General features: G+C 35.4%; 3 protein-coding genes and 1 non-coding gene across 5 annotated transcripts; 2 read left to right on the top strand and 2 right to left on the bottom strand.

Moving 5' to 3' along the window:
• Window positions 1-1,073: 1,073 nt before the first annotated feature.
• Window positions 1,074-5,524, top strand: LOC145593542 (aspartic proteinase NANA, chloroplast-like). Its single transcript, XM_081649795.1, has 2 exons — window positions 1,074-1,654; window positions 4,681-5,524. Exons 1-2 carry the CDS (start codon window positions 1,074-1,076, stop codon window positions 5,522-5,524), a joined length of 1,425 nt encoding a protein of 474 aa, XP_081505921.1.
• Window positions 5,525-26,308: 20,784 nt separating this feature from the next.
• LOC145594102 (uncharacterized) lies at window positions 26,309-27,280 on the bottom strand. The gene is made up of 2 exons (XM_081650439.1): window positions 26,857-27,280; window positions 26,309-26,550 (listed from the first exon to the last, which is right to left on the bottom strand). Exons 1-2 carry the CDS (start codon window positions 27,278-27,280, stop codon window positions 26,309-26,311), a joined length of 666 nt encoding a protein of 221 aa, XP_081506565.1.
• Window positions 26,790-26,895, top strand: LOC145596236 (small nucleolar RNA R71). The gene has a single exon (XR_014103100.1). It is a non-coding gene; the product is annotated as a small nucleolar RNA R71 (small nucleolar RNA).
• Window positions 27,281-36,014: 8,734 nt separating the features above from the next.
• Window positions 36,015-70,886, bottom strand: LOC145593474 (protein FORGETTER 1-like). 2 transcript variants are annotated; one of them, XM_081649721.1, is made up of 32 exons: window positions 70,261-70,886; window positions 66,461-66,526; window positions 66,140-66,313; window positions 65,928-66,058; window positions 64,710-64,786; window positions 61,539-61,723; window positions 61,373-61,450; window positions 60,550-60,682; window positions 60,168-60,228; window positions 60,014-60,095; window positions 57,248-57,376; window positions 56,998-57,141; window positions 56,814-56,913; window positions 56,570-56,704; window positions 55,130-55,200; window positions 54,879-55,048; window positions 54,648-54,741; window positions 54,251-54,348; window positions 53,017-53,152; window positions 52,709-52,815; window positions 49,477-49,572; window positions 49,319-49,406; window positions 49,109-49,223; window positions 47,117-47,228; window positions 46,904-47,027; window positions 46,749-46,826; window positions 46,559-46,677; window positions 46,305-46,358; window positions 46,124-46,226; window positions 42,888-43,016; window positions 39,190-39,301; window positions 36,015-36,382 (listed from the first exon to the last, which is right to left on the bottom strand). In XM_081649721.1, exons 1-32 carry the CDS (start codon window positions 70,735-70,737, stop codon window positions 36,351-36,353), a joined length of 3,810 nt encoding a protein of 1,269 aa, XP_081505847.1. In that variant the 5' UTR covers window positions 70,738-70,886; the 3' UTR covers window positions 36,015-36,350. The 2 variants fall into 2 exon arrangements, with proteins under 2 accessions (XP_081505847.1, XP_081505848.1); XM_081649722.1 differs by having other exon boundaries at window positions 56,570-56,701.
• Window positions 70,887-72,089: the final 1,203 nt, after the last annotated feature.

The following is a 72,089-nucleotide window of genomic DNA, read 5'->3' as shown; positions in this document are numbered from 1 at the left end:
AGATAGCTTCCTCTTGTTTTGCAGTGTAGTAGTTACGCTCATATTGGGAGGAAAGGGAATAGAGTGGCCCATATTCTAGCTAATTGTAGTAGGGAGTATGATGGCCTTAGGGTGTGGATAAAGGAAACCCCTCTTTGTGCAAACTCAGCTGTTATTGCTGATATTTCTCTGATAGAATAAAAGGCTCTTCCCTATTTGTGTCAAAAAAAAAAAAAAAAAAAAAAAAAAAAAAAAAAAAAAAAAAAAAACTAATTATTTCATTATTTAATCTTGCTCCCCACCCTAAGAAGAATAAACTTAACATACAGCACATTTATTCATCAGGTTATTCTGGCTCCTCTAATTGGTATCTAATTTATTTAACCAACCTTATTACTTTCAAGCTATTTAAATTTTTTGTATAATCAAAGGACACACAGAATGTATATAGATAAAGTCTTAGTATAGTAATATGAAAATCTTATTAATTTGCATTTTGAAAAAGATAATTTCAATTTTGATAACAAATAATAGGCCACATAGAGCATATTACGGCAATGTAAAAAAAATTATGATTAAAATAAACATTTTTTTTACGATTATGATAAAACATTTTACAAAATAGTAATTAAAATCGTTTATAAATAGAATTAAATTGTTAAGGATAACTAAGGACAACGTGATCCCTTTTTTTAATGACCAAAAAATAATTTTCCTAATAAAACTTTATTATAGGCTCTCCAATTAGATAAAAGCTAATTTGTTTACTCAAAATCCGCCTTGTTTTGTGCTAAAACTTTAATCTCTAGTGAGGTAACCTTCAATAGAGGAGAGAGAATAATGAAAAGAAAGTTTAGGCCACAATGGCCTTCCAAAGAGAGCAAGGATCGTTATAATTTCATCTTTGTTTTTTTGAATTAGTTTTTCCTTATGTCCCCCTTAAAAAAACCTCATTTTTACCGCGACAACCTTTTTCTGATTCTCATATGCATTACCTCTTACACAACTAAGAATGATTGATTAGAAAATTATTTTTTGGATTCAAATAGGGGGACAAAATCAAACAAAATTTATTTATTTAATATTAATTCAAAATGTTTCTTAAAACAATTCCCAAATTTCGTGTCCTTCTTTTTCTTGTAATAATCGTATTTTCTACCCCATTTTCCATAGTATCAGCAGATTCATCAATTATTCAAGGAAGGCCTAAGCGACTTCAGAATGTAATAAAGCACGATATCATCCGGTATAAAGGGATATCACACAAGGCTAAGTTAAGGCTGTCAACAACTCATTCAAGGAAGTTAACATATGAAGAAGATATTCCTATAGAAGAACGAGAAGCGCCATTAAAGAGCACCATACAAGGTTCAGTTAAATTACCAATGTATGCGGCAGCAGAATATGAAATGGGTGAATATGTGGTAGATATAGACGTTGGAAACCCTCCAACAAAATTGCGCTTAGTGGTTGATACTGGGAGTGACCTTACATGGGTTAAGTGCAGGAAAGGAAATCGTCGATACTTTTCTGACAACAAAGCTCTTAATGTTGATATGTCTTTAACCTATAAACCTATCTCTTGCGAGTCTACTTTGTGTAAAGAAGAATTCACTTCTCTTTCGTCTCTTGACATTTGTCCCAATGTCAATGCTCCATGCCTTTATAATTACAGGTAATCTCCATTTATGTGACTACGTATTTTTTTTCAAAGGTTGGGTAAATAGTTTATATATGTTAGCACTTTTAACTCTTAACTATTCTAACATGAAAATATGTAAATTTTGGAGTTCTAGAGATTTGTGTTTACATTATATAAAGATGCTAAGGTATCATAATAAATAAATAAAAGAAATATATTTTTAACTACAATGAACTTTAATCTGTATAAAATAGGAAAATTTTTCACATTAATTTTCTATTGAAATTACTTTTACAAATTAACTTTGAGTGAAGATTAAAAATATCTTTATTGGTTTAAATATACTTTTATACAATATATAGATGTATAGTTATTTTTACCACTAAAAACCACCCCTTTTAAGTTTAAACTAACTAATTCTCAAACCAACTATAATTATATTTTTGAACGGGATCTAATTTAATTTTTATACTATAATTCTTATAAATTCTACTTCTTCTGTTACTAAAATTTCATATCGTCTAATAAGTGATAATATCACAATGACTCAAACACATGAGGACCATATAATTGTATAATGAACTATTTGAGACAAATACAATTTTACAATATTTTTTTCCGACATCCTCTAGCAATCATAGAATATTGTTTTCACAAAGATAAACTCATCTTACCACCTGATCCAATCTTGTTTATTATACTTTCTAAAATTTAATATGTTTATACCTCTTTAGCACATATTTAATATCTTCCTAGTTGTAGTGTATTTCTAGTGATATTAAATAAAAATAAGACTAAGTAACCAACACATATAAGGGGGAAATAATATTACACCCTTCTAGCAAAAAATATCTACCATTTGGTTATGTAAACAAATAAATAGAAAAGATTGAGATAGTCAATTGTGTAAATATAGTTTTACAATTTGTTTAAAGCAATATAATGAATGAAAAAAATTGTAAATATTATAGGGTAACAGCTTGTTTGAAGTAAATTAAGTGACTCCCTCTACATGTATTCAAATGCGTTACTTTGATTGCTACACGAACGTGCAAATGCACAATTTCGACCATTGTATCTTTAAATTTATATCATAATAAAAATTGATATTAATAAAATATAAATCGGAACTAATCCAATATGAATTTTATAATGAAATTTGGGTTTTGTAAAATAGAAAATAATCAAGTGAAAGTTAATACGTATTTTAGTGAAAAAGTCAACTAATGCACTAATTTAGATACAACGGGAGTATCTATTAAGAATATTTTAACACTTTATTAGGATCTGTTCATATTTACTGAACTAAGCTGAACTGAACTGAACTGAACTGATTGGAGCTGAACTGAATTGAACTTTACTGAATTGAACTGATTGGAGCTGAACTAAACTAAATTGAATTGTGCTGAAATTAATATTTTATGAGAGAGGGAAATTCAGAGCTGAACTGAACTGAACTGAACTGAACTGAACTAAATTAGAGCTGAACTAAACTAAAATTAAGTAAATATGAACAGACCCTTAGTAATATCTAAAATGTTTAGATTACCATGACCCATAGATAGCACAGAGTAACTATTTTAAAATTTTAAATTCATTATTAAAAAAATATAGGAAAATAAACAATGAAGACTAATTTATAATGTGATACCTATATTCTACACAAATGACATGTATTTAAGACTCGGTTTCCCAACGAATCAATAAATCATCGAGACAAGTTATGATTGGCTACCCATATATATTCTTCTTATTCACCTATTCAAAATTTTAATTTAATTTTATGTTTCTTGCACGTATAGAGATACACCCAATCATGTTTTGGTCATTCCAAGCCATCTCAAAGAAAGCCATGTATTTTCCTGGCTAGTATCCTGCTCCAACTCATCTATCGTTAAACCACATAACCTTACTACCTTCTTCCATTATCTAATTGCATGTCGTCTCTAATTTTATATTCCATCTTAACATAAAAGTCATATTGATCAGTAAGATAATGCATTCTTATGTTGAATAAAAAGTGTATAATAATAAAAAGGAAAATTTGGTAATAACCACCATGTACAGTTATCAAAATTGAAAAAAAATCTTACCACCTAGTTTTTCCAAAACTATTAAAACTCCTACCACTTTTACAAATGACATCATCATGGGTCTTACTTTGCGTTTTCCCTCTCTCTTCCCTCGATTTCCCCTGTTCTGTTACTCCTTGCTTTCTATCTCATCTCTCAAATTTGATTTAAATTACACAAATTTCGCAAATTAGGTATAAATTTCTATAATCTAACCTTCAACGAATTGAATTGATTAGTGTAATTAGAATTTGCTGGGTAATCAATTTGAGAGTTTTGCTAAATTCGAAAAATTTAGGGGTAATGAAATGTAAATTGAATAAATATCTAGATAATTAAACATGTAATTGGAACGGAAATACAATTTAATTTGAATTGATTACTTGGCATAACACGTTAAGTAATTCACAATTAAACACAATTAGGATTTAATGGTTTTTTAGTCCCAATTACTTGTTTAATTGCCACCTATTCATTCAATTTACATTTCATAAACCGTAATTTTTCGAATTTAGGAAAACCCCCAAATTGATTACCCAAACGCTAATTACACTAATCATATCAATTCGTTGAAGGTTAGATTGTAGAAATTTGTACCTAATTTGCGATATTTGTGTAATTGAAATCATATTTGAGTGATGAGATAGAAAGTAGGGAGTAGCAGAACCGGGAAAATCGAGAGAAGAGAGAGAGAAAATGCAAAAATGGGACCTATGATGACGTCATTTGAAAAGTGATGGGAGTTTTAAAAGTTTTGGAAAAAGCTAGGTGGTAAAATTAAAAAATAATAAAATAAAATTTGAGGTGGTATTATCAATTTTGACAACTGTACATGGTGGCAATTACCAAATTTTCCTAATAAAAATGGATAATGCATGTATATGTATTATATATTGTGTTTTATTTAAATGAAATTAGTTTTCTTAATGCAATAGTTTTCTTTGAATGAATCAAATTCACTAGCTCTAGTGTTTTAATTTTATATAGTTACGGCGATAATGGTTTATGGACATATGGCATGTTTGGGAAGGACATAACAACCCTTCCCACCACCACTGGTAAACCTGTAAAGCTACCGAACTTGTTGATTGGATGCTCTGAATCATTTACAGACAAGGACACAATGAAGCATGCGGATGGTGTACTTGGACTAGGAATCAATCCCTATGCCTTTTCACTCCACGCGGTGGTCCAGTTTGGAGGATCTTTCTCATATTGCCTCGTCGACCATCTTAGCCCCACAAATGTCACTAATTATCTTATCTTTGGAGATGTTAAAGAAAAAGCACCAACACAAGAGTTCATGCGGTATACAGCCCTTCTTGTTAGCGACTCAGCTCCTTACTATTGGCTCAATGTGAAGGGAGTCAGCTTAAACCATCGAATGCTTAATATAGATCCTATTGTGTGGGATCGTGATGCAGATGGTGGTACCATCCTTGACTCAGGTACTGCTGCCACATACTGGGCAGAACCTGCCTATCGAGCCATCATGGATGTGTTAGTCCCGGCTCTTGAAAAGGATCACCCAAAGATTGAACAATATCGAGGAGATGGAAAGCTAGATTTCAAGTATTGCTTTAACTCCACCGCCACACCATTTAATCCAAAACAAGTACCAAGGTTGGAAATTCATTTTATGGATGGGGCAAGGTTCAAACCACTTGTAAAGAGTTATATTGTGGATGATGGCCCAGATGTTAGTTGTATAGGATTTCTTGAGGCACCCACAGGTTTAAACGTAATTGGTAATATCATGCAACAAAATTATTTGTGGGAGTTCGATCTTCACCAACATACTATAGGCTTTGTTTCTTCAACTTGTGATTGAAGTTTTGTGAGTTAAATTTTTTTACCTACATTTTATATGTAATTCACTCCTATTTCTTTATTGGCTATGTTACCATTGATCACATTATATTTCCATTACTACTACTAAAACAAGTCATTACAACACTTAGATTTTTATGTAGTAGTAGGATCAATAGTAGTACAATAATAAGTCATTCAAGCTGCAATCTTCACACTAGATAATGGGGACATTTGATATTATTTTAAAGCATTTCAGTTATTAACAACCCTCAGGGGGATATCAAATAAGCACTATATCTATTAGTAATAAAAACATCAATAAAAATTATGCTATCGTTACACTACATATTCTGTTATGTTTATTATTTTCTACACATATATTTTTTTTACTGAATTTGCATTTTTTTGTAAACTAAATTTGCAAAAAAAAAAAAAAAAAAAAAAAAAAAAAAAAAAAAAAAAAAAAAAACTGAAAAAAGTATCATTGTGCTTATTTTTTGTGCATAATTTACATAAAATTTTGTTTTTTTGTAAAAAGTAGAAAAGATATGCACATTCATCATTCGATCTAGTTTTCAGATACTTCTCATTCAAACATATATGTAACCCGAAGTAAGCTATGTTGGAGTATATGTTTCATTAAAGTCATAAAACTAAACTTTAGGTATGTCTTCCTATTTTCAATTTTCGGAACATTATGGATTTTAAAATTGACAAATGTGAGAGGGAGACAGCTTTTTCCATTTTTGGTACATTATGGATTTTAAAATTGACAAATATGAGAGAGAGAGAGAGAGAGAGAGAGAGAGAGAGAGAGAGAGAGAGAGAGAGAGAGAGAGAGAGAGAGAGAGAGAGAATTGTAAAGCATACTTCGTATGTCATATATTATCTGTATATGATTGATTAAGAGAGAGAATTGTAAAAGCATATGTCATATATATGATTGATTGATTGTTACAGTTTTACCACTACTACAATAAGCGTGTTTTCTGGACGCTTTTTGGCCTTTTTTCGACGCTAAAAAGCGTCGAAAATTATTTCTCGACGCTGCTAAAAAGCGTCGAAAATACGTGAGTCGAAAATTTTTCTGGGACACAAAAAAGCGTCGAGAATATCGATTCTTTTTTGTGTCCTAACTAATATACGAAGCGTCGAAAATTATGTATTTCGCGCATTATCCCAAATGTTAGTTTTTTTGCGACGCTTTTACCTGTCCACATACTCAAATTTAGCGACGCTTTTTGTTGTCTTGCATTTATTCGTGCCAGCCTATGGTATGGCGGGAAACTCTTTGAAATTTGAAAATGTGGAAATATATAGACATTAAAAAGCTTCTAGAATTTTTTCTTAAGCTTTTTGTTTTTCCTTTTATTTATTAAATTATTACCACCATACATGTTTCGGGGTTTTTTGAGTCCCTCGGGAGAGTTACAACACTAAGACTGGTCGCTCCACTTGGATGCCTGTACCTGCAAAACAACGGGCCACCGAATGGTCGGTGGTCCGCCTCCAAAGCTTAAGTTAGTCAAAGTCCGGAGTTTAAGGTGCGGAACGTAAAGGATATCTGCTCGGATTCCGAGCTCAAGTATACTGTACCCTTGGGGGTGACAGTTCTAACAATGATTGGTAATCACTGAGTGTAAAGTGTATCAGCAATGTGACATCACGTATCAGAATTTGTGAACAAAAAGAGTGAACCCCATAAATGAGGAGGTCAACTCCTACTTATAGGCTTCTCAAAAAGCGTGCACTTACTAGGGTTTCGTGCAGCTTGGCAGACCTCGGGATTTGGGCCTAAAAGCCGCCAATCCCAGATTCTTTTATCCGTCTGCCACGTGTCATTCCCTGATTGGTCCATGGTGGCGCCCCTTTCAGTGACACGTGGCGGACTCTAAGTGGGCCAACTGGCCTTGGGTATTTTTACCCAAATCATTTGCCCCTCACAGGTAACACGCGCTTGCCACGTGCTGCCTGTGACAGGTGTGGGCATCCGGTTGGTCGGATTCAAAAAATTACTGAGGAGGGAAAATTTTAGGGTTTTTAACCTTTCTATAAATAGAAAGTTTTCACCCCCCTGGAATTGTTACACCGTTGCGAATCTTTGGAGAATCTCTGACTTTTGACTTTAAGAATCTCAAAATTCCCCAAGTATTCATCTTTCAAGCATCCGACACTCGGCCTACTTGTCCGACCGTTCTTCAGTCGACCAAGCGTCTCTTTTACCCTTCTTCTAAAGGTAACGCCTGTTTCTTCTTTTATTTTTCATTTTTTCTTTGTTGTCGAAAAAATGGTTTCCATATCGCATGCGGCACAGTATAGGATAGTGATCAGCCGGTCACCGGGGACGGCTGAATCTAGAACTTGCAGTGCCGACTGCTTGGCCAGCGACTGTGCTTTGCGAACTTCTCCGAATCCGACTGGTTTCGTGTCTGTGCAGGACACAATGGCCAGAACAAAAAGAACAGCAAGATTATCCGACTCTGACAGATCTTTTTTCCCGTCAGACGGATCAACTCTTTATTCTGACGGCTCCATGAGGGTGCCTCGAAGTGAGGTGTCAGAACACCCTGATAGCCCTTCTTATCTTCCTCCTACCCCCACCTATTACCATTCGTCCACTTCAAGCGGTACTCCTAGTGATAGGATACTGGAGGAGGCGGATGAAACTTATGCAGCCGGGCCTTCTGGACAGGCGCCGGAAGAGAGTCTAAGGGAGGACCCTGCCGGCCCTATTTGGCAGTCCCTTAGCTCTGATGACAATTCTGATGACGGGTCGGCCTCGTCATCTTCTTCAGACAATGCTCCTGCCTCTTCGGGGGAGGCAAGATCAAAATTAAATGATGCCAGGGAATCCCTGGCAGCTGAGAAGGGGGAATCTTGGGCCGAGCCGAGCGCTTCCAGGCGCTTGGAGAAAGCCCCCTATTATCATCATGTTTCGCAGAGCAGGCGGAACACCATGGCAAATGGCCTTGCAAATTTTAGACGCAAGGTTGTGCTGGGCCATGGCTTTACTTTGTGCGTCCCAAATAAGGACGACACTATTACTTGGCCGAGCATGGCCAGCTACCAAGACCGAGCATTCGGTTGTTATGAGGCGGCCTTTCAGGCTGGCTTGCGCTTCTCTCTTCATCCGGCTGTGGAGAGAATTTTGGATGGATACCAACTTGGTATCTGGCAACTTGTACCCAATTTCTGGATAAACATTCTGGGGTATGTTGCCGCCTGCGAGATGCTAGAGGTGGAGGCGAGCTTTGAAGCATTCGCCCATATGCATTATCTTAGCAGGGCGCCTGCTAGGGGTGGCGAGGGCTGGTACACCTTGACTACTTGCAAGGGGTACATGATGGCTGTCGGCAAAGAGAAGAAGTGGAAAGACTGGAGAACTAAGTTCTTTATAGTCAAAGCTGTCGACTGCCGCCTGAACCAAAAGTATAACAGGTGGAACAAGGATCCACCTCTCCTAGCAGGCAGGGGTGCATTGCCAGCTCTTCCTAGACGAGCAAAGGAGGAGATCATGGATGCGGGTTTGTTTACCGTATCTGTGAAGACGAATGATGTGGGGGACAAAATAGTCACCCCCCAAAGCTATCTCCCTTTGTACAAATGGTTTGAGGAGGGGACATTCTTGGCCGCTTGTGGGCTAAGTACTAACACATGCTTCACCATTACCCTAGCAATCAAACTACTCACAATCCATTAAGAACATCAAGATCTAAGCTAAACTAATCAACAAATCCATATTCATCAATTGAAATCAACAAATTCAAACCAAATCAATCAAACTATTAACAAACTAAATCAATCAACAACACTAATTAAATCAAACATAAAATTGTATTAAAGAGTAAAGAATTCTTACAAACTTGATAGAAATCAAATCAATTGTAACAATCTTCAATCATCAATCATCAAACCTAAAGTTTCTCTCTCTAAAAATCTAAGAACAAGTGTTTTTTTCTCTCTCTAAAATCTAATCTAATCTAATTCTAGCTAATGCAGATCTAATTCTCTCTCTAAAAATAGAAGGAAATATCTATATATACAAAGGAGAAGTTGGTTATGACGTTCAAAAATTGACCCACGTCGGTGCGGTCGCACGAAGGAGAGAGAGAGGCGCGCACGGGCAAAAACCCATGTGGGTGCATGCGCCCGCACGCGCCACTTGTGCAGCCGCACACCACTCTTGTGCGCCCGCACCTATGTGGGTATAATCCTCCCCTTCTTCATCCTTGCTCATCCAGTGCACACGACCTTTGGTGATGGTGATAAACAACGAAGTAGGCAGCAAGTTTATGGCCATTTTAGTGGGCACAAGACATAAATGGTGTCCACACCGCTTGTGTGCACCGGTCTTGAAACTTGCTCTTCGAGTTCCTCTTGACTTGAAGCTCAATACACTAGCACAAGGCATCAAAAGCAATGAAAATCATTGAAGGGAAGCTCGGGAATACTTGGATGATCGATCATAACCTACAAACAAAAGAAAAGAAGCAAATAATAGAGAAAAACAACAAATAAACGAGAAAATGCTCAAAATAAAGAAGCTAACTACGAAAAGCACAAAATGAAGAAATAAAGAGCAAAACTAAAGAAAACTAAGGAGAAAATTAAAGCTATAAAATGAAATGAAATTCATCCAAAAAGAGATCAAATGAGTGCCATAAATGTCACTCATCAAATTCCCCCAAGCTAAACTTTTGCTCGTCCTCGAGCAAAACAAAACAAGAAAGAAAAAGGATGAAAAATTTATTGAAAATGAAAAAGAAAGACTCAAGATAAGAATGTACACTAAGACTCACTTTCGTAGGAATCACGGTTGCTTTTAGCTACAACAAGCCCTTTAAACCCCAAAGTCGCCTTTGAGGACGAGTGAGGTCACGTAAGGATATCCTAAGAGTTAGACCCATAACTCTCCACCAAACATCAATGAGGCAAAACCAAAAAGACAAAGTCAAAACAAAAGGGAAAGGGAAAAATATGAAATTCTACAAGTTGGACATTTCACAATAACTACAATTCCAATGAATGACAATCTTTCTCAAACAAATAGAGGAGGGCACATTTTAAGATATCTAAGGTTGATGAAAGAATAAAACATGCTAAGCATAAAGAACTAAGTATCACACTCCACTTTCATCCCGTTCGTTCTTACCGCATTCCCCCTACTAGCTTCAAATCAACCTGTAGTGAGCGTCCCAATGATTCCTCGAAGGAACCGGAAAAAGGAAGATTTTTAGGCTACTCGACATCTTTACTTTTGCATCCCCTCTCCTTACTTCTAAAACTCACATCCCTCTCCTCCAATAAATGACTCAACCATATAGGTCAAAAGGTATTTCCCTAAGGTTGTAACGTAAAGGCGAAAGGGTGAAGGTAGGCTAAAATTTAAAATTTGGTGGTTTTCCTAATCAATGAAGCAAAATAATGGCCAATTCTTAGGATTACAATCAAGTAGTCACCAAACAAAAACAAACTAACACCCCCAAGCTTATTCAAAGCTATAAATCACAAACATATACACAAAAAGCGTAAGCGTTTCTCCCCCAAGCTAATATGGAGCATTGTCCTCAATGCTAAGAAGGAGAAAAGAATACATCAAAATATTTTTGAATTTTCACTTTTTCAGTTTTTTTTCGATTTTTTTTACTTGAATTGCATTGTCCTTGCCTCTTTTAACTTTGGACGGCTTTTTCAATTTTGCACTTATTTGTCCATGCCTTTTATAATGTAGGATGACTTTTACTCATACCATTTGCCATTATTCACAAAATATGGACATAACACAAACATGCTCCCAATTAGAACCAAACTCAAACTTATACACCACAACTCCAAAAGATGGCCATTTGCTTCACAAAAACTAAAGATGGAACGAAAAGAAACAAAAGGCTCAAGAATCTAAGTACGTGGCTAGAAAAGAAAGGTATAGGCTTAAATTGGTTAGCAATAAGGCAAATGTAAACCCAAAATAACATAAAGGAATAAAACTATCCTAAAAATAGAAAAAATATCACCCCAAAATAATGCCCTTGTCCTCCCTAAATGGTTCGGTCTCGGACTCATGATCTATGAGTTAAGTTTCAAAATTACGTTTGCAAGAAGTCAAAGATCCATGCCGGTTATACAAGTAAGGTAGAAGGCTTGAACAACATAGAACTCACATGGTTGTAGCAAAAACTCACTATTAGCGTCAAATCCACCATAGAGGGAAACTACCAACATGCCACAATGGAGTAGAATCCGGTTTCATGATCCTCTTAGTTCTAACCAACTACCTTAGCATGAATTAGTTCTTAGATCAACCGAGCATAATCTCAAAATGTGCAAACCTCTAACGTGTAGGAAGAAAATCATTCAAAGGCAAAAGTCATGTAATATGAAGTCCAACTCATAAAAGGGATAAAGAAAAGAAAAAGCCTCAAAAAGAAACTCAAAGTAAAAAGAAAATGCAAGAAACAAAAATAAAAAATCAAAATGCAAAATGCAAAGAAATAAGAAGAGGAAGAGATGAAGATAATAACAAGAATGTATATGCAGCACATAAATCCCAATCGAAAAAAAGTGATCTTAATGGTATCAACACCATAAGATCCCAAACACGATAGGTGTTAAACACATACATCCTCGAACCATTCAACTTCCCTAAACTAATCCTTTTCTAAGCAACCAAGAAAATAAAAGAAAGTAAAGAAAAGGTCTCACTGGGAAGTCCTAGCAAGGTGAAGAAATAAAGGCGAAAACGAGAATCACCATATAAATCTCCAAGCAGATGCAAAATAGTCAACCCGGATAGAGTAAAAGGAAATAAAGAAAACTATATACAAAGAAAATTGTCAGTAACTTCCAAACAAAATCAGCCGAAAATCCGGCAGCATAACGACAGGATATCAAATATATATATATATATATATATATATATATATATATATATATATATATATATATATATATATATATATATATATATATATATATCAGTGGGACAGAGAAATATCATAGAAGCAGACAGGAAATATCATCATAAAAACCAGCAGAGTAACAATAGAGCAATCATTAGAGAAAATCAGAGCAAAGCATCATCAGGAAACCAACAGACTATCATCAGAGAAACAATAGTGCAGATACAAGACAGGGATACTGAAAAGCAACAATGCCAAATGAACCACTAGCAAGGGGAAAGACATGCAAAACACAACCAACCTAAAATAACTCCCCCAAGCTAGAAATGAGCTACCCTTCCCCCCAAGCTAATCCCAACACCAGGGCAAGCAACAGACACAATCATAATGCAAGCATAAGGAGGGGTAGCCGACAAGGCTCACTCGGCACTTTGGTAGGGGGTAGAGCTAGAACTCCCCCCACCAATGTCATAAACGACACTGTGAACTATGTCCTTCCCCTTGGACCTACCCAACCTCCTAAGGGCATCAGCGGCAAAGAAATGGGACCAATCATCAAAAATAGGAGGGCCCGAACGTCCCCATCTCACCTCAGTCTCAGGGGAAGGGAAAGGAGCAGGGTTACCAGGATCATACGCCCAATCACACCCCCCCCGGTCTCCTATAGTCATAGTCCCCTCGAGAGGTCCCACGAATAGCACTATGTGCCACATGGGGACCCTCCCAATAAGGATAGCAAAGACGTGGTCCAACGACCTTATCAAAAGGCTCCCATTGAAACATGAAAATCATAAACCCTCCTAGCATGAAATAACCCTCCTAGCATGAAAGTCAAAACTACCCATACAACCATTCCCCATAGAAGAGGAAGAAGACAAAGCAAAAGTAAGGGCATCAATCTTTGCATGCAAACTAGACAAATCATGCATAGAAGGAGAAATAGGATAGGTGGAGGACTAGGGTTACCTCCCATTAATGAAGATGCCTTAGACTTAGGAGGAGCACTCTCCTTTTGCCGAATGGGGGGTAGGAGACCCGACGGAGGGAACTAGGAGTATCACTTTTGCATGGCTTCCAAGGGTAGGCTGACTCCAAGTCTCTCACCATTAAACCTTCATGGGGAATGAGACACCAATCCGTGGTGCGAGACACCTTCCATATAAATAGATCCTCCATGTGAGTCCGCTCCAAGAATTTTTGGTTGATCAAGGCAAAGATGCTCAAAAGATATGAGGGAGTCTTCTCTCTTATGTCTTGAATTGGTTGAAGCTTTTGGGGCATGCCACCATACTTCTTATCAAGAGACAAGACAATGATGGTTATCATTCCTCCTATTTGAATGCTACCGGAGAGAAAAATCCCATAACGGATGTCAATGAAACGATCGAGCAAATGCCTTACAAAATTAATAACTTCAATCTCTTCATCCTTTGGCTTATCCGCTAACCAAAGCCAACTAAGCTCTTCTTGAGATATCGCTCCAAGAGATTCCTTGGAGAAGAAAGCATATGTTAGAATTCGGCTAAAGTAGCGCATTGCTCCGTGGATGATTGAAGCGGACTTTGAATTTTGAGCTCGGTATGATTCTTCAAAAGAGATATATCCCACCAATCGTTCTCATCATACTTGTGGTCCGTGTAAAGAGTCTCATAAGCCGGATATATCAATGAAAGACCTTCAATTGGCTCCAGAAAATGAAACATTTCGTTGAGATAAGAAAGAGGGATAGAATGATCTTCATTGAAAACTTGAAAGAATAGTGTAGGAGGCTCATCATCATCATCACCACCACCATGAACATCTAGCAAGGAAAGGAACTCAAATGTAATTCGAGGAAAAGTTGGGGCATTAAGATCAATGAAGCTTTCAAGGCCCAAGTTCCTTGCTAGCATCCTCACGTCTTCGTCAATTCCCAAAAGAGTAGTCTCTTGATCATAGAATCTAGTGGAGTAAAGTTTCCTTGAGGATAGATTTGCAAATCTATCCCAATGCTCTTTCTTTCTAAACCTTATACCATAAGTTTCCTCAATGGAAGTAGGCGGCTCAATTACATCCCGAGGGTTGTAATGTTTGGCACGTTTCGTTTAACGAGGAGCAACCATCTACAAGCAACAAACAATGAAAAGGGCTTCAAAAATATAGCAAATAATGTGCTAAAAACTAATCATGATAATGGTGAGACAAACAAAGTTCACCATAATCAAAGAGTTAAGCAAATGTTCAACTAAATTGAATAACGCACAATCAAACCACAATAATTGTCACAAATGTTGTCCCATAACTGTAGGCGTCGTTCGAAGTGCGCCTACGTAAAAGCATGGTGTGAATATGCTTGGCACTCATAGGAAGTGGGAATTGACATATACGATTAGGGACAACGATTAGGGACAAAGAAAAGTAGGGAGCCGCCAACAAGTTTTAAGGAACTTGTAAACCGTTCACGGATCATAAAAGGCAACCACGATTAAGGGACAACGATAGGCAACAACGATTGACCCGTGAAGGTTACACGCCATTCATAATCCATGAGATTACTAACTCCATATGGTTCGGAACCACGAAAGGAGGATCGGGGATGATGGTACGAAGTGAGTCATGGAGTCACATTCGCCCGTATTGGCCTCTACTCGATTCTTATTGTGAAAAGTATTCCTGCGATCTCAAAGGCATGCAAACAAAGATTCAATTTGCTCCAAACTATTATTAAGCTAAATTGGTTGAATATTAATGCAACATATAATTCTAATATATTGTGATCACTTGATTAAACAACAAGATTAAAAAAGAAACCTAAACAGGTTGTCCAAATTATCTTATTAGTCGTGATTTTCAATTACATATTCCCTTTAAATATGCAATATGGTGATCATAAAATAATAATAAAATAAACATTAGTATTGGAAGCAATCTAACAATAATAGCGTTAATCAAATCAAATAATAATCCTCATCATGATATTAGCAATAAGAAATAATAATGAGAGTAATTAAGTGATTAATTACTCACTTTCCGCGATTTCTTGAAATTGCTACATCATGAATAAACTGTTAGTAACTTCAATAAAAATATCAACCAAATTGAAATTAACTAAAAAGTAGAGCTGATTTGGTCCAAACCCTCAGTTAATTCTACCTTTCACACCTTGGTTTAAGTATAGAACTTCAAGTATTGTATGGACTCCTTAGAGTGCTTAAGGGATATAAAATTAGAGAATAGGGTGGCTAGAATTTAGGCTAGAGCAAGAGAATGATTTTTGGTGTAGGGAGAGAGAATAATTTTTGGTGAATAAGAGAGGAAGAGAGAATGATTTGGTGATCAAGCTTGTTGATGATTTAAAAACGGGAGATATGACCTCTATTTATAGGGAAAAAAGAGGGGTCGAATCAAGAAAAGATAAGAATTCGAATCGGATAAAAATCTTGCGATAGACAGCAGTTTTTGCGGTTTTTGTTTTTATCATATCTTTTGATCCAGAAATCGGAATAAGATGAATAAGATGTCGTTGGAAAGCTATTGAAGTCTACTTTCTAACTCAATTAGAATCAGATTAAAATATTTTGTATAATAAAAGATATGGCCGAAATATTGGGACGGTGTTAGTTTTGGATAGAGTTTCGTATTTCTTTTATATCTTTTTCGTTATAGCTCGGAATTAATATTATAATATATCATTGGAAAGATAATTTCAAGAGCTATCCAACCATCTAAGAATTAGATAAAAACAGTGAGACACGAATACAATATGTGACAATCTTTGAACGTCTTTCAATTCGAATAGAATTAGGACTTTCAAAAATAAAAGTTTTATTCAATTTCAAATGCTTTAATCTTATCTTTTCAAAAAGGATAATTAAGATCTTTTAGAAACTTATAGAAGCTTCTAATTAATCCTAATTGGTTTAGGAATGAGATTAAAACCTTTGGACCCTCCACATGATCATTGGGCCGTAGGTAAGATGGACTTAGGTTCGTTTTGAGCTCAGTTTAGTATTTTGGCCATAACTTATTCGTTATAACTCGGATTTGGGCTTATAATATATCGTTGGAAAGCTCTTTTCGAGCCCCATCCAACCATTTAACAATTGGAGCTAGATTATGGACCAAAATAAACTGCTCAAAACGTTTTTATAAAAAGGACACGAAATGAATGATTTTAATGGACACGAAATGAATTATTTTGAGTTTAAAGGCACGAAATGAGGAAAATAAGTTATGGTTTGGTGAAATGGGTTAGGAATTGGGTTGGTTTAAGAAATGTATTGAGATTGAACATGGATTTAAGCACTCTAAAGATTAAATACTCAACCCGACCAATAATGGCGGTGAAAGGTTGTTCATCATCGGGCTTGGTTTTGGGGAGACATTTTTAGGTGTCTACAATAACATAATTAGTTGAAGCAACATTACATCTGACTAGCAAACCCTTGTCAATATGAACTCTATCAACACCAACAATAAACCCAGAAACTAATCTATACACAAATCCAACAAAATTCATGCCAAAATATTCAATTTGCTCAAGTAAAACCATCATCATAACAAAAATCAACACCATCAACATCATCATCTTCATAATCATCAAGTATTAAAGCAAGTAGTAGCAACATGGATATGTAAGTAAAGGTAGTACCAACAAAATCAAATTCTCATGAATTATAAAAATTGAAAATTTATCACATAATTGATGCAATTACACCTTCAATTGATAAGAAAACACAAGAAAACAACAAGAAAAATACTACTACTTACAAACATTTCCAACAACATACTACCAAGCTTCAATTGAAAAATACCCAAAAATCTCAAATTTAGGAGAGAGAAAGTTACCTTGAATGTGTTAGAGTGAGGATTTGAGCAACAAAGACTTGAAAATTATGAACTTTGATGAAGAAACAATGAGAAATATATGATGGAGATGAAGGAAGAACTAGAGCAATACCAAATAGTTCTAGAGGGGAAAATAAAATGAAGTAGGAGAGAGAAGGAAAAGAGAGGAATGTCGGATTTAAGGGGGGAAATATGAGGGTGCACGACCCAGTTATGTGCGGCCGCACATGAGCTTGGTGCGCCCGCACAAGCCTCGTGTGCCGCTGCACAGCACCTGTGTGCGGGCGCACCCACGAGGGTATTTGCATGCCTTCCTCTTTCCTTCCTCCCTCACCATGATGCGCCCAACTATATGATGGCGATGAGCAACCATATAGGCAGTAGCAAACCTTCATATTTGTGGGTATAAAACATGAAAATCAAGAATTTAATCACAAGAACCCACCAAGCTCCATACTTACACAATTTTCCAACTCAAGAAATGGGACAATTTTACCTCAAAAATGGCATCAAAGTTGTTGGAATTCAACTCAAACATACCTACAACACAAAACAAAACAAGATTAAGAGACAAAACTCATCATCAAATCACAAAGAAAAATCAAAGGAAAAGGAGAAAAGGTTAGAAAAACTCGGGTTGCCTCCCGATAAGCGCTTATTTAAAGTCTTAAGCTTGACATTCTCTACCCCTATCAAGGTGGATCATAGAGAGTCATGTCATGAATGACTCCAACAAAGGCTCCATCATAGTAACGCTTGAGCCTATGTCCGTTGACCTTAAAAGTCCTTGAAAGGTCCAAAGGCAAAATTTCAATAGAACCATTTGAGAATACCTCTTGCACAACAAAAGGACCGGTCCAACGAGACATCAACTTTCCGGGAAAAAGCCTCATTTTTGAATTGTAGAGAAGAACCTTATCCCCCGGAATGAACTCTTTCTTCTCAATTAGCTTATCATGCACCTCCTTGGTTCTAGCCTTATACAAGCTAGCACAATCATAGGCATCCAAACGAAGCTCTTCCGATTCATGCAAATCCAACCAACGTTGTTCACCCGCACTAGCCAAATCAAAATTAATCTTCTTGATTGCCCAATGAGTGCGGTGCTCAAGCTCACTAGTAGAAAAATTGAAAAATACAACGCTCATTGGCCACCGGTTTTTGAAAACCCGTGGCAAAAATTAGTGGCGGGATGAGGCAAAGAGTTATTGCCACCGGTTCAACCAAACCCGTGGCAAAAATTTGAAAGGCCACCGGTTTTGAACCGGTGGCAATAACTAAGTATATTTAAAAAAAAAAAAAAACTGGCCCTTTATATACCCCAAACCCTACCATTTTCCCTCTCTATCTCTAACTCACACGCTCTCTCTCCTCTCCTCTTCTCTCGAACTCTCCGTCTCCTCTCTCTTCTTGCTCCACCGCAGCCACCACCAGCGCAACCCTCCTCTCTCTCTATCCTAGCTTCCCACCGCAGTCACCACCAACGCAACCCTCCTCTCTCTTCCTCCTAGCTTTCCGCCACCACCACCGCAGTCGTCACTAATGGCATAAGCCCTTAAAAAACTAAGAGAACGATGCCTAGATCTCTAATGGCGACGCTGCTCCTCACAAGGTTTAACCCTCCTTTGTTTTGTTAATTTTGTATAATTTAGGTTAGGGTTTCGATTTTGTTGAGTTTTTGGGTTTTGATTTTTGATTTTATGATTTGGGTCGTTGTTTTTGAGTTTAGATTTGTATGTGATGTTTGATTTTGAATTTGATTTTGTCCCTCTTGTTCTGATAATTATTGTAATTTGTATGTATGGGAATTGAATTCGAATGAATGGGAAGTGAAAGAACTCTTGATTCGAATTTTCAGCTATGAATTTGACGAATCATCAATCGGAATGTACAAACCCTAATATTTGAAATGATGATGACGACGATTCAGGTAAACATTTTGTTATGCATAATTCATGTTTCTCATAAGAATCATTTTTTCCTATTTTGTGAATTTTTCCTGTAATTTAATTAATCTCCATTGATAAAACTAGTGGTTTATTGATAATTACAATTTGTAGAGTAATTTAGACAAATATTATGGAAATTTGACCTCATAAATGAGTAAATTAGATAAATTTCTGGCAATGTGTAGAGTAATTTAGGTGAATGTTCATAAAACTGAGTGCTATATATTAAATAAATTCTGGTGATTCCTGGAGTAATTTTAATGAATTTTCTTGTAATTTGACCACAAAACACAGTTAAGATTAAATTGTTGGTAATTTGTGGAGTAGTTTAGATGAATTTTGTGATTATTTGATCACAATCTGATTGATATTATTATAGATGAAGTGAAAGTAAGATGTTGAGATCAAAGAGAAGCAGAACCGAGGGAACCTCGTTTTGTGATTTGTGGTAGGTGTATGGGGAGTACATTTGTGATGAGAAGATGATGATGTTTGCAGCTTGGAATGTGGTGTTGCTTGAGTGAAGTTGCAGGGGTTAAATGCTTCTTTTGTTCTGAATATATAGAGATTGTACTGGTTCTTGTGCTTAAAAACTGCAGAGAAATAAAGCTCTTAAGGAACATGTGAATCGGGTTATAGTATGCTGGTGTACTTGTTGAATATTTGCATATGGGGGGAGTGAAATTGGTATTAAAATTGTGGTGTTTGTTTTAATTTGTTAGGCAAGACAAGTCCAAGGCGGTTGAGATACTTGTGTGGTGATTTGAAAGTATTTTCAACATTTAACGAAGAGGGAGCTTTACAAGGAAATCACACAGCTTTTAACTATAACTAATTTCAGGTATACTTTACAAACCCCACAATAGTTCGTTTTTAATGCTTTATAGGATATAGCACATGTGGACAACTAATAGACTGTTTTGTGCCCTTGACTTTGTGTCTTTTGGCTTTTGGAAAATTAGTTAGTGAATATTGGGGTATTCTCCGGTTGTTTATCGAGTTATTGCTCCCTGGTGATGGTAATAATTTAAGGATGGATCCTTGTATCCTTTTAATTTGTACGGTTGTACCATACCAGTTGGGAATAGAAAATATTGCATGCACCCGGGGAGATCTATCGTGCAAGACCACAACTCCCAAAGTCACAAGAGCTGTAGTTATAATTTGGCAAATTAGTGTTTCTAGCTTATGTGGTAATAATTTAGTTCTTGTCATGTTAGTTGGGAGCAGGAAATCTTGTTTGCTCCTGATTTTAAATGTTTTATCAAAGGTAAAAGACCCTGCTGTCAATTTGTTTGTTGGTTGAATGGTTTTATGTTCATGATATGTTCATAAATTCTGTTATACACGACAAGAGTGACTTATTATGTTTCCTCAAAAAAAAAAAAAAAAAAAAAAGAAGAGTGACTTATTATGTCTCAGTCTCGATAAGTCCAATGTCTAATAAATGGTGATAGTGTTATCTAAGTTGCTCTCACTCACCCAGTCACCCCCCCCCCCCTAAACTATGAACTGGAAAAGCATATTATACTAATAAACAATGTTACTTTGATTTTTAATTTAGTCTTCCTTACATGACACGTCAATTATTGAGATTTTTTTTTTCTCTATTTAGATAAGACCCAATTTTTATTAAAATTCTTTTCAGATAAGACCCAATTATGTTGTTAGATGAGGCCTAAATTTTTATTTAAAGTTTGGCATCTATATCGATTTATAATTTTATATGGACACTTGCTTAATTTATACTCCCCTTTCATTCTCATAAGGAGGGTTTCTAATGTAATGATGTACATGATAGTTTTCCCTAACTTTGAGCTGGTTTATAATCTTTTTTCATACAATAATTAAATTTAAATTATTACATTTAGTTCATGCTTGAACATTGAGTATTAAAACTATCATTTGATTTATTATTGTGCTGATTTTAGGTACCATCACAAGGAGAGAATGTAACCGATACTTCTCCTCAGGCCGGGGCACCAAACCTTCAGACGTCACGGTCCCGGAATCAGGTAGTTGTGAGATTCTTGTGTATTTGTGTACTATGTAAGGCTGTCCCATTGTTCCCTTAATCCCATATTAATTATTATAATTTCACATTTGATATAGTATTGATACATATTGAATTGGCTCGTAAATGCGGAGTACATAATTGATGATTGTATAATATTGTATAATTTTCTTTTAAATGACAATGCTACATTGATATATTGTTCATGTGATCTATGGTTTGTTTCGTTTGTAAAAGTTTGTATAATATTGTATAAAATTAAGTTGGAAGTCCGCCGACGTGACTCTGTAATAAGGCATAATTTACTTGAATTATTTCACAGGATTTTGAATTCACATCTAGGGGAACTTTCAAGGACAGTGTGGCTTGATACAGAGAGCTTTGCATCAGTGAGGCAGAACCGCAGAAGCTGCAGCTGCTGCATGCTTCTATGCTGATGCTGCTGCTGCCTCGCATCACAAGGCTGCTGCTGCATGCTTCTACGCTACTGCTTCTATGCTGCTGCTATGCTCTACGCCACTGCTGTTCGACTCTTGCTGCTGCTAATCTGCTTCTGTGCAGCCACTTTGTTTGTAACCTTGTATTTTATTTTATTTTTTTGGACAAAAATTGTAATATTACATCATTTTTTTATAAAAATAAGTAAGTTTATGTATATGTTAGTGTTTATATATCAATTTAAGTGAAAAAAATGCAAAAAAAAAATTATTTTTTTATTTTTTTTGGCCATTATTGGCACCGGTTTTGAACAGGAACCGGTGCCAATAACCCTGATCAAAAAAAGCGCCAAGGGTTATTGCCACCGGTTAACCGGTGGCAATACTAGTTTTTGCCACCGGTTTTGAACCGGTGGCCTTTTGTGCTAGGTTTTGCCACCCCCCCCACTGGCCAGCGGTTCAAAACCGGTGGCAAAGGGGGGTTTTGAACCGGTGGCCAACCCTATTTTTCGCCTAGTGGCTCCACCGGAAGATGGTAAGACTTCCCATAAACCAAGCGATAAGGAGTGGTACCTATAGGAGTTTTGAAAGCCGTTCTATATGCCCACAAAGCATCATCAATCTTGTTTGACCAATCTTTCCTACTCCTTGCAACCGTCTTCTCAAGAATCAACTTAATTTGACGATTAGATACCTCAACTTGCCTATTAGTTTGAGGATAATAAGGAAGACCAAATCTTTGGTTCACTCCATGCTTCTTCAACATTTTTCGGAAAGCATAGTGCACAAAATGAGAGCCATTGTCACTTATAACCGCCTTGGGAATGCCAAACCTTGGGAATATAATCTTCTTGAACAACTTCATCACCACCTTATGGTCATTAGTTGGAGAAGCAATGGCTTCAACCCATTTTGACACATATTCAACGGCAACAAGAATGTATTGATTCCCAAAAGAAGATGGAAAAGGACCTATGAAATATGTACCCCAAACATCAAAAATTTCCAACTCAAGAATTGGTTGTTGGAGCATCTCATTCCTTTTTGAAATATTCCCGGTCCTTTGGCATTGATCACAACTCTTGACAAATTCCCAAGCATTTTTGAAGAGGTTTGGCCACCATAAACCACATTGAAGCACCTTAGAGGTCGTTCTTGAAACACCCATATGACCACCACTAGGATACGAGTAGCACATCCTCAAAACATTTGGTATTTCCGCATTTGGCACACACTGGCGCAACAATCCATATACACCTCTTTTATACAAGATCGACTCATCCCACACATAGTGCCTAGCTTCTCTCTTAATTGTTGGGAAAAGAAGGAGAGAACTCCCCACAAGTAAGAAAATTTACCAAATCGGCAAACCATGGGAGCTCCTTCACATTAATGACATACAAGGAATCATCCAACATCTGATCCTCAATAGGGGATTCATCATCTTGAACTTGAAAATCCTCAAGCCTAGATAAATGATCCGCAACCACATTTTTCCGCACCTTTCTTATCCCGAATCTCAAGATTAAAAGATTGAAGCTCAAGAACCCAACGAATCAACCTTGGTTTGGATTCCTTCTTCCCAAAGAGATAATTCAAATCCGCATGGTCGGCGAAAACTATAGTCTTAGACCCCAACAAATAACAACGGAACTTCTCAAAAGAATGAACAATTTCCAAGCATTCCTTTTCCGTTGTTGTGTAATTCCTTTGAGCATCATTAAGGGTCTTCGAAATATAATAGATGACATGAAGCTTCTTATCAATTCTTTGACCCAACACACCCCCTATGGCCATATCACTCGCATCACACATAAGCTCAAAAGGCAAATCCCATCTAGGGGCTTGGACAATAGGAGTGGAAGTCAAAGCTTTCTTCAATTTATTAAAAGTTTCCAAACAAGCATCATCAAAGACAAAATCAACATCTTTTTGGAGAAGATCATTTAAAGGCTTAGCAATGAGAGAAAAGTCCTTGATAAACCGTCTATAAAACCCGGCATGGCCCAAAAACGATCTACTCCCTTCACATTAACCAGAGGTGGCAATTTCTCTATCACCTCAATCTTGGCTTTGTCAACTTCTATCCCCTTGTGAGAGATCTTGTGTCCAAGCACAATCCCTTCTTCCATCAGGAAGTGGCATTTTTCCCAATTTAGGACCAAGTTGACCTTTTCACATCTTTCAAGACACTTCTCAAGATTTTTGAGGCAATCCTCAAATGAAACTCCTCCCACGGAAAATTCATCCATGAAAACCTCCATTTCCTCTTCAAGCATGTCCCCGAAAATGCTCATCATACACCATTGAAAGGTCACCGAAGCATTACACAATCCAAAGGGCATTCTTCTATATACAAAAGTACCATAGAGGCATGTGAAGGTTGTCTTTTCTTGATCCTTGGGATGAATAGGAATTTGAAAAAATCTCGAATATCCATCAAGGAAACAATAGAATTTGTGCCTTGTCAACCTTTAAAGCATTTGGTCAATAAAAGGGAGAGGGAAGTGATCCTTTTTGGTTGATGTGTTTAGACGTCTATAGTCTATACACATCCTCCAACCGGTGACCAATCTAGTTGGAATGAGTTCACCTTTCTCATTCTTAACTACGGTCATACCCCCCTTCTTAGGAACGACATGCACGGGGGAGACCCACCTTGAGCTTGAGATGGGGAATATGATTCCCGCATCCAAAAGCTTGGTGATCTCTTTCTTGACTACTTCTCCCATTTGAGGATGTAGTTTCCTTTGTCGTTCGATAGAAGGAAGGGTGCCCTCCTCAAGTGTTATGTGTTGTGTACACAAGGCGGGGCTTATGCCTTTAAGATCATCAATTGTGTACCCCAAAGCACCTTGGTGCTTTCTCAAGACACCACATAACGCTTGAGCTTGGCTTCCACTCAAGGATGCACTAACAATAACGGGATAAGTAGAATTAGGGCCTAAGAATTCATACCTAAGGTGTGATGGTAGAGGTTTGAGATCTACCATGGGAACACCTTTACCTTCTTTGGTTGAGGCCACATGCAAAGCATCTTGACTTGATATCCTCATACAAGTTTGATCATCACTCCCTTTATTGCCTCCATCAAGCAAATCTTCATACAATTGCACTTCCTTGCTTGGGATACCTATCTTTTCCTTATTCAACAAAACACACTCAAGAGGATCATTAGATGTGAGCAAGTGCTCATGCATGGATTGCACAATGTTATCAAGAACTTCAACTCTCATGCAATTCTCAAAAGAAGAAGAGGGATATTTCATGCGTTCATTCAAATCAAATTCAACTACCTCCTCTCCAATCTTAAGAGAAATCTTAGCACTTTTAACATCTATCATAGCCCCCGATGTAGCAAGGAATGGTCTACCTAAGATGATAGGTATAGTAGCATCTTCATCCATATCCAACACTACAAAATCAACCGGAATGATAAATTTCCCAACCCTCAAGGGAACATCTTCTACCTTCCCCTTTGGAATCTTAATCGATCTATCGGTTAATTGCAAGGTAATCTTGGAAGGTAAAAGTTCTCCTAGACCTATCTTTGATAAACCGAATATGGCATAAGACTAACACTAGCTCCTAATTAAGTCACATAGGGCATTATCAATTTGAGTCTTATTAATGGCACAAGGGATGGAAAATTTTTTGGGATCCTTCAACTTAGGAGGCATCTTATTCATGATAATTGCACTACAATGTTCGGGTAGGCTAATTGTTTCCATCATGTCACATGTCCTTTTCCCACTCAAAATCTCCTTGAGGAACTTAACATAGTTTGGCATTTGTTCTACAACATCGGTGAAAGGAAGAGTTAGATGAAGTTGCTTAAGCATATCTACAAATTTCCCAAATTGCTCATCCAATTTGTGTCTATTATACCTTGGGGATAGGGAAGCTTGGGTTTGAAAAGCTCTTTCTCTTTCTCTATAACCTTCTCTACTTGTCCCTCGTCAACATTTTCACTCAAAGGACACTCATCTCCTTCAATTTCAATGGGATTCTTACTAGTACTTTCTCTAGCAACACTCTTCTTAGGCACACCACCCTCAAGGACCCTAACACTTCTAGTAACAATAGCATCCATAGGGTTCTTAGAATCTAGGCTAGGGGGAGTCAAAGAGGAGGAGTTTGCACATTCCTTAAACACACTAGTCAATTGAGAGAGTTTATCACCTAAATCTCTATTATAAGACAACATGTGATTAAACTTCTCATCATTTCAAGCCATGTAAGTTTCTAGCATCTTGGCTTGTTTCTCAATAACTTCTTCCAAAAACTACCTAGAAGAAAATGATTGATCATAGGAATCATCACTTAAACTTTGAGCATTTGGAACTAAACCAATTAGGGAACCTCTTTGAAAATTTGCTTGGAAATATCCCCTACTTTGATTATTCCAATTACCCCTAGTGTGATTTTGGCCCCTTTGTTGACCATGGTTACCATAACCTTGATTATGATCCCCATGTCCTTGGCCATGACCATGACCATGACCATGACCATTATAGCCATGGTTATTGTAGCTACCATGAACCCCTTGGAATCCATGATTTCTACAACCTCCATTTTGGTTATAATTATCATGGTTCACATGATTATTATAATTCCTATTTCCAACATTTCTTTGAACATCAATCCTAGGTTCACATTCATGATCATTAACATAATTCACATGCTCCATTTCAATACCATCACATTTATCACAAGGAGCATTGGGCACATAGAAGCATCGTGATCATTCATTCCACATAATTCACAAGGCCAACATTCTCTAACCATGCAACAAGAAGAAGGATTAGAGTTAGGGTAAGAAAATGTACCTCTCCCCGTAATTTGGGAGGGAAGAATCGGAGCTTGCGAAGGTGGTTTCTCAAGCTTTGCCTTAAGTGACACAACTTCTTTCCCTAAATCTGCAATCAAAGTAGTCAAATCATTAATGGCACTAAGTTGTTCGATTGAGAACCCTTTGCTTATTGGCTCTTTCTCCAACTCTTGCCAATTCATATAATGTCGAACCACTTCATCTATTGCGTCCACCACTTCTTCTTCCGTTTTGTTCATTATTGGGCCTCCGACTCCGGCATCTAAACTTGCTTTTCCATGAGAACTCAACCCACCATAGAAGATTTGTATGATTTGATAGGTAGGAATCCCATGGTGTGGACACTCTCTTCGATACTCCTTGTATCTCTCCCATGCTTCATAGAGACTCTCACTAGGCCCTTGCTTGAAATTTTGGATCAAAGTTCTTGATTCCGCCGTCTTCTTTTGTGGGAAAAAGCGAAATAAGAAAGCCTTTGTAACCTCATCCCATGTTCTCAAGGACCTTGGTTTGACCTCCTTGTCCAACCACTCTAGAGCTCTTCCAATGTGAGAGAAGGGAAACAACTTGAGTCTTATGTACTCTTGAGCAACTCCGATTACCACGATAGTATTGCAATATTTCTCAAAATCTTTGAGATGATTGAGAGGATTCTCACTCTTTGTCCCTCCAAATTGCTTCCTCTCAACTAAAGTAATCATGGCCGGTTTGACTTCAAAGTCATGATCCGGAACCATCAATGGAACAATTCCACTCTCATACTTGTAAGCTCCCGGAGTGCCTAATTCCTTCAATGTCAACTTTTGAGCTTCTCTCATGTTCACTTGCACACACAATTCTCAAACAAAAATTATTAGTAGCACGGCTACAAATGAAGCCTTAAAGAAAATCTTTTTGTATTTTTCAATAAGTTTGAATAGACACAACAACAATACACAATCAAGACACCATTCCCCGGCAACGGCGCCATTTTGATAAGCATTGAAACGGTAGGTCGTTTGGCTACCTTCCCCACCCAATCAAACAATATTTATAAACTCAACTAACCCTATACGAGTATAGTAGTAAGTCAAGGTCGAACCCAAGGGAATGGTAATTGAGAGTCTATCGTCTTTTACTAAGCTATTCCGAAGTAAAGAGCGGGGTTGCAAGGCTAAACTAGGGCTAAACACAACTAATAACTTGTAAACCAAAAATAACAAACACTAGGGCTAGGATCCAAATGCATCAACAATGAAAATTAATCAATTTGGGAGGTCAATCAATTAAGTCAAGCAATGTGAGGGAAAATCGAAATTGCAACCAAAAGAGCATATCATGCTATTCTCCTAGAGGTCTAATTAGCACCAACTACGATAAACTCTAACTAGGAAACGTCACAAGATACCTCAATCGTGTAAATGCAAGCCACAAATCAATGGTCCGTATCAATGTGAACTTACAATGCAATCTTGTGTGAATAACAAGGGTGATCAAGCCTAATCAAGCACACACATGCACAAAATCAATCAACCAATTTAATCACATTATCAACTCAATCAATTTCCCCAAATTAATCTCAATTCATTACTAACACATGCTTCACCCACTAGTAGAAAAAAGCAAAAAGGCACCGCTCAATGAAAACCGGTGGGAAAAAATAGGGGGAAAATGGGCGGGGTTTTAAGGAATTAGTATTGCCACCGGTTCAAACCGAACCGGTGGGGAAACAATTAATCCCACCAGTTCAAACCGGTGGCTTTTTAAAATTAAAAAAAAAATGCCCCGTCTTTATAAATCCCTAACCCTAACATTGTCCTCTCTCGCAGCCTCTCTCCTTCACTCTCCCCTCTCCTCCTTCCCTCTCCTGTCTCTTTCTTTCTCCTCTCTACGATCATCCTCCTTCTCTCCTCATTCTCTATCTCTCCTCCTACTCTATCTCTCCTGCGAACTCACACTTTTCTCTCTCGTCGCCCTCCTCTTCTTTCCCCTCAAAGGCTACTACCACCACCGCCACTAAACACCTCAGCCACCAAGCCCGACATCAACAACAAGTTTTTAAACTGAAAACAAATGGTCGAATTCTCGCACTTTCTCTCTCCTCGTGATGAAAGCATAGGTTTTCAAGTCGAATTCGACCATGAAAACTCTAGATCTAGAGTTTTTATGGTCGAATTTGGCCTCGTAAACCTAATTCAAATTATGGAGAATCGTCGAATGAAGATTTGTGTGTTTTTTTCAATTTTTTTCATTTTTTTGGTTTTTGGGTGGTGGGTGATTGGATGATTTATCGTGGGTGGTTTTTGGTGGGTGATTGGGTGGTTTTCGTGGGTGTTTGGGTGGTTTTTCGTGGCTGGTTTGTGGTTTTGATTGGTTCGGTGGTGGGTTGTGGGTTGTGGGTTGTAGGTGGGGCGTTGGTTAGAGTTTTGGTTAGGTTATGGGTTCGGTCAGGGTTTGGGTGATGGTTTTACGGTGGGTGGATCTGGGTTAGAGGCTGGTGGGGTGAGGTGAGGGCTGGGGTTGGAGCTGGTGGTGTGGGGTGACGGTTGGTGGTGGTAGGAGGTGGTGGGTCGTGTGGGTGATATTTTGTAGATTTTTGAATATTTATGTAATTTTGTAGATTTATATAGATTTATGTAATTTATGTATGTAATTTTTCCAAATTTATGTATGTAATTTATGTAATTTTGCACATTTGATTAATGTACGTAATTTTGCAGATTCAATTTATGTATGTAATTTTGCATATTTGATTAATGTACGTAATTTTGCAGATTCAATTTATGTATGTAATTTTGCAGATTTGATTTATGTATATTACATAATTTATGTATACTATGATTATATTTTAATTTATCCTGATTTCAAAGTAAAAAAAAAAGGAAAAAAATTAATTGACTCTTTTTTGTGTCCTAACTAATATACGAAGCGTCGAAAATTACGTATTTCGCACATTATCCCAAATGTTAGTTTTTTTGCGACGCTTTTACCTGTCCACATACTCAAATTTAGCGACGCTTTTTGTTGTCTTGCATTTATTCGTGCCAGCCTATGGTATGGCGGGAAACTCTTTGAAATTTGAAAATGTGCAAATATGTAGACATTAAAAAGCTTCTAGAATTTTCTTTTTTAAGCTTTTTTTTTCCTTTTATTTATTAAATTATTACCATCATACATACATTGTAGGTATTTAAATTTATCATGAATTAAATTAATGACATTAAAATAAAAATAAACAAATATTCTATATAACTAGATTTAAAAAAAACAATAATTAATTGATAAGCGTTGAAACGGTAGGTCATTTGGCTACCTTCCCCACCCAATCAAACAATATTTATAAACTCAACTAACCCCTATACGAGTATAGTAGTAAGTCAAGGTCGAACCCAAGTGAATGGTAATTGAGAGTCTATCGTCTTTTACTAAGCTATTCCGAAGTAAAGAGCGGGGTTGCAAGGCTAAACTAGGGCTAAATACAACTAATAACTTGTAAACCAGAAAATAACAAACACTAGGGCTAGGATCTACATGCATCAACAATGAAAATTAATCAATTTGGGAGGTCAATCAATTAAGTCAAGCAATGTGAGGGAAAATAGAAATTGCAACCAAAAGAGCATATCATGCTATTCTCTTAGAGGTCTAACTAGCGCCAACTACGATAAACTCTAACTAGGAAACGTGACAAGATACCTCAATCGTGTAAATGCAAGCCACAAATCAATGGTCCGTATCAATGTGAACTTACAATGCAATCTAGTGTGAATAACAAGGGTGATCAATCCTAATCAAGCACACACATGCACAAAATCAATCAACCAATTTAATCACATTATCAACTCAATCAATTTCCCCAAATTAATCTCAATTCATTACTAACACATGCTTCACCATTACCCTAGCAATCAAACTACTCACAATCCATTAAGAACATCAAGATCAAAGCTAAATTAATCAACATATCCATATTCATCAATTGAAATCAACAAATTCAAACCAAATCAATCAAACTATTAACAAACTAAATTAATCAACAATACTAATGAAATCAAACATAAAATTGTATTAAAGAGTAAAGAATTGTTACAAACTTGATAGAAATCAAATCAATTGTAGCAATCTTCAATCATCAAACCCAAAGTGTCTTTCTCTAAAAATCTAAGAACAAGTGTTTTTCTCTCTCAAAAATCTAATCTAATCTAATTTTAGCTAATGAAGATCTAATTCTCTCTCTAAAAATAGAAGGAAATATCTATATAAACAAAGGAGAAGTTGGTTATGACGTCCAAAAATAGACCCACGCTGGTGCGGTCGCATTAAGGAGAGAGAGAGGGTCGCACAGGCACAAACCCATGTAGGTGCGTGCGCCCACACGCGCAACTTGTGCGGCCGCACACCACTCTTGTGCGCCCGCACCTATGTGGGTATAATCCCCCCCTTCTTCATCCTTGCTCGTCCGGTGCACACGACCTTTGGTGATGGTGATGAACAACGAAGTAGGTAGCATGTTTATGGCCATTTTGGTGGGCACAAGACATAAATGGTGTCCACACCGCTTGTGTGCACCGGTCTTGAAACTCGCTCTTCGAGTTCCTCTTGACTTGAAGCTCAATACACTAGCACAAGGCATCAAAAGCAATGAAAATCATTGAAGGGAAGCTCGGGAATCCTTGGATGATCGATCATAACCTACAAACAAAAGAAAAGAAGCAAATAATAGAGAAAAACAACAAATAAACGAGAAAATGCTCAAAATAAAGAAGCTAACTACGAAAAGCACAAAATGAAGAATAAAGAGCAATATTAAAGAAAACTAAGGAGAAAAGCTATAAAATGAAATGAAATTCATCCAAAAAGAGATCAAATGAGTGCCATAAATGTCACTCATCATTAATCAACAATAATAAGAGTACGTAGTTAATTACCAAATTTATAGAAGAAAACATCAAAACAATTATTTAAAAAAAAAGTCGCATATTATAGTAGCTTATCCCTAAATAAATACATCACTAATATAATACTAAAAACCAAAATAGATAGATGATGGCCTTATAGACGATATAGTTGCTTGTTGATGCTCAAGTGTCCCGGTTTATTCCCTTGTTGCACCTACATTGCCTTTTCCAATCTTCAAAAAAAATAATAAAATAAAAAAACAAAATACAAAGTATTAATTAGTACATTACACAATATTGGCTCAAGATTCAACATGTTGTATTTAAACTATGTCTAAGAGGATTATGCTCCCAATACTCTAATTTCATCTTCACAATTGGACAGCAAAAGCTTCTTGACTTAACCAAATCAAGTTTGCCTCCTTTATCAAGTCTGTTGAATTACTAGATTGGATGAATAAGGTTACAACAATTCCGTGACAGAATTCCATGCTGCTGTAAGCTTCTCATCAAGTGCTTCCAAGCAGGAGTTATCATTATCATTACCATTACCCTATGTAGCTATATTGCATTATTTCTTGCAGTTCTTCCTTTATGTTAGTCATAGCAGGTTCCTACTTCAAATCATATCCTCAAATCAGAGGAAAACTAATCCATGCTATCATCTCACTCAGGTGATCATGTAAGCTTTATTTATCTAAAATTATAGCTTTTTTTTTACAAGCACCAAAGCAGAGAATTATATTAAAGCTTGGTTTGCAAAGGCAGATCTAAAATTATAGCTTACTACCTTTTATGAACTGAATTCTACGAGTTAACGAGTATTGATTAATATTCTGAGTTTCTACTTTAACTTGTACAATAGATTACTTTTCTCTAAGTTGTTTAACATGTCCATCATGCTTTATATCATGGTTTTAGGCTTAAATATCGCAGCATGATATATAGCAGCAAAAGATGGAAGATAAGTCGTAGAAATCTCACGCATCCAGCTTAGGCAGGGGAGTAGGACAGCAAGCAGCAGGAGAGCAGGACAGCAAGCAGCAGGGGAGCAGGACAGACAAGCAGTATAAATGGATTCAGTTTTGAATTAAGTCCTGGATTCAATTCAGAATTCAGTTCTGAATTCAGTTTTGGATTCAGTTCTGAATTTAGTTCTGAATTTAAACTCCCAAAAAATCAGGTCTGAATTCAGTTCTAGATTCAATTCTAGATTTCAGCTCTGATTTTAGTTATAAAGAGAAATATGACTTTGTTAACTGATGTTTTGCCTTTCCTAAGAATTCAGATGCTTTGTTTAGAAGACTCGGAGATGCATTCCTTTGACGAACTGCACCTACAATCTGAGAAAATTGTCCAACAAACGCTTTAAGAAGAAGATTGTTGTGTCCGACCTCGTCTTTCAGCTTTTCATTTTCTTGTGATAGTGTATCATTTTTTTTGTGCAAAGCATTCACTTCTTCTTTAACACTATCCATCACAATAGTCCTCTTTTGAACTTTTCCATAGCCTTCCTTCCTTAACACACCACGTACTCCGAAAATGTCCCCCTTTTTAACCCCTAGTCCGTAACCCACTGGACGATCGGGAATCTCATCGCCATACATAGTTTGCTGAAATGCTTCATCTTTGAGCTCTTGTTCAGACATCTTAGGGTGCACCATCCTCAACTCTTCAACCTTAGCTTTAACATCATCCTATACCAACATTTAGGAGTAATTAAGACCACAAATAACACAAAATCACACCACAAAATCCACACAAAATGATACCAGAAATCTGTCACAAAACAATACCACAAAATCTTGAGTGACTGTGTCATAAAGAAATTTTCTGTCTTTACCCGTATGGGTTTTAATCCACAGCGCTAACAAACTCAATTTTTGTCCAGGTTCATCTTCCTATAAATAAAAGGCAAAACAAGCATTAAATATGTGTAAAATAGTATATAACGCGTATAACTTGGCTTTGCTCTTACTAACATCTTAAGTAAGTATAAAATGATATATATATTCCATACATAATCAGTTTATTCATGCATTGTGATAGTGTATTATCTTTTTTTTGTGATTATTTATTTATGCATTATGATTTTATTAATTGCGAGTGGTTCCTAGGGTCGGGGTTGTTTCCGCGGTGAGTCGGACTCACCAAACCCTAACAGCGGTATCGGAGCCCCGCTCGTTTATTTTTATAATCATGTTTTTTAAGGTTTATTTTGGCTTATTTTTCTGGTTTAAGTTACTAATTAGATTAGTAGCTCGGTTTTATTTGTTTTAATCCCGTTTTTAATGTCGAGTTTGGCCCAGAACCCATATTTTCGCCCAAGACTAGTACATTTTGGGTGGAAAATGTGTTCTGGAAAGGTTTTTACCCCATGGGGACTATGATTTTAGCCAAATTCTGATCAGCAATGCCTTTTTCGAGGGGTTTTTCGTTTTTGACGAAAAATTTTAAGTCTTTTCTAACCTTGAAATTAATGGCATAAATTGTTGATTATATGGTTGATTATTTGCATTATTTTCTGCATTTTTATGTCCTCTTAAAGCACACTTACTTGGCAGTATTTGATGCTTAAAGGTTGATTTATTTTCACATAATTGCAAACTAATTGCTTTTTAGTGTGAAAATTTTATTTTTGAGGCTTCCTAAGTGTTAAAGATTCAATCTTTATTTGTGATAAGTGATAAATACTTTAAAAACCACTAAATTCCATTTTATTTTATGTTAAACTTTGTTGTTTTAATCATTTTGAGTTGATTGGAAACATAAATTTTCGATTTTTGTGATAGAAATTTGGTTATCTTCATGTTGGAAGATATAATTTTCAAGGATTCACAAAATTTAGATGTTGGAATTTTCATTTGAACATTAAAGTTCATATTTTTCCAACTTCCCCTTACTTTGTCAAATTCTCAAGTTTAATTTAAATTGATTAAGGGCCTGTTCACATTTACTTAATTTCAGTTCAGTTCAGTTCAGTTCAGCTCCAATCAGTTCAGTTCCGTTCAGTTCAGCTTCAATCAGTTCAGTTCAGTTCAGTTCAGTTCAGTTTAGTTCAGCTCTTAATTTCCCTCTCACATAAAATATTCATTTCAGCTCAATTCAGTTCAGTTCAATTCAGTTCAGCTCCAATCAGTTCAGTTCAGTTCAACTCTAATCAGTTCAGTTCAGTTCAGTTCAGCTCAATTCAGTAAATGTGAACAGGCCCTAAATTGAAAGTGAGAAATTGCCTCAATTTAATTTTGCACCAAGCTAAACTAATTTTATACTACCTCTGTTACATATTACTCCCTCTGTTTTTAAATACTTGCTTTATTTCTCCATGCGCAGAGTTTTAGGAGAAATTGGAGAAAGTAATAAAATATGGTGGTAGTGGGGTGATTGGAAGAATAAAAAATTGTATAAAGTAAAAGTAGTGGAGAGAATTGAAGGAGAGAGAATATATGTTGGGTCTACTAGGTGAGGGAAATTAATTAAATATTGTAAAGTCTTTCCAAATAAGGGAATGGAGCAAGTAAAGTATTTAAAAATGGCCAAAAAAGGAAAGTGGAGCAAGTATTTAAAAATGGAGGGAGTATTTGCAACGATTTGATATAAAATAAAGAGGGAAAATGTCTAATCGTTGCAAATAATATGTAACGGAGGTATTATATTCTTTTTCCGTTTATAATAATCACAATACTTTGATAGGTACACATGTCAATTTTCAACTTTTCATTTGAACTACTTTGATTAATGTGTGTGATTTATACCTAAGAAAAAGTATACTGCATCCATATTTTTTTAGTTGATGCGTAATCTTTTTTGGGAAGTTTTTTTAATCGTCACACATTGCTTTGTACTCCCTGAGTTAATCAATACAGGTTTCTTTTATATTTGTTACATAATAATTGCAGCACTTTTTTATCTAGTAATGACCTAGTATTAATTTATTATGTCTCTATCTTACCAACACCCCCCCCCCCCTTACACACCTTTTAAAAAACAAAAACTATTAATTCTCTCTCTTACGAGCTATAGTTATATTATTAAATACTCAATTTGGTTCTCACCCCTGTAATTTTCCTAAAACTTTGTACAACACCTAGTATTGCAATTATTAGAAAATAAGAGTAGGTTTTTTTATTCTTTTTTTTTGGTATTCGTATAAGTTTATTTTTAGTCGACCCCAATGCAAACTTGCTTTAACATTCTATCTCCTCCCCTTAAACTGTATGCCTAAATTAAACGTGTCATCTAAATAATAACAAATGAAGTAATTATACTTATATAATCGTTTCAATAAATAGATTATTAATTTTCATTTATTATAACTTTTACTTATTGATAATTTAAGATCATACTGATCAAAGTTTTACATCGTCATACATGCCTAAGTTAATATTATTCAAAGTAAATTGGACAAAGTTGAAATTATTAAAAATGATTTTTCCCGAATGTCAAAAAATAAATCCTTTCATTCCTTTTCATTGGTTACATTTTTGACTTGCACACTTGACAATGCCCTAGTTTGACCATTAATATCATTCAATATGTTGTAAAATTTATAACAATTGAATATTACTAAAACACTCGTTGAAACGAATCAAACAAGACCTCATAGGATTAAATTATATCTTATATATTAGGAATAAATTAGAAGATTCTCTCATTTGATAAATAGGGGCAAGAATCAAAATGTAACCAATAAAAAGGAACCGAGGGATATTAACTGTTTGAAGGTGGTTTACATATTGATAGTTAGCAGCTAAAATCACCGAGTCAAGTTCATCAGTGACGCTATAATTCTGTGCTCTATAATTACACTGAAGCTTTACAAGAATGATGAGATCGCCCATCATGGGTTGATAAACAATGATACAGCTTTGATTCAAAAAATTTGCTCATCTATGTACAACTCCTGGGTATTTAGCACGGGGTCCATTTCTAGCTACTAACGGCTTGAGCTGACGAAGCGTCACTTAAATCAATCATGAAATTTGCTGGAAAATGGCTCGATGAATATGCATTAGTCATCAATACCTCGATCCCAAGCCAAATCTGCAAATACATCGGTTAAATTGTGATATATTAACAACTGAAGAGAAAAGAACAAACCGAACCAAAAATTTTGAGCAGAAATGAAATCCCAAAATTGCCAACCTGTATAACATATGCTTGAACACCAGGAAAAATATGATTACCAAGGAATGGTGAAAGATATTCAAAAGAGTAGAGTTCAAGCTTCAGCTTCACACAGGTTCAACTCTAATTAGAGGCACTAAGGGGGTGTTTGGAAAGTGGGATTATGAGGTGGGAATAGGATTATTTAATCCCAAGCTCCATAATCCCATGTTTGTTGGATGGGAATTAGTTTAGGGAGTAGGAATAAGCTTGGGAATATTTACCCTCTATTCCCACCATTTTATTACCTTGGGGGGGGTAAGTAATAAAATGGTGGGAGTTCTCTAACTATGTAAAAGACACAATTGCCCTCAACTTAATAATACATATCAAATTTGAGTCTTTGAGATTTAAGACAATAAGGATAAAATTGTAATTTCATCCTTTAATCCTAATTTTATTCCAAGTTATATGCCAAACAAGGGATTGGGAATATTTGACAAACTCCCACTTACCAATTCCCATTCCCACTTCCACTTTATATTTCCCAAATTCCCATTCCCACTTGCCAAACACCCCGTAAGTGGAGTATAACCTTGTACTCCTTACCCCTGACAAAATCCCTGATGAGTAGAGGTACACGTTAACCTTGTTCTTTGTTTCTTCACAATTACTTAGCCAAAGGGAGACTAAGGGTGTGTCTACGTTCTATTCACCTGATTTTCACAAGATAAAACCTATTCTATCTAATTCGAACTTATATACTACCTCCGGTCCAAATTACTCGCAACTTTGGAGAGGTTTCCGGAGCCGAGGCAAAATTTCCTAAGCATGTTTATTGAAAGATAAGGGTATACACTTAAGTATTAATCCAAATAATAATAATAATAAATAAAAATAAAAAATTCAACCAAATTTAAAAAAGAAACCCACCACCACCGGCACCACATAGCTATACAGATTCCACCCACTAGGCCACCACACCACCGAACACCGACAAACCCAGCAACCACCAAACTAGCACAATCGAACCCAGCACCGCCGAACCTAGAAACCCAACAACCACCAAACCACGGACCTTCGCTAACCCACCGATCTCATCCACGACCACCAAACCCTTCGATCTCAGCCACGACCACCTAACCCACCGATCTCAGTAACCACCACCTAACCCACCAATCCCAGCACCACGATCTGCAACCCCCACACCCACAAAACCACCAACCCACCGAACCCGGCGAATTGAAACCTTGAGTCGACCAACACCGAAACCACCAACCCAGCACACCGACACAACCAAACCACCAAACCCCCTGGTCTGAAACCCATTGATTTGAAATAACCCACTAGGCCGCCGATCTAAACCACAAGGTCGCCGATCTGAAACCCACCGATTTGAAACCCACGAGGCCACCAATCTTAAACCACGAGGAAGGAGGAGAAAGAAAACTCATTCTCTTCATTATTTACCACCAAACCCCGTCGCTCTTTACACCACAAAGCCACCATGAAAATGGGGTTGGAGGAAGAGAGTGAAAATTAAAGGGGATGAAATTAATTAAGCTTGGGGTTTAATCTAATGAAATCAGATTTGTAATTTAATAAGGTTGTTTAAAAAAAAAAGTAAGGGTACATTGGTCAATTACCACCCAAAAATTTACTATAAAGGAAAGAAATTGGAAAGTTGCGAGTAATATGGACCAACCTTAGATGGAAAAAGTTGCGAGTAATTTAGACCGGAGGTAGTAAAACAATTTTTCAAAACTTAAACTTAGGTAATCCTTATCAACCTTTTTCAAAACTTATCTCATTTGAAATTAGGTGAATAGAGCAGAGCCTAAAAAATTTTAGATTTTATATCCTATCTTCAATACACTTGCTTTATATTATAGGGAAGGTCTCCATACAACAATTGAAGGTTTCGCGCAAGTCACTGGACAAAACACAGAATAATGAAAGAATTGTAAATGAATTAGGCCAACTACGGATCGAGTAATACTTTAATTACAAGACTAACTTAAAATTAGTTCATTCACTCATAAGCAACATAAAAAAAAAAAAAAATAAATAAAAAAAAGATTATGCTCAAAACAACTAGTTTCGATTTCCTAAAACACGTCGCTATGCTACTTGGACTCTACGTTATACTTCCCAAGCCTCTTTAGTAAAATTTATAAAACACAATGACATTGGTATGGACACTACAAAACTTAATTTATGCCAAACATATGGAAGCTTTTGATCTAATCGTCAAGTTTGAAATGTAGACATGCACCCATGTCTTATGTTGTTTAAGCAAACAAAACCCATTTAGCCATCTTAGAAAAAGGTAAGGCCACAAAATTAGTCAAGCTTAGCAAAACAAAGTATTATACTTTCCAAGCCTCTTTAGTAAAATATAAAAAAATTTATCAGTCAATCCTCAACTTTGGCTAACTAATTTGAAGTTTGTTCAAGAGCTTTATCATAAATATATTTTAGAGCAACTCAAATGGTTGGGTAATTTATTTTATAGACCTTTATGACTAATCAACTTCTCAAGTCATTCCTAGCTACTTATGGTTCCAATGATTTAAGTACTTATAAATTACATGTAGATTACAAAAATTCACACACTAAGGGAATGCACACAAAAGGAAGGCAAAGGAAACAGAGCCCAATCAGTGGACGTGATAACACCTAGTATAATTAGCTCAAAGACGGGGAAGAAAGGATTCAGCAAGTATTAAGAGAAGAAATATCACCATCAAGTACGTCGTCAACAGCCGCATTAGGAATAAGGAGCCCCACAATTCGTTGGCTATCTGTTGTTGTCTCTATACGCACAACACGAACCCGTCTATGACTCTGGCGGGCCTGTTGATTATAATGCCACAGTTAAAAGTACCTTTGTAATTTTTTTTGGATAGCAAAAGTGCCTTTGTAATTAAAGTACAGCAGTGGAGTGACTTGAGACAATTTTAACAAAATTTATCAGGCTATATAACATACAACAATAAATCGGAAATGTGTAGCTTGTTACAAAGCAAAAGCCATTTAAATGTATCCGGCTAGGAATACAGCCCAAGATAGTATGCGAGAGGTGGGTGCACACCCCTTGCTAAAGTGAGTAATGTGTTTAATTGCATATTAGAGTAGGGTTTTAATTGCATATTCAAAGAATAAAAAAGGGTTTTGATTTTCATATCAGGCATCATATTTCCTTGTTATTTCCAAAAAAAAAAAAAAAAAAAAAAAAAAAAAAAGGAAAATTGGTTCACAAGTTGAGGTAGGTCCCCAAGGAGCAACTCTTACACCATAGCCCCACTCAACATGGCCAAGAGATGGTGTTAAGTTGTGCGCCTTCCATCTTAGAGCCTTATAAGAACCCTCATTTACAATTATAGTTTATACATACACTGCAGTTTAGCATTGAGGATTCCACTTTCGCACGGATTAAAGATCATTTTAGCAGGTTTTCCATCAATTCCCTTCACCATTTGTGCATCCCAATGTGCTTATTTGTTTTGCACCAACAAACAGTAGATGAGTGGAGGGGTCACCATAAAAAGGTTTTTACTATAACCATATTAAATTATTCAATCAAAGTGAGAACAAATAAGATTCCTAATATGGTCTCAAAATAGTTGCAAGGCTCTTCAAATTACTTGATGAATTTTCATTAGCATTTAGCATCATCAAATTCTCTCAAGTTCTCAGCAATGTGTTTTAAGTTGCTTTGGCCTTGATATTAAATTCAGGAAATACGGATCAAAAGTGTAGTAGAATATCTACATCGCAGCAAAATGCTAGCAACACACCTCAAATATCATCACATGGCAATGTTACAATGTAACTGACACCGAAGCAGCACCAAGAATTAATTTTACCGAATATGCCCTCTCCCATTCCCCACTACAGCCAACAGCTCCTGTGTATCCTTGCAGCCCACATTTTTTCACTACAAATGATCCTAAATCTCTATATTTGATTAAAGCTTAATCTTAATAACCCTATTCCACTTATTTTAACACTTACAAGCTCCTCCATTTCATACAATGTATGGTTGAGACCAAGTTTTCCAGCCAAGGTGCGCATCTCTAGGAAAAAACCGAAAACGTTTGTCATTTTAAGTTTATTTGAGGTTCTTACTTAAAGTTATGGGTTTTATTATGGTAAAAAAGCTGAATTTGAGTCATGTGTATCCAGGGGTGGATACAGGTTGGGTTCATTGAACCCACTGAATTTTAAGAACCCACTGAATTTTAAAAAAAAAATTAATTTTTTTTAAAAGGGTTAAATACAATATCTTTGCACTAAATATCAACAAGACAACGTGCAGCCTAGTGGTTATTTCCCTTGCGCGCCTTTCCTTCCCCCCTTACAAAGAAGACACGGGTTCGAACCCTCCCATAACCTTTTTTTTTTTTTGTTTTAATTTTTTTTGTTTTTACCAAAATCGAGACTTGTCTTCACAGCTTCAGTTATTCCCCCAAATTATTTCCCCCTAATTCGAAAACCCTAACTCCCCTCTCTGCTTCTCCTCGTCTCTTGTAACTCCAATACTCAATTGGTCCACGACCTCCACCCCAGTACCCCACCGGCCACCGCGGCACGCCGACAACACTCACGGCTCCTCCTTATTGTTCCTCCACGGCTCCACCACCTTCCCAACAGCCCAGCGAGTAAAGGAGTAAGGTACTCCACAATTCTACCTTTTTTTTAGGTTTTCTACAATTCTATATAGTTCAATACTTAGATGTTAATTCATATAATTACATTGTAAATTTGTAGTGTTGATAATTGATTTATTGATTGAAATATTGAATACTTAGATAGTTAGATTGTTGGGGTTTATAATTGATAAATTGATGATTATTCTTAGCCATTTTAATTGTGTGTGCTGTGTAAGTGTGTAGTTGATTTATGTATGATTGTTGTTTGATTTCAATTTGCAAATGAGTTTAGAGTCGTTTTGTGTGGGGAAGTCACAAAAATCCTCTGCTTGTTCTTCACCTATTTCAAGGGGTCCTCTTATAGAAGAAGATGATATTGAGTCTCCGAATGATGATATATTGATACGCTTCCAAAGTATGAAAACTCAAAGAATGCTTTTGGTGGTTTTTATTTATTAATTAATTTATTTATTTTTCATTTTTTAAAGTGTAACCATTAGTAATCCGAAATTTGAACTAATGTACAGAATATTTAATTAATGTATTCGCGTTCCTTTTTTTTTCCGATTCCGAACCCGCTGTTCGGAAATCCGCGATACGCCACTGTGTGTATCACTAAGAAGTTATACCTCTTTTCAATTAAATCAAGGCTATTGGGTAGGATAGACCAATGATAATATGATCGAGGCCAAGTTTAAAGGGTTTTTAATGGAGAAAGCCTTTAATGGTCAGGATCCTTATTGGGTAGGGTCAATATAGTGCCATAATGTTTTTCCAATTTAATATATAAGGAAAATAGATAATGTAATAATTACATAGATAAATTCATAAATTTGTATTCATATGTACTTAATAACGGCTTTCTCCAATATTAATTTTAATTGATATTTTGTTGGCGTGCCCAATATTGAACCGCTACTGGCCCGCAACCCACATTGGCCCAATCCGGTATTGACCATATAATGCGACCCCCTCTTTGACCCGACCTCACCCGCCCCGCCCAATAACTAAGTCTAATCTCAATCAGCATTGATTAAAAGAAATGTGCAACTTGCTTTAGATACAAAAAACCATATAAAATCCCAGTATTTTCTCCTTTTCAAAGGGCCAGGTGAGGGAGATGGGGGCATATGTTATTAAATCAATCAGTACAATGCAAATTTTCTCTCATCAAACCACTATTACTCCCATGGAACATATCAACAATAAATATTAGAGTATAAATCATTCTTAAAATTATCTTTAATTGCTCAAGAGGGGCGGTTAAATCTAGGACCTCAAGGTGACTTGCACTTTGTCGGATTGAAGGAAAATGGAAGAAAAGGAAGGGAAGGGGAAATGAAGGGATGGATTTTCTTTCATTTGGATAATAAATGAGGAAGGGGATAGGAGGGGAGAGAAATGGATGGATTACATTGTAAGAAATTGAGCTCTCCAACAATAAAGAGATTTGGAAGGGAAACTCATCATTCTTCCCTCCCCTTCCCTTCCCCCCATCCATTCCCCTCCCTTTCTCCCCTTCTTTTCTTTCTCCTTTCTCTATCCAACACACTGTAGATGACAATTCAACAACAAAACCATGTCATCACTCGGTAACAACAAAAGGGAATGATTCACAAACTACCATGAAGCCTGTTGAAGCTCAGATATGTTCAGGTCAAATTCCAGAGAGTGTATGTGCATACACAGATATTAAGAAAATAATATGTGAGAGGTGATTGCAAGTCATTAGTTATTTCTCTATTTTGCATTGTTGATATGTCTATGACTTTCAGGAAAATCAGTACCTGTTTTAATAAGGCTTTCTCAATCGCATTCCAAATTGGAAGGATCAGGCCACCCAAAACATTAACTTCTTGCAGTCTTCTCCCCACAGTACAATAGCTCCCAACCTTGCAGTTGGGACCATGCATACACTGCAAAAAACAATAATAAAACAAATAAATTAATTAAAATAAGCACTTGTAATAGCTTTATGATTCATAAACCCTTTTTCCCAAAAGAATGCGAACATCTGACCCCCTGTTATGAGGCTATGATCTTAAGCATATAAAGAAGTGTTTAAGAAAATGAAACCAAACAGCAAACATAAAAGAAAGTGAGTGAAGCGAAGAAACAATGTAGCAAGCATTTGCAAGTACAAACTGTAAATGTGTCTCAATCATGCTGAAAAATGAATAAAGACTAGACAAAGACACGCTTCAAATGAAAATACAGCAGTAATGCCAAAAACACCTCTCAACAAAATTTAGGATTATAATTTATAAGGAAATCAAAACTTATAAAATGAGCTACAAAATATTCCAATCTACAGTATAAAACAACTATACTGGAAAGAAAAAGGTTTAGACAAAGGAAAAGACAAAATAGAAGGGTGTGAGAATTGGCTGCTTGAACCACAGACAGGCTGTGTTAAGCAGATTGATGGCAAATTAAAGATTTAACCATTCAATCCGCTAATTTGAGGTGTTTGGATTGGCAGTTGGGAAGAGCAGATTTGACTCAATCTGCTGATTCAAAAAAAAGCTCCTCATAACAGCATTTTCAAAACAGAGGATTTGTTCAACTGCTAAAATTACATTCTTGTCCACATTTTATACAGTACAATCGAACAAATGAAATAACTGATCAACTAATGCTTTACAGGAAAAAAAAAAAAAAAAAAAAAAAAAAAAAAAAAAAAATGAAGAATAATAATAATAAATCCATAGTAAACTTTGAAAAAAAGAAAAGAAAAATAATCAGTATTTACCAGAAGTATTCAAAAACAGAAATACATTTTTTTTTTATTGAATTTTTTCCATCTATAGATATGCATGTATTAATTAAATAAACTAAAAAATATCATCAAATAGTAAATTTCTTCTCTTAACTCTTATTTCTATTGCATGTCGAGTTTCCATTGTAAAATCCATAATTAAACGAGGAAGAAGATGGTTCAGGTGTGCGGCCATTTGAAAGGCTTTTATATTCCCTTCTTTTGTAGATAGAATTCATCTAATGGGCTTTTATAAGAGGGTTGGGTTCATAGTGTTGTATTTAGTACTTAAGTTACTATTATTGTAGCATTCCACACAAAATTAACAATAAAAAAAATAGAATAAAATAAAATAAAAAACTATTTACTATAGTATCAGAACTTCCCATAAGAAGTTGCATAAACAAACAAGGGTTTCAGTTTTGTAATATTTTTTATTAATCTCATAAACAAGAATTAGAATTAGGACAAAAATAAGCGAAGAAAGAAAAAGAGAGAAGCTCTTAAATCTCAATGAAGGAGGGTTCTCACACAAATCATAAGTTGTGCAAAGAAACAAGTACGCAACTAAACATGCCAAAGCTCACTTTCAATAAACAAAAATTAAGCATGTTTTTTATAGGCTTAACACAGGACCCTGAAAAGGATCCTACCAGGTTTAGGGTTATTAACTCCTAACAAATCAGATTTCAAAGTCCTAATCACACATAAACTGTGAAATTTTTTTTTAAAAAATCCTAAAACTAGTTGGAGTCAAAAGTTGACTAAGTCAAAATTTTACCCTTCAACAAATCCTATTTTGAGTAGGTATAAAAAGCAATTCCTAACTTAATTTAGGAAATGCAATTCCTAAATTAGCTAGATATGGAAAGGCAATTCCTAAATAATTAGAAGCTGAAAACATGGACAATCCACTAAGGTATATGGTAAAAGAAATGTTAGATAATATCTAAGCAAAATATTAAACATAAGTAGAAAAGAACTACAAATGCTCCCACATGATAAAGGAAGATTACTCCTCTAACTCAACATCACCACATACTCCCACTCATCACTTAAAAGAGTTTGCTAGAATTAAATCCCATCCTTGTTCCATTCCATTTCACTTCCCTAGTCCTCTCCTAAGATTTTACTACTAATAAATGCAAAGGAGAAGTCTAATTACTTAAATCTCCTACGTAACTAGTACCTCCAAAACACCAATCATCTAAGTCCCTAAAAGTCTCTCTACTTGTAACCCATAATTATATTAGCATTATTTTACACCACTTTAGGAGTTGTTTTCTTCTACTTGTTTCAAATACTTATTACTTATTCCTTAAGACATTCACCAGATCAGATTAGAACTTTTAATTATCATTTACTTATGGCTAAATATCATTAATAACGTATTAAAATAATGAAAATTACATATTTGAAAAGTTCATTAACGAGACGAATTTAATAAGATCCATTTTGATAATGTTTTTCTTTATAGATTAGTATTAAAATGTACTCAAAGTTTAGTCAAATTATTAAATTAGATCAGACTAGATAATAAAAATTCAGATCAGACCTTATTAAAATCAAACCAAATCTCCTTGTTTCAGGTGAAGAGAACAAGTTCTTAATTTGCTAAATATTTAGACAAGATATAACTAAATCTCCTGTTACTAAATTGTATGATAATAATAATGGTCGTTTTTTTCACTAGTCCAACATGAATTAATAATATTATAAACTCCCTCGATGTTCGATTATTTGCATCATTTTAACTTTTTGCCCTTTTGCTAATATATGAAACAAATGTTAGTTTGTAGGATGATGGGTTTACCATAATGTATACTTTCACAATATTATAACTCCAATATTTTTACTAATAGAGAGTTAAAGGTACTAATGGTAATGCATAGGCAAACATGTTTAGTCCGGAAAGTGGGAGTGGTTTTATTATTCTATTCTTGTTAATTTCTTTGACTAGATCGGAAAAGTGGTTTATGATTCACTTATGCTCCATTCCTAGCTACTTATATTGAGATTAATTAAATTGAGAAATTTATGTTATTAAGATTAATTAAATATAATGAAATTTCTTGACCATGAAAAATCTAAAGCAGATGGACATCACAATTTCTACCATATTTGGATACCAACTTGCTTAGTTGGTTAAAGTCAATCCCGTCTACATCATAGCCATTCCGACTCTCTCTACACCAAAAACAAAACAATTTCTACTATATCAATGCCATAAAAATTCAGAACGAATATGGACCAGTTACACTTCACCTGTCTTGATGAAACTTCATATTCGTCTTCCCAACCACTACGAGCCTTCTCCAAAGATGAAATCTTTCTATACTTACTTTTAAGCTCACTTAAAGGCATTTCTCTGGACAAACAAAACAAGTGTCATAGATGCATAGTTATTAAGGTAAGAGGTACAAGCGATGTTCTGATTCATTATTACCTTATCACCTCCCCAACAGCAGGACGAACTATCTTAAAGAAGCCAGAGGTAGAGCTGAATACACAGCAAAATAACAAACAAAAAGAATTAATTTAAAGAGTCTTATCGTGCAAATTATACCTGGAATTCAACTTCAACCATTAAGCCAGATAAATAACAAATTAGATAACAAAGACAACAAAAGAAAAAGGTAAGAAAAAAACGGACAAAGTAGGATGTAATTCAAAATCATTCAATCAGATTCACATGAATACCCTTCAAAAGCTAAAAGGAAGTGACGTCTTCCAAGCCATTCCCTCTTAGACTCGTAGAATCCATCATGCATTGAGCCAAGACTTCCCTTTTGCTTCTCATTGAGCAAATTAGAAGCAAACTGCACACAACAATGTTATGTGAGACATCAACAACAAACACAACGCTTATCATACAAATGCTCGAGGTTACCTCCCAAGTGGATCCACGATCAAGAGTGAAGGTAAATAGCACTGTTGACGCGCCAGACATTTGATCCACATGCACAGTCTGAAAGAAATATTGGTCAATGTCTAGACATACAAATCGAAGAAAAAGGTGGCCATAACAAATGTATGAGATGGAACCTTTGGTTTTCCTTGTAATTCAATAATGTTAGCTTTTATGTCAACAATCCCAGAGTCAAGATTCCCTTCTGTTCGGGCATTTTGAATTATTACATCAAGAACACTGATAAATAACTCAAATATCCTGCAATTAGAACAATTACTCAACATTTACAAATATAGTCAGACATAAAAAGTACAACTCAAACAAGTACTTAGGGATAAATATATGACCTGTTCTGGATCTCAGGAGGCAATCCTAGAAGTCGATTAAGAAAACGACCAACATCATGCATGTCCGAGTCAACTATACGTGCAGATATCTTTCCAGATTCTTTTCCATTAACTTCAGAAGTAAATAGTCAAAGTCAATGAATTTTTAAAATTTAAGACAACACTCCCCCAACCACCTCTTCTTTTTTCCCCTCATCTATTTGACATACTTAGCTCTATTAATAGACTTGCAAATTGAGGCCGCGAAAATTGAGTATATTGTTAGGTAATAAAGTTATTACCAAAAAGCCTAATGGTTTGCATGAAAAGCATAGTTGAAAGTCATGGAACACTAGCACAAGAAAAGGTCTACGGCGGAAAATTGCAAGTTAATGAAGTAAGAACAAATGTTTTATACAAGAGATATCTGAATTTACATACAAATCTAACCATAAGACTATTCAATATCAATCACTTTCCAACATGCTGCATAAATTAGCCAAGAATGCATTCCTGCAAAAATTTTTGTCCTTATCTCTCATACAGCACAACATTTAACTTTAAATGCTTCATCAAATACAGATAAGTGGATCCACACTTCCTGAACATCCTAGATACATTGAGAGTCACAGATAAAGTCCATAATACAGTGAAGACAAAAAATCCTGAATTCACTATGTATCTCGTAAAATTAAAATTATCAGGAAAGTGAACATATAGAATAATTAGCAATATTGGTGCCACTGCAGAAGGTGTCCAACTGTCCGCAGTTGTTAGCTTCAATAAGCTCACAAAACATTGATCCTGCCTAGGCAAGAGTGTCATGGGTGCAAGTTGTCGGAGCTCATGTGTGATATAAGACATAATCAGGTGAGCATGAACTCCTCATATATGATACAAATTGCCAGATGAGAATAACTAAGACCACAATAAATGCTCCATAGATGAGTATAAATTAGAATACTAAATTATTTCCAAAATCAGATGAGAATGAATGTTAAGCACAAGCCAGTGGATAACACAATCACATCTTCAAATAATTGTACAGCTGACAGAACATTGCTACAAAAATTGTTCCTTAGCCGTCTCAGCTAAGTACATAATATCGATAGTTTGTAAGGACCAGCCTTGGCATATGATTTCTCATGCATTAAAGCTAGTATGTACGCTAGTTATAAAGGGTTACTTGCAAACAACGAAACTTGTTCACATATTTTTGACACCTATGTTACTCGGACTCGGGTACCCATGTCCGACACGGGTACGTGTCCAAGTGTCCGACTCGGCTATTTTGTGAAAAAATTCTATGATTTTCAACTAAAATGAAGTGTCCATGTGTCATACCCATGTCCGAGGGTCGAGGGTCCGACACGGGTACTTGAGGTAAAATGAAGAATCCGAGTAACGTAGTTTGACACAACTTAAAGAATGAATAGCTTATGGAAACTAATCACAGTTATATGCTTTCAGTTTGGAACCATCTACTTATGAGCATGAACTACAACTTAAATACAACTGCATTCCAGTATTATCTCCGAAAGCTTGGTTGCCAATTGCTCAACCAAGACAAAAAATTTTAGCCACATAACAGAATCTATTTCTCTCCCGGAGACACCTAGTCATAGTTAGGCATTCTAATTTCAATACTAACCCATCTCATGTGAGGTCCATTTCGCATGAAATGCCAGTATTAAGGAAATATATTCAAGAACTATGCAACACAGCAACAGTAAATCAAGTCCCAAAGACGCAAACTATGTTGTCTCAAAGTTGGATGCACAGGCTGAGTTCCATCAAATGATCAAACTCCTTAAACCCATTCAGCACTACAGCAACACTGCAACATACACTTTATTAGATGCAGCTACAACAATTAAAGATCTCCCGAGTGAGGTATCATACACAACTAAGCCATAAGCCCTTTTTTTTCTTATTAATCTAGATCTGCATACATCAACAGGTGAAATGAAATAAATCATCAGTTACCAAATACCCAAAACAGGAAAAAGTTACCTGTGTCTCTAACAATGCCAACAGAGACCAGAGCAGCTTTTGCCTTGGTTATAAAATCTTGAATTGATTCGGGATTTTCAGTTGAACATCCAGGGGGTACAACTGGCAATGAATCCTGTTATTCCAAAAAAAACGTCCCAAAGTATTAGGGTAACAAGGATTCAGGTCAGCATAAAATATAGCTACATAGATAACTGAGACAACAGAAACCTGCTCCAAAATTCCTTTATACATCACCATCAGAGCCCTTTTCCCATAAGCGCTGTCATAGTTATATTCACTTAATGATGGCCCTGCCCTGCAAGACAAAGCAAGTGTATAAGAGAACGTTCGGTTCATTGAGACGGAAGAACATCAATTTTATATACCTGCGGTCCCCCTGTGTCAACGCTCCAAGAGATTCTAGCCTCTTTGCAACAATAGACGCAAATCGTCGTTCACCACCAAGATTTGTAAAGAGGAGTCTGTGAGCAAAAGAAAATAGATAAATTCATGAATAATATAACACTCCATAATTATCAATTGCTGAACATATTTTCCCATAGAGAGCATATGCCAATAACAGAGATATTATACAAGGGTAATGATATATGTTGCCCTTATGGCTATATATAAGCATTAAATGTACTTCCTAAAATAGAATTAAGTTGGGAATTCATGACAAAATCATGCGTAAATCAGTGTAATTAATGTTAATTTATTATCTATATGACTATATTTCCTTTCTTAGCTTCTTATGCATAGCCCTTAGGGCTACGTTTATCATTTTCCATTATACAAAGGAACAGTGGCAAGTACAAAAGTTGATCATCAACAATACAAAAAAGTCCTACAGTAAAGCACTAGGGACACCAGTTCATTGATGCTAACGGTAAAGACGCTTTGAAAAAAGTGTAAGTGTGTGTGTGGGCATGGGGGGGGGGGGGGGGGTGGGGTTAAAGTTAGCTTAAATTTATAATCATCACATAAAATAAAAAAATTGCTTTAATAGCCTTATATGTAAAATTGGATTTAGCTTACAAGAGTTACAACATGTTTGTAACCAATTGGCCAAACAAAATTACAATGCAGCTGACAAACAATTCCATAAAATAAATAGATGTTCAAGATGAGATACAAACTATTTATCCTTTTTCTCCCCACGGCATCCCTCATACCAACAGATCGTTCACATAAGGCAAACTCGACAAAAGCACTTGCCTAACTTTATTCTCTGCCCAAAACTTCCCCCCTTCCCCCATCTACCAAGGTTAGACATAGAAGTTTCAATTTTAAACCAATAGCAATTGCAAAAAAGTAAGTTGAAAATTAAGTTGAATTATAAACTTATTTATGAAAAAATTAAATCAAAATTCTAATCTCACCACTACATGATTTGCACAATTATCAGACTACACCAAGTTGCAAGAATAAACCAACAAAATTTAGCTTTACCATGAAAAAACTCTTCAAGAATTATAAGGATACATTAAAACAAACAATAGAACAATATGAAGAGTCCATAGCTTCATATAAAATTCCACACCATACAAGTATTAAAATTCAATTTGCACAAATAAATCATAAAATTATTTTGCTAAACATTACATAAAAGAGATTAGACAGACTAATAACGTATTAAGTTAACATCCTTATCTACCACACTTCACACAAAGCATAAACCTTCTAGACACATTGGAACATCACTCTGATAATATTTTGGCAATCCTAGTGAGTAATGTACTGAAAGCCTCTTTCAAAATTAGTGCCAAAAGTCAATTTAAAAGAATAAATCATATTTCATTAAATCGAACAGTAAAAAACACTTCCCTATCCATAGGCCTAAAATTCTTAGGTATTTTTATTAATCTAAAGAGATACCCTCACTCTCATACCGTGTACATTCAAGATTAGTTTTGATCTTTCCTAAATCACTTGATTGTACTCCTTTCCGGGCTGAAATAAAATAGATGCAGGGCCCAAGAGAGTGGATACAAAGGGTTCTGAATTTGAGCCAGAAACAATAAACAGGGTGCAATGTGGCACATAATAATCAGGGTACGTGGGGTTTAGAGATTGCTGTACTGACAGGCTGTGAGGAGTGCATTTGTTAACTAGTAACGAAGGCGACACGTAATAATCAGGGTACATGGGATTTAGAGACTGCTGTACTGACAGGCTGTGAGGAGAGCATTAGTTAATGTTAAATAGTAAGGTTGTGGCCTGATGAATATAAGTAGAATAGGGCTCAACTTCTTGTTAAGAGCTTCATATTCTCAGGATGCAATTTTTTGTTTCTTTCGTTCTAAGAAGATTATTGTATGATTAGAACTCTTCCCCAAAACATAACCCAGATGGATACCTATCTGGCCATTCATCAGCTGCTTATGGTCTGCGTGCACTTGGGCGCATGGTATAAAAATACGGCCGTTACATCTCGAACCAGCCGGTTTGTAATGGATTTCAAACTTATGAAACCAATATTTCCCGTTTTAGCACGACATGTTTCAAAAGGACAACATTCTGGCCAATACAGTCTGTATGAATTGAATCTCGTCCGCATCGAACATTATTGACTCAAATTCAGTTTAGTTTTTAGAAGAGTTGACCCCCAAAAAAAAAAAAAAAAAAAAAAAAAAAAAAAAAAAAGAAATGGAGAAACTCTATTGAAATCGATGAGTTAGATCTAAACCAAAAGAAGAGAGAAAGTAAATTGTGGGACAGCTGAAATGAGATAGTCAAGTGTAGATTTAAAGTAATAGGTTTGGTAGGGGAATTTTATTTATTTATATTATTTTATTATATTCAAGTAATAAGTTGGTGGGACAGTAGAGGGCTAGTGGTCACTTGCAATGACAGGTGGCCTTTTTTGTTTTTTATTATTTGGTTTTATTTTTATTGTTGGCAATGGGTAAATAAAACACAAACAAGCTTTGGAGTAATAGTGTAATACACACTACGTAACTACATTAAGTTTTGGTTTGAAGGTTATGATAATTCAACTTAAAACCCAAATAATTATTAATTCAAAATACTTAATTATAAAACTTGGATTAATAACTTTTATATAAAATTCAAACGCAACCTGGTCCGTGATCCGTAATACCATTACCGTGACAATGCAACCGTTCCCGCGATCGCGACCGAAACCGCATTTTTATACCATGCCTGGGCATTTATCCTTAGACAAATTCTTATTGTATTCATTTGATAAATTTGAATCTGTCTAAGAGCACTGGGAGGTTATAAAACCGAATTCTAGAATAAGTTTACGCACAAATTACTGGTGGAAAATCAGTGATAGAGATGACATAAAATCCTTAATACTTTAGGGGAAACAATGAAACAAATGATAAATTAATCAAGCAATACTGCAATTGCACATATTGCAATACTAAAATTTGTCAGTTTCCATGTCCTATTTTCCTAATAATTAATAAAATCTTACTTTCTTTTACGACCGACCTTTTCTTCTAAGCATATGCAACAATTTGAACACCAAAGCCAAATTGAATCATGTTCTTCATTTCAAAAACAATGGAACGTTTATAAAAAATAAAAAAAAATAAAAAAAAAAACTGGGAGCATAACAAAAGGAGACAATTTAAGGGAAAAAAAAACCTGTATTCAGGAGCAGAGGCTTGATTTGATCGATGAGTTCTGCCGAACTGCTGAATTGCTCGGTCAGCACTCCATGGGAGTTCTAAAGTTAAGTGAACCCTCCTCCTCTGATAGAAAAAAGAAATTGAATAGGATGTGTTAATGATATCCACAAATTTACTTTTGAAATCTTGATGTAAGTCAAAATCAGATAACACAGTTAATCATGTAGTCCTGCAGATTTTAAAATGAGCTTCACAGGGAATGCAATGCTACTGCTGTGATTCCCAGATGCCTATGAAAGAGTTAATGTATTTGCATTATTTTACCTGATTTAAAGCCCTTCTATCAGCTTGCAGAGAAACTCCTGCTGACCCAGCTTCAGATATAATCGCAATGAACTTTTTACCATCCATGAAAAGCTGCTTCTCATGCATATTAACCATTTCCATAGTCACCTCTTTCCTAAATAAAAAAAAATAATAATAATAATAAAAATTAAGTCAAACCTAAAAGTAATATCAGCAGTTTTTTTTGCAGAATTCCATTTGCACATAGATTTCAGCATTTCAGCACCAAAATGCATACCTCTTTCCTAATACCAAGGTTTATTTACAAAGCAAAATATGAGAACAATCTATTAAGGGTTTTAAGCAAGGGCATATGCACATTCAAATCTTACATTGAGAACATTCAAATCTTAATTTCACTAAGAATTAGTAGCAGCATGGCCTCAACTAGAGCATCAACACAAAACATCCCATTAAGTTAGGAGACCTAAATCCCAGAAATCACCAAATGTATCATATGCCAAAGCTGGCTGACATTCATCATTTCCCCCACTAGACACACATGATGATAACAATAACAATAACAATAACAATAATAATAACAATAACAACAAAAAAAAATAACAATAACAATAACAATAATAATAATAATTAATAATAATAATAATAATAATAATAATAATAATAAATAAATAAATAAAACCAAAAGTAAAGATTTAGGAAAAAATCAGAATTTTAAGACAATACAAAGAGGAAGACGAACTACCCAAACACTCCTCAAATATAGAAGCATAATAAATATATCAATAATTAATTAACCAAGATCTAAACCCATATCAGACACCCAGCCAGATCTACTAAGAAAGACATATTCCCTTCGTGAGTAATAAAATCCCCATTTTTAAATTTGGTGGGGTCCATTTTCTCACTTTTAATCAACAAAACCCCCTAAACTATTCCCAATATCTTCCTTCTTTATTCAACTTTAATCAACAATACCCCTAACAACTTTGATAAAGAAAACGGGGCTTTTATTTAGGACAGAGGGACTACAAAAGTATCAGTTTACATGCTTGTAATTAATACAGGGAGTAACACACCCTTTAAAAAATAGGATTTTGTCTTTTATTGATTATTTTTAATACAATAAAAACTAGGAATCCAAAGGCACCTTCAAAGATATATTTTGGGCTTAATCAATTCATTTCATATCCTGTGATAAGTGTGTCTAAGGGGTTAATTTACAATGAAACAAAGATTTACGCAAACTTACGTATTCCGTGCCTGGTAGGTTACACCTTTACCACATGAGGCCCGAACAAGCATTCCCCGCCTACCAGTTATTTCTGCAACATTATCAGGCCCACCAAGCTGCACGTTCACATTAAGTTAAAAATAAATCTGGTAACCCTTGTACAAGCATATTGGCTCTTTCACCACTTTTTTCTTCATTTTCAAACAAGAATATTATGATAGTTATACATTAAGTTTCAACAGACGTTAACAACTACGAAGTAAAATCTAACAAAATATATTAGTAGATAGATAGCTATGAGCCATTAGGCCAAGGAAAAAATGGAAGTTGCACTAACAAATACCTAGAAAGGGAATTGAAAATAACAGAGATAAGAAAATGCTCAAAGAAGAATAAGGGAATATGTTGAGATTACCTGATCAATAATGTCATCTAGTGGATTGTTTGGAAGATCCAAAGAGCGAATAATTTCCATAATTTTTATCTTCCGTTCAACAGCTTCTTCGTATCTAAATGCATATCCAAAGTACAGAAATTACACTACAATAAGGAGAGGCTGCCAAAATGGAAGATATATATGCAAGGACCATTGAAGCAGAAGAAAAAAAAAATAACAGCAGCAGGAAAGAGGGATGAATTTAAATACCTCTTTGTGAGCTCTTCTATGTAAGCACGTTTTGCTTGCAAAAATTCTTCTGTTTTTTGCTGGCATGAATTGCATGTCCACTCCTCAGATAAATCTGGTACAGGTGGGTCTAAACAAGAAGGATGTACTAACTTGCCACAGCAGACACATTTAAGTAATTTCTTTCTATCCTGTTCAAATAATCCAAATGAGTAAAGAATATTGCAATATTCACAAAATTGCATACTACATAAGAAGTTAATGTGATTCACCTCTTCACCATTACAAATGTCACAGATCTGAAACTCATCATCAGATTCAGTAGATTCATTATCATTATCAGCTGCATGTAACAAAGCAGACAAATTAAGAACTAACTGAAAGTGTCTCCTCCCACGAATCACTAATATTAGAGAAGAGATATAAATGTAATTGGAGTAAGATCTAACAGAAAGTGTGCACTCAAGAATCACTTAAACTAGGATTGAAATACAAATAATAACAAAAGGACTATACAAATAGTTGTTTGCCAACCATATAAGATAGAACTGGTGTTTAAACAGATATTCCTTCCATCACCTCAGTTCACACAGAATATTTATGCAAGTAAAGATGAATCTTTTTGGAACTAGTACAAAGTAGGGTAACTATTATAGTATGGATAGATGAAAAATAAAATTCTTTGGAAAATGATCTACTGTTCTTTCTACCCTGAACACACATTTTTTATGAAATACAGCCCGAAAACAAAAGTTCATCTGACTTATGGCATTCATGAGGCCAAATTGATTTGTTTTCATTAAAATGCTAGCCATGGTTAGCCTAAGTAATTTACTTAAACGACCTGCTTCCCCTTTTCCTCTCACTATTTCTCCTTTTCTCTCCATTGCGGGCTGTTGTACACTCTACACTGCAGCGCCATACAGCAGGAAAGTTCTGCGCGTGGCTGGGCTATGAGATCCTACTATGCCCCCCCCCCCCCCCCTTCTCTTTTCCTTTCTCATTCTCTTCTTTCTTCAACCTCTGCCACCCAATCCTTCCCAAAACCCAACTTTTTTCTCCACTTTGAGTTAGTACACATCCTGCCATGAAGCTGCAACACTAGAGATCCTTTGAATGACACCAAATAATATTCAGGTGGCACAAGCTTACAACAAACAATAAAAAAAAAATCTAGCTGCTGTAAACAAATAGAAAAGTAAAAATATGCACACTCTACCACATAGACCTTGACCGTCAGGTAATCTACTAACTCAAATAAATATCCTCACCTCCCTCATAAACAAGTCTAAAAAATCAAACAGGGGATAAAGTAATCACTCAACAGTTTATCAGAATACTGTTATTCATTTAAATTTCCCTTTTAGAAGAAATGAACAATGATGAGCAGATCAAAGCATGAAAAAGGGCTGATGAGTAACAAGGTAACCATCGCCATTTCCCTCCATCCCTCATAGTATGGACCAATTTCTTTTTCGATTCATCCCTTTGAGCTTGCCCCATACCTTTTTGGCCTTTGATCCTCACATGTTTCTCCTCCATACACAACTAATTATTGAAGAAAAAAGACAAAATCCCACCTCACTTGATTTTTTTTTGTTTTTTTTGGGCCCAAATCTTGACAAAGTGAAAAATACAAAAAACAAAAAACAAAAAAAAAAAAGACGGAGTATAAAACATTGCAGTTAAAGGTTTAGGTTTTAAAAGCACACATTCAGATTCATCAAAACTATCTTCATCACTTTCAGCCTTCCATTTGGCAGCTTTTCTCACTCGCCCTTTGAATGAAATATCAGGATCTGCTGAGTGTCTCTTTCGTGGAAGTTCCTTCACACCTTCATCATCTACTGAAAATTATTTATTGACGAATCAAATTACTGCCCTACATAAAGATTACTAAACAAAGAAAGACCAAAAAAAGATTAAAAAAAAAAAAAGCAATGTACATCAAAAGACCTGGAAGTGGTTCAGGCTTTTCAGGCAAAGGATAATTTTCTTCAACAAATTTGAGTAGTAGCTCACGCGGCCCAGAAACAAAGTCATCAAGTTCAAGGCCCTATTTAAGAAATAGTACAAATAGACGAATTAGATTAATTATCATCAATAGCAAGGTAAATAAATGCCATAAACGATCACTAACATATTTCGAAATAGCTTCCTCAGTGCGCGCCTCTCCTGTGCTTTGAAGGCCAACGACCACGCATTTATTCTCCTTCAATGCTTTCTTAGCAAGGTTTACAACTGTAGGAACTTTAGCTGACATGCACAGGTGTCTGAAGAATCGCTAAAGTTGACAATCATACACCAGATAAGCACAATATAAATATGATTATAACACAAGAATTTTGAAACAGCAATCAAACCACAAAAGCATAGATAGCTTCCAAGACCTGATGGCTGGCCCAATATAATCGCCACAGTTGACTAGAAGTAGGCTTCTCTTCAGCATGAAATGCACTAGCTGTAAGTAGCTCAACACGCAATTCAGCCCAAAATTCAGCTGCCTTCTTATAAATTTCCTGCAAAATTTAAAAGCAAATGCAGATTAAGGCAATCTATATCCCAACAAATAATGGAGCCTTATGGATAGGGCTAAAGATTGCTACTGTACAATTGGAATGGAGTAACTGACCCAAGAAATACACACACACACACACACACACACACACACACACACACAGTCATCGACTCAGACTTGAAATATATTAATATGATATATACGAATAAATCCTTCATTCAATAACTTATGCACTCCTCATGACATGGATTCCTCTTTTTTATCTCTCTGTTGATTGCATGAACTCCTAAGAGCATCTCCAATGATTGATTTTTAAGGACTTCATTGCAGTTATATTAAGATTATAGCTGTAGCTTAACTATCGGAAATCAAAATAATTGATCTGCTAGTAAGAAACTGTAGCTCAACAAAGCTACAAGGCTTGGATAAATAATTAATTTTCACACAATAATATTAATGTTGGACGATACAAGTGTGATCTACTCTCTCTCTCTCTCTCTCTAAACTAAAAACCATAAACATGCTTCCAAAAACAATTAAAAAAGGATTTAAATCATTAATTAACGGAAGTGTTATAACTAATTTGATTGGATAGTTTCTAAGCTATTTCCTATTTACATTAAATCTCCAGATAATCAAAATTGTCATAAGGTAGAGATTTCCAACTGTAGAAAACATAATCCTATGAGTTTACTTGATAAAAGAAAATTCCAAACTTCCCTTCAGCCACCACTACCTACCAATTATAATTACTCAAAGAATGCTGCCTCTATTTCTCATTTTCTCATCCACAAGAATTACCTGGATCACCAAACTATCTGTTCTCTTATCAAAGTCATGGTACAACAATATGGCTGCATTGTTTCAGTAGGGCCGTAACAAACAGAATTCAATTGACGATGTTTTTTAAAAACCCATGATCTTGTCCAAATCACACATTCCAACCACAAATCACCCATCGCCACGCATGTAACATTTACTAGATGTTGACCATGTCTATAGTACTTTAGTTAAACTAATAAAATAAGTTACCACTATTATACAAAGTAAATCCAACTACTATAAAAAAAACCGTGTTTTGAAATCAAATTTGTAATGCAAAAACCGCGACAAGATCCACAATCAACGAGTCGTTAATGCTGTCACGACCATTAAATCTCTTGGATAATACTTCGACACTGGCATAAGTATTTTCAATGGCCATTTAATCTCTTGTAGTCTATGCCTCTTAAAATCATTATAATGTAGCATTTTTTCTTCTGATCCATAGCTTAATCATATGTAGTGTCATGTCAGCATTATTATTTGGCAAACAAATAACAATATACTCCCTCTATTTTTTTTTTTTTTTTTTTGTCTACACGGAACTTTGACCAATAATATCTTTAATTATTAGTAAGCACAAGTTATATAAAGTTGATAACTTAAAATATTGAGAAAATTCAAGAAGTATCTATATGACTCATTGATCTTATGTATATAGCATAAACATTAGTCAAAGTATTGTAGGTGAATAGTGCAATAGTCAGACCGCTTAAAAAAAATATGTAGGGACTAGGGAGTAATTACCAAAAGCATAAGCAGAAAAGATATGTGCTTTAGTGTATGTTCTTTATGTGGTGTGCGAGCAAAATCTGTACAGCACCTATTTTTCAGTTGCTTTTTTAGTGCTGCTATTTGGCACAGAATTCTGCACTTGCTCCAATGAGATACACCAGTCCAGGGATTTGACAGGGAGCAAAGTTCGCTAATAAAGCTTGCTGGAAGACAGGCGCTAATCATAAAGTTTACAGCACTTATGTAATAGACTAACATAAGGAGGGGCAATATTGGTTGTCTAGTGGTTAGTAGTCTTAAGCTTAGCATAAATAGAGAGAGGGGGAAAGGAAGAGGTAGGCATGAATTGGATTATTGGAAATGGAGAGTAGCAGCCACAAGTTGCTGATAGGAGATTTGTAGGCTAGATCTACTACCTTTGTAAGCTTTCCGCCATTATCAATCAAAGCATCCAGCTATCATCTATATTTATTTGCTTTATTATATCAGAAATACTAAGTCAGATGTTCTGTACATTAAACTTATTTGCAGAATTGTTTACAGCAAATGACTGACATTTATAATGCATATGTAAGACTTGCACTCTTACGATTTGAAAAAAGAGAGCAAAAAATCAATTTGGGTGGCCCGGAATATGCCTTTATAGATTATTATACACTTGATAAACAAATTGCCAGAGGTCAAAAATTCAGAAGTAACAGAGATGCAGAAGATTAGGGAAGCAAACCCAAGGTTATGAGATGCTTCATAGCAAAGGCATCTGCTAGAAGTAATAACAGCACTAACGTGGATAATTTAAAATTGTATTTATCTACAGTAAGACATTCGTGTGACTGAATAAACACTACAGAACTTTAAAAAGTACTGAACAAGCCAGAATATGGCTAAGAACATGATTATTTTCACATTTCCATGCAAATATTTGTTAACATACAACTCCCAGAAACTAAAGAAAAAGAAATGACAGGAAAAGAAAGGGAAGGGGTGGAACGAGAAAATATATGTACTATCCAAGAACACTAGAGACAAATCAGTCTAGAATCAACATTGTGAATTTAAATAAAGTAACAGCTTTGCATACCGTCATCTTAGGATCCAATGGTGCCTCAATAACTTCAAACTCAGCCCCTTTATAGCTAAGTGTTCGACAAACAAACATGCCCCTGATGGGTAAAAAGAGGGAATGTCAATATCACTTACATCACAACTACACTACAAAGTTGCAAATACAATACCTTGCTTTCATGTCCATGGCAACCAGTTCTAAAGCCCCAACTCCACCTTTCTCTAGAGCACCTGCACATGTACAGCATAAAAGTAAATGATACCTTTAAGCTCAGCCACAATAACAAATGTGATAATTGGCACATAGACAAGATCAACAAAGAAGGAAAGACAGTATCATCAGTCACAAAACTAAATTCAGAAACCAAATAAACATATTTGAGTGATTTAGTTCTTATCAGAAAAAAAGATTTTGACCATTGTTAAGCTCCTTAGAGCATGTATAATCCACATTAAATAGCATAGAGCATATACTATAAACACAAAGACTGTAACTACAGCAAAATAATCAGGAAAAAAACAGGAATCAATTTAGAGTGGGAGGATACCAACCTAAAAAATCCTTGAAATTTAAAAAAGATGTACCAGCACCCCACAGACCAAGACGAACCATGTAACCCATATTACGTGGCTCAGACGCACCAGTGGCAGAACAATAAACTACACGAGCTTCAGGAAGCTTATCCTGTTGTGTTTAAACAATAACTCATAGTTAAATATCCACCCACATTACAAAAGAATTGAACAATCGAAAGCTCACCAATAAACCATATTCAATAAACACGTTGGAAAACTTTATGCAGTTCTACACCATAAGAGAATATCATTGATATACGAAAAATACACATTTGAGGATTCTCTAAGCCTGAAAAGGCGTAAAACAAGCTTAAAAAATTTTCTTTTGAAAAAAAAACCATGACTGCATGAGAAGCTAATCGGTCCACAAAGCAATAAAAAAGTTAAAATTTCTTTACATAGCAATAAAAAATAGCATCTTCACTCTCATAATGTAGAATATTGCTCCAAGGTCTCCAACCATTCAACATTCTGTCCTCAAAGTGATACTAATGTGAACAACAAGCTAAAAAACGGCTGAATGAAAACAAAAGTGCTTTTAAAAAATAAATTAATAGATATCACAAGAAAGCAATTCCAGTCAAAATCATCCTCTGACCTGAAAAAATATTGCAAAAACAGCAAAAAGCAACAGCTATAACTTGAGTTTTACACAATCACATAACACCTACCTTGAACTCAAGGCACTTCATGAGGAATAAATAAAATAAGATTATACTATTGGTAGAAAATCGCCAATAAGGCGGAGAGGTGAATGATGATTAAATACTGTGATCTGACTGCCAATTCAAGAACATACCTGAAGCTCTAGAACAGCTTCACCCGTACGCGTAGGCTGCCCTCCAGCTTCAGGAACCAAATTTTTAGCCTTGTGGCACTGTTATAGAAAGCAAAAACACTTATAAGTAAAAAGACACATATCAATTTCCTGCATTCCATATATTGGCAAGGGAGACAACTAATACCTCGTCAAATATGACAAGACCATCAAAATCTCTTCCACCACACCACTGAACAAGTTGGCTCAAACGAGACTTCCCCTTTTCAGAAGATGCAATAAGACTACTATATGTTGAAAACAAAACACCCTCTTTGATTCCCACGGACTTTGAATCAAGCTTTCCATAAGGCAACTTATTCAGAGCATGTACTGAAAGCATACAAAAATAGAATATATAAACATTCTTCCTAGAAGGTAAGTAAGACTGATGCAGGCTTAGAAAACTTCAATTATGATTTTAGAGGGTTGGGTTGAGTGAATTATATATTTCTTTGGTAATTCACAAAGCATTATTATCCAAAATAAAGGTAAACATAAATTAAAAAATACAAAAAATAAAGAGAGAGCGAAGAAAAACCCGAATATAAAAATGTACAGCTAGTGTCAAATTGTATGTAGTATATCGTTATATTACTAACAATTATATAAAGATACAGCTATACGTACGATTAAAGAAATGAATCTTATCATCGATCTCATAAGGATATGCAAACATAAATGTGTAAATGTCATACAAACATTTCACCCACTAACATTTGATGTCTTCCTACTCATTCTTTGTTTATCCAATATGTAATGCGTATAGATGTTGGAAGTGATGTAGTAAGATTCATACTAGAGACACCACATAGCTCACCACATCTATTCCATGCGCTATATTTTATTAGATAATTGACATACATCCTACTTCCTCCAGTAGACCAATAATTAATTTTATTTGTTCCATTCTAACTTTTTGCAAGATTAAAATACCACACCTTGACCACTTTTTACTAGCATATGAAAACGGATATGTCCTCCGTTTTTTATTAGTTGCAGCACTTTGAATTCTACCTTATTCATATACAATCTATGACCATATTTTAAAATGGTTGTAAGAAAACAAGGTGAATACAATAAACGAGATGGAGTAAAAAGGTGGGTGGATGTAACAAAAAGGTAGAAAAAGTAAGAGTGTATGGAAACATGAAAGTGGTAAGAGTGGTAAGAGAATGAAAGAGGTATGTTAAGAAAATTCATTATAAATTATTAGAACCTGCGTAAATGAGAGTATGTTAAAAATAAAAAAATAAATAATTCACAGGTTAAAAATTACCAAAAAAATTATTTATATCAACTCATATTACCCTATTCACCCAAAGGTAATGCTCCACGTACATGTTTTCAGTGCCCAATTTCAATGTTATATGCAACATTGGTCCACATAGATTAAGAAAAGTCAAAATCAAAATAACCAAGTAAATTTTTCCACCAAGGACACCAACCATTACACATTTGAACAAAAGTAACTAACAAACCCGTTTAGATTTAATAAGTCAAAAATCCAAAGGTAGACCATAAATGGAATAAATGATTAGTTATATTCCTTATGATGTTTCTATCATACCTATGTATGGAGATTTTACTTGTCCGCAAAGATCTAGCTCTAACAAACAACATTCATTAGCTAACATTATAAGCTTCATTTGTCACAACTCAAGTACCCATCCCCCAAATTTCTCCTTGTTTTCATTCATCATAGCTAAGTGCTAATAAGATAGGAATATAGCCTATTCTTCCCTACAGTCAATCATTTTTGCAGTATAATTGGCTTCACTATTATTCGATTCCTACTAATCCTTACCCCCGTTAAAACTAGCATCAGTCACTCTACCCCTTACAACGAAAACAAGCTTCTTAAATTGATAGTGCAAGTGGAGTTGTTGAGAGGTTCAACACAGAGCAAAAGTTAAAGGATATGAAAATGTTGAAGGATCCAACAATTTTAATTTGGACGAATAATTAAGTTTTCTGTATTGAACATAAATTAAAGGATGAGGAGGATGAAGGGGAGAGAGAGAGAGAGAGAGAGAGAATTTAAGAAAATTCAAGGTTTCAAGAGGCTTGATTCTATCTCAAATACAAATCGAAACTACAAGGAACACTCATTAATTTTCTTTATGATCTCTCTTTGCTCAACCTCCTCTAATTATAAACTAATTGATTTTCCCCTTTTAACTCTAATTTAATTATAATTACAAATCCTAATGTGCCCTTCCCCTATACCGATACATTACATATTACTTGTTCTCGAAAGATATCTCAGACATAAGAAATAACACCGAAATATTAAGACCTGACAATGATTTAATTTTGCGTAAATGCCCTGAAAAATCTAGAAATTGTTCAAAACCTTTCACATATAACAATCTACATATTTGGTGTAACAAAGGAATAAATAGATCACAACACATTTATTAGAGGTGTTGCAGCTTTCCACTATTTGTTTAACCTTTGACTGGTACAATTATACCCTTTTAAAAAAAACAAAATTCATTATTTTCTAATGTATTACTGGTTCTCCATACTAATAAAAATCCTTCCTCTTTAGTTTCGGTATGATCCAATAATTTACCCGTTTCTTAATATAAAAATTAATTTTAGTTAATTCCCAAAGTTACCCTTGATTATTATTTAATGGGCTTAAATGTACTATGTATTACGGGTTATCTAATCAAGTGCATTTTATAAAATCTCATGTATCAATATAGGTAAATCTAGAAACTAAAAAATAATTACCAATTATGAAATCATCTGCTGGTTTTTCCCATAAACAGTTGAATCTTCCCGGGGGCAAAAATATTAAGACAGCTATTGGGAGAGTAGGGAATGATGCCTCCTGGATCAAAAGGTGAAGCAACAAGTAAAGATAATGAAAGACACACAATTTGCTCTTTACTTTGATCATCATTCGTCAGTCATCGCTTCCACTCCCTTATTTCTATTGGGGGCAGAGGGCATCTGAATGAGAACTTGAAACAGAACGGAGAACATTTGGCCTATAATTGGGCTTAGACCTTAAATAACGAATTGGAATAGACTGACTAGTATTGTTTTCAGGCAATAAAGATTGCATAATGAAATATCAGGACTACTGTCATGCCAGGGTTTAATGTGGGCAGGCCACATCTCGAAACAAATTTCATTTTTTAAAAAATTAAAAAAAAAATAAAAATAAAAACCGTGAATGGACCCTATAATCTCCTATATGTACATTACATATATTTCATCTCACTAATAATCATCATAATCAAGTGCGCTCTGTTTGAATGTTTATGACAATGAAGACTCCATCAGCAATAAATGAATGGTATACCTTCAACAGATGTCGCACCTACATCATCCAGGTCTCTTCGTGAATCAAACTTCAAATCAGAACCAACAGATATCCACCTACATATGGTCAATTCAGAGGAAACAAATACAGGACATGAGCAGAATGTGATTGTTTCTTCTGAGAAGCATATATGAACTAAGAAGCAAACACTTAAAGTTAAAACAAATAGCACACATAAAGAAAGTTGCGGAGCTTGCTGCTTTTCATCTATCACATCTTTTCAGAAAACAATAAATAAATAAATAAAATCTATTACATCTTTTCAAAAAACACGGGAAGTTGTAGCCTCCTTACTGACTCTCTCTCCCCTTCTCCCAAAATTTCAAAATTTAATTAAGATTGACTTGTACTATTTTGCTTATAGATTGCTCCTTGTCTCAGGTTTTTTATACTCAATAAAAATTTTAAAAGTAATCATATTAATAATGTGATTTTCGAAGTATCCAACATGGTATTTACACCTTATGTGAACTCTACTTCCCCTCTTCATCAGCTTTCTACTTGCCAGTAATAAAAATTTCTTTTACTGTTAGGACTACAATACTGAAGTAAATGCTCCATTATTTTTAAAATAATCGGACCAAAAAATGTTGATTCTTCCAAGGAATTGATTATGAAACACAAATCATGGATGCATATACCTAGAAATAGATGCAAGAGCATTAAATGTGCCCATATTAAGAATTTCAAAAGTCATGCTAGAGTATAGTTTTTGCCGATTGTCGCCAAAACAAAATTCGTGAACTTAAAAACTACTCCCTTCAATTGTAGTAATTGTTCCAATAGGACTAGACAGATGGCAGATTTGTCACTGACAACTTTAGCCATTAATATCTTTTACTATCTTTTAATAAAAATTATAGAAAGATGATATTTCAATATTATAATTTCAGGTAAATATAACATCATAATTTCATAATTAATAACATTAGTTTTTATATATTAGTTAAAACGACAAGGGTAGGTAATGTACAAAACCCAAAATGTCAAAGTGGAACAACTCTATATGGCCGGAGTACTTGATTTCTTTCATTGTAGATATTGTACATCTTTCTAGAACTATGATGCTCAGCCCCCCTCCCCAAACAATAAAAATAAACAATAAAAAACAAAAAAAAAGAAAGGAGCCTCACCCCATATACGGCCCTAAAAACCAATCTAAAATCATCACACATTACACATCAACCTTTAACTTACAATGCTTTCCTCCTTCTATGTTGCCAATTTTCCCATATTAACCCTGCGATGGTACGACCTTTGCCCACACCAGCACCATCTCCAATGAAGAATCCTGCCCTCTCACCATTTGGAAGATGCTGCAAGTGTCTCTGTTGAAGAACTAAATTTTTCTGATCAGAAAAGGAGCAAGTTGTAAGCATATTACATGTAGAATTGGTAACAAAAACAACCTGAGAAGCATAAACCAACGTCTCAAGCTGTAAGCAAGACAAAGCCTTTGAATGCACAATTTCTTCCTTAATCTCCAATTCATAAGTTGGTTCAGGTGGTTGCACAGCAGACAAGGATGATGTCTCCACGATTGGATCAGGATGAGGGGGGCCTATAGACAATTTAGGGGGTCGCTGCATATTGAACATGCTCATGTTAAGAAAATTACTTTTGAAAAATTCAAGTTTTAACACCTGAACAAAGAAGATTCAGCATGCTATAAATTGTAATGAGAAAATATAACTCAGAAGATGAATGTTAATTATTCACAAAGCACTCACATAGTCCGTAAACGTTTCTCCCACTGTTCCACCATCACCTTCCTCCTGTTCAACTTCAATAGCTACCTGAAACAATAAGCAGTCAAGATGTGTACTAAACTCCAAGAAGCAAAATGGTCAAAGTGAACTTCCTTTGTTTCACAATGCATGCATCATTTTGGCTTTTTACACTAATTATTTATGAGCTTTGACTTATGTTACTCGGACTCTTCATCTCCCTCAAGTACCTATGCCGGACTTCTCGACACAATAAGACATGGGTAGGACAGTTAGAAACATCGTTTTAGTTCAAAATCATGGAAGTTTGTTCATAAAATAGCCGAGTTGGACACTAGGACACATACCCGTGTCGGACATGCGCACCCAAGTCCAAGTAACTATGTTCTACAGATAATTTTTTAATTTTATATTACTATGTGAAATCTTGTGTTACTAGTTTCAATGCATATTTTCAAAAGATAATTTTTTTATGGATTTTTTTGGAAATAACCACCTACTATTGTTGTCGTTTTAATAACTATCACCTACAATTCTTTTTTTGGTATTTTACCACCTACTATTCTAAAAACACGAAAATTTCCCACTATATTTCCCAAGCCCTCATACATGACGTCATCATGCCTTCTTCTTCCTCGATTCTCATATTAAATGATTTTTTTTTTCAATATAAATTAAAATTAGATTAGGAAAAAGCATTTAGTAGTTGATTAAACATAATTTAAGCTCACACGAACATAATTAAGTCACTAATATGTGTCAATTATAATATATTGTTCTTCATTTAGGGTTTATCCCAAATTTGGGGAATTTTCAAAGTTAGATTATTTTTCAAATTAAGCATTATCTACACTCATAAACTCTATATAGAACTAATATATATGCTCAATTTAGGATTGTAAATCATAATTTAGAAAAACGTTTGATTTTAAAATATCCCTAAAATACATATGAACCCTAATTTTTCATATCAATAATTAGTAATAATTTCTTAACAATAATACCAATTTCGGTACTAATTGAAGACATAATACGTTAAATCAATGCAAAATAGTCCCATTTCATAAATCAATCACTAAATAACAAACTCCCAATTTCATTTCAAAACCCTAAATGATGAACACCATCTTATAGTTAGCCCCAATTTTGTAAATTAGGTAACTAATTTAGTGGTTTGTTTGCATAATTTAGATTTGCAACTCAAAAAATCGAAGAACAAGGTTAGAAAAAGGAATGAAATGGAAAAAATCAGTCGGTGAGGCCCACAATGATGTCATGTAGGCAATCAGGTGAGAAATTTTCATATTTTTTAAAAAAGTACGTGGTAAAATACAAAAAAAATAAAATAAAAAAAATAATTGTAGATGGTAATTACTAAAACGACAACAAAGGTAAGTGGTAATTGTCAAAACATCCATTTTTTATTCATAGATGTATTAAAATAAATTAAAAAATTAAAAAATCAAAAAAAAAAAAAAAAAAAAAAAAAAAAAGTGATCAAAGTTGTGTGTAGGGAAATAAAAGTTAAAATAATACTATGTATTGTGAAATAGTGGAAGTATAATAGATCCAAAGTCATAACATAAATTTTCCACAGCAATCAACACACCTCACTACAACCTAATAAAGAAGAACAAGAGCAGCACAAGGCATCTCAATAACATATATTCTTACCCCCTTAGATTACTCCTATCACACCTGAAATGTCTAACATGAAATTTGTGACTCATAATATTTTGCAAATTTCAAGGTAGAAATTGTTTGGGACAAATGGTGCTTCTAGAACAAGGAGAAAAACCAAAAGAGGGTGTAGAATCACTAAAAGAAAATAAATGGAAGAAAACACACTCGTTGACCAAAAAATCCAAGGTTGACCAAGAGTGCTCATCTCCACAGTGAAGCTTTTCCAATGAAGCTTTTCTAACACACACACACACATAACTAAACCTGCAAAGTTCATGCAAAAGCACACTCACTATCCAAAACAACCAACTACAAAAATCACCTTCTCGCCTCTCATAAATATGTAATTTAGAAAAACACTAACTTAAAATCAGCAAATACATTTATTAGGGTGTCAAACGCAGATCCTCTATCAGATGACGATTGAATGGGAGCCTATCCAAAAACAGCATAGATGGAACAGCATACACTAACAGAACACATGTCAAGGAAATGAATCAGGTGATAATCATCAATTACAGCCTAGCCAATCATTCAAGAGGAATGGAACTTTCCCACACTATGAATTAGTTATCACTTTCACAATGATCCCCTCCTCACCATTCCTTACGTATTCAATATATGACTAACTTGCTCAATACGATCAGCAGTATTACTTATTTATTAAATTAGCAACTGCCCTGTAACTAACACAAAAGATTATTCTCCCAACCCCACTCCTCATTCCCTTGATATTTTTAAGCACATGTATAGATAGGGATCTGGGTAATTTTTTTTTGCATTACCCCTTGCCCAGTCTGCGAATCTTAATGTACAAAGAAAGAAAAAACACCCTTACCAAACATGCTCTAAGATGACAACTTGCATCATGCATAACAGTTTTCTAAACCTGAACCTCCAGGGATATGTTCTAACCTTAAAATGGAAATGCAGCCACAATATCCAGATTTCTTCAACTGCTTTGCTTTGACAAAAAAGGAGTTGCCTGGAAACTAACAATCACTTTTGTATACACCCGGTTCTCAGTAATTTACTGTACATCGAATTCACTTTTGTCAAATTTAGTGTCACTTTTGTCAAATTTAGTATCATTTTTGTCAAATTTATCAATGAAGCATAAATAACTCTAATATATATCAGAGTAACTTTTGTGCGTTTTAGTGTCACTTTTGCGCCTTTTATTGTCACTTTATAACGGATGTTCAGTAAATCCGTTTTATTTAAAAGTTTGTGGGAAACTAAATTGTTTGAAAGACATAGAATTTTTCTATCCTCTTGAAGGAGTTGCCCAGAATTATTCAAGTAATTTGCTATGATGAGAAAGAAGGTGTCTTAGTACTGAATTAGCTCATTGATTCACTCATGTAAGTGTTCTAAACATAGATTGAAATTCAAACGATATGTAAATCCTCTCGACAGAAATGCAGCCAGAATACCCAAAAGTCTTCAAGGATGTTTTTTGGTGGGAAAGAAATAGCCTTTGCATCATGTCTGACCTTGCGTCACAAATGCAGGTATTCTGGACATGGAAATAAAACTTCCATAGATACATTTTACCCAAAGTTACCTCTAATAAGATCTGAACAGCTAAACAGTAACTACCACCAACATTGTAGCATGCGTAATAAATCTCCATGATTGTTAATTAACGAAATATGCAATTTCACAATATGATGAGAAAGAAGTAGTCTTAGTACTGCATTAGCTCCCTGATTCACTCACGAAAGTGTTCTAAACACAAATTGAATTTCAAAAGATACATTATATCCTTTTGACAGAAATTAAGCCAGAATACCGGAAAGCTTTCAAGCATGCTTTTGGTGGGAAAGAAATAGTCTTCGTATCGTGTCAGGACCTCGCATCACGAATAAAGGTATTCTGGATATGGAAATAAAACTTCCATATATAATTTTACCCAAGTGCTATAATTTTGTAAATTCACTCATAAGACCTGAACAGCTGAATAGTAAATGACACCAACATTGTAGCATGCATAATGAATCTCCATGATTATTGACTAATGAAATATGCAATTATCCAGCTCAATTATGGTAAGCCAACTTAAAAATCAGCTGAATCAAAAGTTAACAAAATGCACACAATTAAGTGAAGAAAAGAACCTCATTGACTTCTTCGGGAGGAGGAGGAAGAAGAAACTGCTTAATCTTGGAGACATCGACGGCGAGATCGATATCACATTGCGGACATTTGAACCGAGCGAGGCCATGAGGAACATTGAGTATAGCCTTACAGTTAGCACAAGGGAGCTGCATCTTATTCGGATCGATACCTTGAGCCTGAATAGGAGGAGTGGGGATTGGTGGTCCCACGGAATTAGGGTTAGGGTTAGGGTTTGGCGGTGGTAGAGGAGGGAGCATCGGAGGAGGAGGCCGGAAATTCTTCAAAAGCTCAGGAGGAAGCATCTGAGGTAACCGGCAAGTAGGACAAACAAATTCTGCAACACCGGCCGCAACGGTTAAGATCAAACGGCAACCGGCGCATCGGACTTGACAAGGGGCTCCTCCGCCGAGTAATCCGCCATTAGGCGGAGATGGGAGAGGAGGGGGAATTGGGGGAGGAAGAGATGGTTGTGACATTGGAGGATTTTGGGGTGGAATTTGGGAAGAGAAAGTGAAGATGTAGAGATGGAAGTGAAAGATTTTGGTTAACGGGAAGTAGGAAGTGAAGGAGGAGGTTTTTCAGAGATTTGGAGACGTTTAGAGCGCCAAAGGCATTTTTGGGAGAATGGTTGGCGCCCTGTGTTGCATCAAATTGCTCGATACATGGACTTTATTGGGGTATTTCAGGTGAGAGTTTGTGTGCGTGGGTTAGTAGTGGAAGCACGCATGGATAATCGCACCACACAATGGCTACGTTCTTCAAAATCGAACCGATTTGAACTAATCCGACACCGATTTAACCTGACTTCAACTCAACTCGAAACCGATTTGACACGACTCCAATTCAAACCAAACTGTTTAACCCGACCTGAGCTCAATCCGAACCGAAATTAACCCGACAAACACCCGATTCAATCCGATTTGATTTTAATCTGATGTAAATTAATCCGACCTGATTTTAACCCCACCTGATTTTGACTTGACATTATTTCAATTTAACCATAATTTTAAACCTAACATATTATTAACCTTTTTTTACTTAAACATATATCAAGGTATGGAAAATACTGAATCAACTTTACTAATCAAACCAATCATAACAAATTCAAAATCAATCGGATAGAAACCAACCCGATCCATAGTCATCCGACCCGAAATTAACCTGTAACACCCTAAAAATTCCTTTCCTTTAAAATACGATTCTTACTCTTTAAACTAAGATTTAGGAATATCTAAGACATTACCGCCACTATGAAAAGGGCTAAGGCAATTACCAAAGACACACAGCGGAAGACTAAAATCAAAACCGTTCAAAACAAGTTTACTCAAAAGTCAACTAGACGAAAGTAAAGTTAAAACCAAAAGCAAACGAAGTCAAATAAAAATCAACCTACAACTTGGAACCATTAAAGGCCCTTATTAAAACCAAACCAAATCCAAAACTTGACATTAGTTCCACATATAAATATTATCATAAATAATTAAAGCATAAAAAGACATCGTAAACTAATGGAAAACTAGCATGATTCACTCTTCACTCATGCCCCGTCATGAAAATGCTTCAATACCTAAAGAGCTTATCTCTACTTTTTTCCACTACTCTCCATTAAAAATGGGTCATCATAGGGCCAAGGTAAAGACATGGCCAAAACACACAAACATGCTTTCACCTATCAACACACACTTACCTCAATGCACCTGTTTACAAACACACACAACTTTCAACATGACTCTTCAACTAAACACTGAATAATTTATTTAGCATTGATAACGCATCGAACGGGTTTTCAACTCTACCTTCCCCAAATTAATTGAGGTTACTGACACGG

This window comes from Chenopodium album, chromosome 19, assembly GCF_948465745.1.
Source record: "Chenopodium album chromosome 19, dcCheAlbu1.1, whole genome shotgun sequence".
Classification (NCBI taxonomy): Eukaryota; Viridiplantae; Streptophyta; class Magnoliopsida; order Caryophyllales; family Amaranthaceae; genus Chenopodium; species Chenopodium album.
This window is presented reverse-complemented; position numbering and strand designations above follow the sequence as displayed.

Coding starts and splice junctions, on each gene's coding strand:
- LOC145594102 (XM_081650439.1), bottom strand. CDS start 27,280: ATGAGAGAAGCTCAAAAGTTGACATTGAAGGAATTAGGCACTCCGGGA. Junction 26,551..26,856: donor AAATTTCAAGCAAGGGCCTA/GTGAGAGTCTCT, acceptor CTTTGATTGCAG/ATTTAGGGAAAGAAGTTGTG.
- LOC145593474 (XM_081649721.1), bottom strand. CDS start 70,737: ATGTCACAACCATCTCTTCCTCCCCCAATTCCCCCTCCTCTCCCATCT. Junction 60,683..61,372: donor AAGCTGTTCTAGAGCTTCAG/GTATGTTCTTGA, acceptor TAAACACAACAG/GATAAGCTTCCTGAAGCTCG. Junction 60,229..60,549: donor AAATTTCAAGGATTTTTTAG/GTTGGTATCCTC, acceptor GTACATGTGCAG/GTGCTCTAGAGAAAGGTGGA.
- LOC145593542 (XM_081649795.1), top strand. CDS start 1,074: ATGTTTCTTAAAACAATTCCCAAATTTCGTGTCCTTCTTTTTCTTGTA. Junction 1,655..4,680: donor CCATGCCTTTATAATTACAG/GTAATCTCCATT, acceptor AATTTTATATAG/TTACGGCGATAATGGTTTAT.